This window comes from Melanostigma gelatinosum, assembly GCF_949748355.1.
Source record: "Melanostigma gelatinosum genome assembly, chromosome: 5".
Lineage (NCBI taxonomy): Eukaryota > Metazoa > Chordata > Actinopteri > Perciformes > Zoarcidae > Melanostigma > Melanostigma gelatinosum.
The window spans coordinates 10,135,988-10,208,076 of record NC_136638.1 but is presented as its reverse complement, the minus strand read 5'-3'; the positions used below and the strand labels follow the sequence as shown (position 1 = coordinate 10,208,076).

The window sequence follows — 72,089 nt, the reverse complement described above, 5'->3', positions numbered from 1 at the left end:
AAATTGTATGATATTGTATTTATTTCATTTGATTTTTAAGATTCTATTTTTCTTTCAAGTTCTGTACATATTGACATTAAAGATCATTATTGACATGCACCCGGGCCTGAGCTGGTTTGTTCCGTTGCAGACGTCGGGCCACTCGCGAGACATTTAAAAAAACTCTTAAGAACGGAGCCAATAATCGATATATAACGGCAAGAGTGTGTCAACTTTTGCTGAACAGTGTTCACAATTGGAAATGACAGGATGATGCATTGATTGCCATAAATGTTTGGGTGTGTTCTCTTCTTCTTCTACCTTTTTTGATAAAACAATTGAGACGTTCATCTGCGACATGCTGAAGCTTAGTTTAACACAAGTAGAGAAGACCGACTCAGTGATGTGAGTTACACACAGTGATGAAGTATTCCGATTCTGAAAATACAACTGAAGTAAAAGTTCTGCATTCGAACCCTTTTACTCCAGTAACAGTATGAAAGTAGTATCAGCTAAATACTTAAAAGCATCAAAAGGTGTGCAGTAAAATGTTCCCCGTCAGTGTTTTACTGTTATTTATATATATATATATATATATATATAAATATATATATATATATATATATATATATATATATATATATATATATATATATATATATATATATATATATATATATATATATAATGTTTCTGGGTGAATATTAATGTCTAAGTTGCATCCTTTATATACTGTTGGGTAGTTTAATCTACAACAATGCATCATATTCTGTAAAATCCTCCTGTATGTTTTGCTGAGTCGTCGTCCTGTGAGAAACAACAAATATCTAAAAACTTTTCATGAGTTTTCAGCTTTGCTGAGATGCATTTTCCATCTGATCCAAGAGGCTTTATGAAGATTTTATTTAGCTTAAATAGTCAAGACAATTTTCTAAACAAATATGGAAGTGAGTCATATTTTAATATCAGAATTGATGCATAGTTTTCACTGGACAGGAAAGGTGTGAAACAAAGTAACTAAAGATAAATGTGGCGCAACAAGTACAATATTTGCCTTTGAGATATAATGCAGTAGAAGTATAAAGTTGCATGAAATGGAAATACTCAAGTACCTTGAATTTGTACTGAATTAAATTCCACTGGTTTGCTAACATTAGCCACCATCAGCTACTCCTCCAGAAGCAGTTAGTGGGTGTATTGAATGAGATGAGGGCGTTTCATGCTTCAGATTTCATCTCGTCCTTTGTAAGAATACGATCTGTGTTGGGCTGGCTGCGGAGATGTAACAGACGGACATCTGGAAACAATGATACATTAAGGGAAGTGGAACAAGATGTAAACACGTCATTATCATATTATCCCTTTATTAAGGTCATATGTTGAACGTGTTAGCAAACAGCTAACTATTCACACATCCAGCAGAACTGGAGCAACACCAGGGTTCATTGGGGGTCCGGCAAGTATACGCTCTGCTTTGGTCTCCATCGACCTCTGAAGAAAACATCTGGCTCTTAGTTGCAGAATAGTCCACTATCGTCGCTAAATTCGTCGGCCATTTGGTGCTGGTCAGGTAGCACACAGTCGGTTTATCAGAGCAGTGTTTTAACTGGATGAGAGCCTCGAGAATGAACCAAAACTAGGGATGCTCCCCCGAAACGCTGTTCTAAACAGGAACCGGTTCTAAATGAGTAAAAACCCGGAGTATCGATGAGGTCCGGGGTTAGCGGTTCTGCTATCTCTACTTTAGGTAGTTACAGAGTGAGATCTCCTCTCTTTGTGCTTTACGCTGACACACACACACACACACACACCGACTCCGGATCAGTCGATGGCAGAGAGAAGAAAACGATCCGATCTGATGACTGCAGCTGTCCGTCCTCGTCTACGACGGGTAACGTTAGCCACGCCATGCGGACTTTGATAACAGCGACTAGCTTTCATTTATTAGCCTAATTCTTCGGCTGCGAATATATTTTAAAGATTTTGGAAGTTCTTGTATTGGTGCTCAAGAAAGACTATTTAGTGACATACTAGAAAAATAAAGCAATGTTGATTATTTTCTTAATTAATTGGCTTTTTCTCACAGAATAATCAAAATGAAAAGGGTATCCATAAATCCTAACGCTTAAGTTGTGTGCTGTAAAACCAAAACAATGAGCTAAAAGAGGATAAAACAGATCAGAGGGCATCTGCAGAGTTTAGAGAGAATTCTCCAAAAGTGATCACTTTCACATTACACAGTCATTTGATCCATTGTTAATACAAAAACATTGACGAATGCAACTTTAAAAAAAAAAAGGTTTTATGGTTGGATCGGAGGAGTGGTGACAACATATTTTTTTCTGGTAATTTCTGTCAACAAACTCTTTAAAATGAAGGCAGCTTCATTCCCCTTTGTGTCCTCCCAGAAAACAAACATGAATGAGCTGCAGAGCGCATCAGCCGCCACTAGGTGGTAACACAGTCCAGCACACGGGACGGTAACGTGGCCCTCGAACACACAGCGTCCCTCAGTGGGTCTCTGTGTCCTACCCTTTTGTAAATGATCGGCCTCGCCCGCTTCCATTTTGTCTGTCCAACCCCCTGCTCCCCCGAGAGTGTGAGCTCCTCTAACCAGTGTGTGTGTGTGTGTGTGTGTGTGTGTGTGTGTGTGTGTGTGTGTGTGTGTGTGTGTGTGTGTGTGTGTGTGTGTGTGTGTGTGTCAGAGCTGTCATGACCAGACAGCAGAGGATGGAGATCTAGGCAGGAGAGCAGATGGATTGAGGCGAGGACTGCTCCCATCTCTCTCTCTCTCTCTCTCTCTCTCACACACACACACACACACACACACACACACACACACACACACACACAGAGGCCTATGGACCAGCTGTTGTCCTTTATTCTGCAACTGTCTGAGCCGACTCCTTGCCCTCCTCTCTCTCTCTCCCTCCCTTCCTCCCTCCCTCCCCTGGATTAGATGCATTTAGCAGTCAGCCTGGGAGGTAAACAGTGGGGCTAATTGTTTTGACATACTGCTCTTTGTTTTGGCCTCCTGGTGCTAATCAACCACTCGGCTAATAAGTCTGCCTGGCAAGGAAAACACAACTGTGTTCAGGCTGCTAGGGAGGGGACAGGGGTCCGTCAAGTCCACTCATACTCCACAATAATAATAAGAATGTAATAAAGGGGGCCGCGGTCATACGTTTGCTCGCCATCCAGAGTTCCCACAGTGCCGCTGTGGCTGGGTAGCACCCCCGCTCAGGTGTGAATCTATTTATCCTCATTAACGAGCGTCTCCCCAAAGTCGGCCAATTAACACGCTGCTCCTAATGAAGCCATTAGCTGTCAGATGAGGTGGATGCAGCGCTCGTCACCGGCCCACTCTGTGTGTGTGTGTGTGTGCATGTGTGTCCACTCTCGCTGCTAATAAAAGCAGGAGAATTAATGGAGTGAGCGTGTGTGATAATGAGTTAATGTGGAACAAGCAGGACGAGCAGTGATCAGCCCTCTGTCTTCAATGAAGATATCAGACACAGTGATTTACTCTCTCAGTGTCATAAACAGGCCTCTCGCATATACCACTCGTTCACGTGTGTGTGTGTGTGTGTGTGTGTGTTTAATGGGCATGCCGTCAGGGTAAGTGGGACGATGAGAGCTACCGTTCTAAACAAGAGCACTTGCTCTCTCTGTTGTGTTTTTTAAATAAGGCCTCCTGACTGCGGGTGTGCAGCCACTTGCCACCGCCTCAGACATCAAAGTTTTGCGGTTTCAAAATAAAGTGTGGATGTCACTCGGGGTTCGCTTGTTCCTTAATGGAGCTATCATCCCGCGCAACCTTAATATGGTTTTAATTGTCAGAGTAATTGCAAAGACATGAATGCCACAGCCTCACCAGAGAAGAACAATGAGATCACAGAGGCAGCTGTTCTACTGTCACCGGGTTTTTTTTAACAATTAATTGCCAGTGACTGAACATAGGAAAAAGAAATGGAGGTTTCTGAGAGCCTGCACTGATCTTAAGGGGCGAGGAAGACCACTTTTAAGATGGTAGAATTTTAGATTTAGTTTTACCAGAAACAACAAAGAACCTGCTTTCCCCCCTTCTATTCATGATGATACACTTCCACAGTGGGATCCCCTTGGCTGGCTGTCCTGTATGTATCCCACCCCCACCCTAATAACTGTAGCTGAAGCTGCCCGGCCCCTGTCAGGGGATGCCAGAACTGAGGATGTGAAATTGATTTTAGGTTATGCTTTGATGTTTTCCAGTCAGGCTTTCGACAGCACCACAGCACTGAAACTGCTCTTGTTAAGGTTTTCAACGACATCCACTTAAACATAGACAATGGCAGAAGTTCAGTCTTCGTGTTACTGGATCTCAGTGCTGCATTCAACACGGTCGACCATGCCATACTCCTAGAAAGACTAAACATCTGGGTGGGATTCTCTGGCACAGCACTTAACTGGTTTGAATCCTACTTGAAGGGCCGAGAATACTTTGTGTCTGTGGCTGATTACACATCAGAGCTGACTAAAATGACATGTGGTGTTCCCCAAGGTTCAATACTGGGGCCTCTTCTGTTCAACATCTACATGCTTCCACTAGCTCAGATTATGGAAAGCAACAAAGTGTGTTATCATAATTATGCAGACGACACACAAATCTACATAACTATGTCACCAGGGGACTATAATCCCATACAAGGGCTGGGTAACTGCATTGAACAAATCAACAACTGGATGTGCCAGAATTTTCTTCAGTTAAACAAAGATAAAACAGAAGTAATTGTTTTTGGTACCAAGGATGAACAATTGAAAATCACCGCTCAGCTTCAGTCACTGATGTTAAAACCCACAAACCAAGCCAGAAATCTAGGTGTAGTTATGGATTCAGACCTCAACCTGAACAGCCATATCAAGACAATTACAAAATCAGCCTACTATCACCTGAAGAATATATCAAGGATTAGAGGACTTATGTCTCAACAGGATTTGGAAAAACTTGTCCACGCATTTATCTTCAGCAGACTGGACTACTGTAACGGTGTGTTTACAGGTCTCTGTAAAAAGTCCGTCAGAAAGCTGCAGCTGATTCAGAACGCTGCAGCTCGAGTCCTCACTAAGACCAGGAGGGTGGATCACATCACTCCAGTTCTGATGTCTTTGCACTGGCTTCCTGTCCAACAAAGAATTGACTTTAAAATCCTGCTGTTGGTTTACAAAGCACTGAATGGTTTAGGGCCAAAATACATCTCTGATCTGCTGCTACCTTATGAACCATCCCGACCCCTCAGGTCGTCTGGGACTGGTCTACTTTCTGTTCCCAGAGTCAGAACTAAACATGGAGAAGCAGCGTTCAGTTTTTCTGCTCCACATATCTGGAACAAAGTCCCAGAAAGCTGCAGGTCTGCTGAGACCCTCAGCTCATTTAAATCAAGATTGAAGACTTTTCTGTTTGCTGCTGCCTTTAATTGAACCACATTCAATAAATATATTAATCAATTTCCTGCATTTCTGCATTTTACTACTGCATTTTATTTCTTACACTGTTTCTTTAATTGTTTTTAAATCTCCTTTTCTTTTGCCTTTTGTTTTGATGCTTTTAATGGTTTTAAAAGGACTGCACAATATATCGCCATTTCCTCCGGGACCGAGTTCGTGCAAGGCGTACACTATAAAACGCAGATCGGCAGAGATCTTTTCCAGACGTGGTTTGTGTGCGAGTAATTGCAGAATTGCGGCAGTGTATGGTTGATTGCGTGCAGCGTAATGTCTCAGGGAGACATCAATTATTGTTTCAATGTATGTTTTAAATCTCCTTTATTTGTTACTACTGAATTTTATTTCTTACACTGTTTCTTTAATTGTTTTGAAATCTCCTTTTCTTTTGCCTTATGTTTTGATGCTTTTAATGGTTTTATGTGAAGCACTTTGAATTACCTTGTTGTTGAAATGTGCTATACAAATAAACTTGCCTTGCCTTATGCGATTCGTCATATTGCATATTCTTCCGTCTTCTTCTTCGACACCCCCCTCCTCCTCCTCCTTCTTCTTCTCTCCTCGGCTCTCAGTTACTCTGCAATTGATTGTGTCCTCTAATCCACCTGCAGAGCTCCTCTGCCCTCCAGTGATCAGTGATCAAGTTTGGTCATATATTCACTTTGAAGTCAGTGGCCGGCAGTAGTTTGGCTGTTTGTATGTTCCAGGCTTGCATTATCAAGGGGGGGGGCAGCTGTGAGCACAAATTCACTGAAAATGTGATGAATCCCCCCCCCCCCTCTCCCCCCATGCAACAAGTGTGAAGAGCATTGATGAAAACATATGTTCAAATCATGCAGTTTGTGGTATGAAAAGCGTATTACGCATATTTATTAACAATTCTCAACCACTGAGTCACTGTTGGAAGGTTTAGCTTTGGTGATGCTCTGCAGTCAGGGACGTACTTTTTGAGAGCTGCTATTCTTTATCGGGACGTCCTGTATACATCTGCCATGTGTTGGCAACAGCAGAGTCCCGCGTGTCTGATTCACTTCTGTCATTCATTTTCATAACGCATATACACACCGTGCTACTCTATTAACTTCCGGAAACTTTTGTTTTCTTTAAATCACCATTTTCATGAGGGAGTTTGGTTGCCACAAGGTAATATTTTGGGGAATCCTTAGTTTAGAAATGTACTTAATTGAACACACCCAAGTGAGGAAATGCTACTGTAACTGAAAAACATGCCACTCATCTCCAGTAAGAGACAACTTTACCTTTTATTAGCATTATGAGCTTTATTACTAAACTTAAAAACTATTTTCAAAGAAAATAGTGTTCTAACTTTCATTTGTTTGGATATATAGTGAGTTACTTTTGTTTGTTTGTTTTTCTTGTAAATTTAGCGATTTATAAATGTTTAATTGTGCATTTTGTTTGTCTGTTTAAAGACTGAGTGTAATTCAGAATAAGAATATATCTAAATTCCTCAACTCTTTGCTTTTTTTCTTGAGGATTACTGGACATCTTTAAGCGTTTCCAGGCTTAAGCGTCAAACAAAACAAGGAACAAAAATGAAATCCTTTGGTTGAAGGCATCACAACTAAACGTACAGTATGCAGATTATGAAGGTACACCTGTCGACATCACTTTATTTTAAGGGAAAGCTTCGGGAACGACTGCTTTAAGATCAGACCAGACAGAAGAGGTGTGAGGACACATTCATGGCCTTACCGTGGTGGAGGAGAGGGAAATAAGGAGCGATGTGGAGTCGGCAGTTTCAGTCCAACAGTCACACGACCATGTGGCCGAGCAGCAGCCGACATTCATTCTTCCCATGTAGGAATCCTCTCATGTGGGTTGCTGTCTGTGTTCTCTGTGCGACATCTAGACTGCAGCCCTCTGCTCCCCCCCCCTCTCCAATTAAAGATGAATGTGCTGTCGACTGTCCTCCATTTGACCCCCCCCCCCCCCCCCATGCCAGTTTTAGTGCAAACACTACATCAGCACCACGCAAAAACTTTTCCTCTTCCTGCTTTCTCTGTGAATTTGTGCCACCCTTCTTTAAAGTTACTCCGGTTTAATGATACCGCGTTTTATTCTCGTTGTTGACCTTCAGATACTTTCTTTTAAAAACCTCGGGAGAGAGGGGGGGGGGGGAATAACACTATTAATGAAAGCCTTGGAAAACAATTTATTTCGAGGAATTTTGTTTTTGCTTTTTTTGACGCTTTTTGACTTCTTAACTTTTAAAAGTCTTTGAAACGTGGATACGGGAATACATCAAAGAGAACAGAAGGTTTGAGATGAGATGCAATTATTGAAGAAGGTGCACGCGAGTCAGCCGAGGCCATTACCCCCCCCCCCCCTCCCCCCCCAGTAAACAAGCCGCTCGTCCCGCAGACTGCTACTGCACACGTCACTAGTCCTCTCTGTTCTTGCTGTCCTGTCTGATGATCAGTCCGCTCTCACTCGGGATCTGATTCAGAGGCTCGACTGTCTGCCCGAGAGTCTCCATCATTTTGGAGGAATCACAACTTGAAGTTCTTCATTTAATACCTCCGAGAAGCGCTTTCCTCCTGCACCTTGCTGTCCTCTGCACATTTTCCACAGTCAATCATTTCCCCTGTAACTTATTGACGTGCAGGTGTCCGTCACTCTTTAAGAGGCGTATCTGGAAGGAGCCAGTGAAGGTGTTTAAGCATCCTGGACACACCGATGCCGTGCGAGGTGGAAGAGGCTCAAGGATACTGCAGTGCTGCTCTGGACCTTGGCTGGCTTTGCTTGTTTGCTCGGCTGCTCTCTCTTTCTCTTTTCTCTTCTTCTACATAACCGCCCCCTTTCACCTCCACCCTCACACCCTTTCCCCCTCCCTCTCCCATTCCCCCCGCTCTCTCTCTCTCTCTCTGTCTCCCCCACCCCCCTCTCAGGGCTGCAGACTGAGGAGATGCATAAATTCAGATGCATTAGTATTCCAGTCAGGCTCTCCATTTCAAGGCAAGGCCTAGCACCCTCTCCTCTTCTCCTCTCTCCCCCTCCAGCTCTGTTTTTGAATCATTTAAGCAGCGTTGCATCTATAGGTCTACTTATTACCAAAAACCATCCCTGAATTAGTTTTAGCCATTCTGACTTTTTATATATTTTAAAGGAATATAGCTCTATTTTGCCCTTGCATGGCCAATTATACGCAGCCGTAGTCTTTGAAATGAGATTCATCTGCTTCTGATTGTCTGAGTGTGTGTGTGTGTGTGTGTCTGAGTGTGTGTTTGTCATTGTGTTTTGCTGTCAGGCCCAGCGGCCCAGGCGATAAATCACGCATGTCTGATTGAGGAGGGCAGAGGGCCCGGACAATAACATTTGGGTGGAACTGCTGGTGAAAGCGACTCAGTTTGCTTGATCCGTAGAGCCAAAGTCCTGCTGAACCACTGGATGTGTTACAGCTGCTAGTGACACCAGAGGCTGGGGACAAAGTTGCCCTTTGACATGACATTGAGGCTAAGTGAAGGTTATGCTGCTCAGTTGTACACATACATAATTAGAGCATAATATTCTCTTTCGTACAATCAAAATTAGACACAATTTTAAATTGAACCCATGCTCAAATTGTGTAACATTTTTAAAGACATGGTGAATAAACTAAATTAATTACACTTGAATTAGTGCTTTCACGATTCAAATAAATAATAATAATAATCAAAACTTTTCTTTAATTTTACTTCTGAAGATTAATTCACCAGAAGTTAAATTCTGTTTTGGACAGTGAACAGTTGTAGCAAGAAATTGTTTATTACAACATACATAGTTTATTTCAAAACATAATACAAGCTTTCTACTGAAAATAAATAATTACTTGAGCTGTCATCGAAATTTGGAATAAAACCGCTGAAACTGTTCAATCTTACTGAAAATAGTGTGTGTATTTTTTTTTACATTGCTAATTAAGTGCATGAATAACTAAGAGCATTTGTTTAAATTAATGACTTCAAAAGGGTAATATATAAAACTGTACAATATTCGAAAAAATACTTAAGAAATAAACCAATAACAGGAGTATTTAAGATTATAAAATTTTGATACTGAACGTACAATAAAATTATAGGCAGGTGTATAGCGTCGTCAACCCCTCTTTTCTATTCTCGGCTCTGCTTCAGAGTCCACACAGTGTATATGGTCGAAGATGATTGAAATCAGATATAAATGCATTTTATAAATAGCTGTGACTGTGTGTGTGGCTTCAATAATTCAATAAAAAAGAATAATAATAAAAACCTCCAAGTGCTATTATGTTGGTAGCAATACCTCTACAACTGGAATGAGGGCCTATATTTGCATATGTGGAAAACAATAATTACAGAGCTACGAGTGTGTTACAAAAACAATGAGTGTAAATATATGGTGAGAGCTAAAGCGTGAGCCCGAGGGAAGCATGAGGTGGACTGTAAAACGGCCTCCGGTGCTGCAACAAATCAATTATGAAAAGTGATATTATTGTTTGTTTCAGTCCGCTGATCCAGAGAAAAAGCCCCCCCAAAAAACAAAGCGTCAGTCCCAACCTATCGTTATTACCGAGCAGATGAGAAATGGTGACACAAACCAAAGGCGCTGGCAGGTTATTAGGCACATTTTTGTATTTATATCCGTGATGTAGAAAACAATTTGGCGGGCTCCGAAGGTGATCTGAAAATGTGACGTCTGATATGCCGCTGTAGAATAATGCCCCTCGTGACAGTCAGAAAATGACGAAGGCTGAACAGGTATCTCTGTTATTGTTGTTGTGGTTCAGTGCTGGGGGAGTCTGCGCCGGGACAGCTTGGAGGTGCCACAGCGCGCGTCCCTGCGCTCGAGAGTCCGTGCCGGGGGGGTTCCCTCCCGGTGCTTTCGGTCAGAGATCGTGGCACGAGGAGGCGTCCCCCGCGCTCCCGCCGTGAGAATAGGGTCCCTCGTGCGGCAGCTCTCCCGGCGGCGTCATGCGCTTCTCCTTCTGCCTCCGGTTGCAGAACCACACGCGCACCACCTCCTTCTCCAGCTGCAGCGAGTCCGCCAGCGAGGTGATCTCCGGCGCGGCCGGTTTGGGACACTTGAGGAAGTGCGTCTCCAGAACCCCTTTCACGCTCACCTCGATGGACGTCCGCTTCTTCCTCTTCCTCCCCTGAGCCGCTATCTTGTCTATGCTGCTGGCGCTGCCCGTGGTCGAATCCGCCTCCTCTAGCCACTTGTTCAGCAGCGGCTTTAGTTTGCACATGTTTTTAAAGCTCAGCTGCAGAGCCTCGAACCTGCAGATGGTGGTCTGGGAAAAGACGTTACCGTAGAGCGTGCCCAGGGCCAGACCCACGTCCGCCTGCGTAAAGCCCAGCTTGATTCTCCGCTGCTTGAACAGCTTGGCAAAGAGCTCCAGCTCGTCCGAAGTCGGCGTCTCCTCGTCGGAGTGGTCGTGGCAGTGGTGCCCGCCGAGGTCGCTGTGCTCGGGGCTGAGTGTGTCCCTGAGGCCCGGGTGCATGCCTTGGCCCTGAGGGTTGGGTGGCGGCGTGAGGCCACCATGGTCCAGCATGCCGTTGACCGTGAAGCCCGCCTGCGCGTAAATGTTGATCTGCTGCCCGCTTGTGATGGAGGAGTTGTGGGATACCGGGGTTCCCCAGGCTCCCGGGTGGTTGCCGTGGTTGTTGTGATGAGGGGAGTGATGCGCTACGTGCGGGGAGCGGTGATGGATGATGCCGAGCTGCAGGTCCTCTCGGCCCGGTTTCACGTCCTGCTGCTCCATGGAGGCCGACCAGGGGCTGCCCTCTGACAGACTGCTCGCCCACTGGTGTCCGAGGGGGTGTCCGTTCCCCTGGATGCTGTGCAGGTAGTCACCCTGGAGGAGCTTCTGGTGTCCCCTGTAGGGGCTAGCAGGCTGCATGGCCTGGCTGTCCGGGTGGATCATGGGGCTGGAGCTGAGCAGGGTGTAGGGGCTGGAGGCAGCTGTGGCCATGCTGGCTGCTGAACCCCACTAGTGCTACTGAAGGAAGGGAGCAGCTCAGCCTCTGACATCTCCCTCTCTCTGGAGCCTCGGCAGCAGCCTGGCTTTGACTGACAGCCTCCGCCGCCACTCACAGAGCAACTGAGGCGCAGTGACGGCGCGTATTGGCCAATGACGGCGCAGATACCCCAACCTCCGCCTCTGGAAGCGGAGCTGCGGATAGGAAAGGGTTACAGCCAGCCGAACCGGAAGTGAGTCGGAGTGCTGGTCCAGTGGGTCTGGCTGTGGAACGATGTGCGCGTGGAGCGCAGTTCCTGTTTATTAATTAAAGTTTCCAACTGATTTACGCACGAGTTTATTGCTGCTCCTGTCACCCTTGAGCGCGTGCGAAGGAGGAGATTAATGCGCAATGGCATTTGTAAGACGTGCCAGCACTTAATTTAGAAGGATACAATCAAACCAAGAGCAGTTCTCACTGCTAAAGATTAACTTTTAGACAATACTTCCTCAGGTGTTAATAGAGTGAGCTTCTCAATATGGTGTTTTACGCACAGGACATTCTTTATATATGCCCATTTGGTTCAGACCAAAATAATGCATCCTGGGCCTTTAAATGCAAATTTTGTATTTTAAATAAGATGTAAAAAAATAACATTTCTCTGGTGGACTCCAAATCACACTTTTTGCTCCTGGAAGCCTAACTCGCCAAACATGTTTACAACCTAAACTTTTTTTTGGTGACATTTCCTCAAAGCAATAAATGTGTCCTCGAGCACTGCACACTCTCAGTGTTTAAGAATCTCATCATGTCCTCTCAGAGTTGAAAAAAGATCTATCTGCATATCTGAGAAATAACTTGGCTGCGTAATCATATTTGCCATTAGAGGACTGCGTCCCCGTCTCCTTATTGGTTTGAAAATTCCATTAAATATATTGCTCGAGCTCCCAGGTTAAGCTTGATTTAAATTTGCATACATTTTCATACATTTAGGAGAAATAAAAGAAGGCTGCAGCCTCCGGAAAGTCATTAAAGCGCGCCGGGGCCGAGGAGCTGCTTTTATGGAGACGGCGGCAGACTGAGAGGAGGGCCCCGCGGAGCAGGTGAGCTGAGTGCGGGCTGGACGCGTGGACGAGGCCGCGGGGAGGGCATACAGGGCCCTCGGTTAGCCGGAGGAGTGACAAGCCAGCGGCAGTGAGGGAAGGGTGACGACAGGGACCGTCTCTACCCTCGCGTCGTTGTAGCAAAAGGGCCTCTCAGAGAGGTGGGGAATAATCCAACACATGTATGTGTCTGTTGTTGTGTTCCCACTCTGGCGCTGCGTGTAAATTCTTCATGTCGACTCTTTGAAACTTCATTAAAAGTGAGTGAATATTTGATGGGATTGGCTAATCCAGTGGCCTAGTTTGCTGAACCGGATTGCTTCGTTCCGAGTCGTTATGGGATGGAATTATGCAGAATTACACGCTAAATAATAGCACATTTCTGGCACAATGACAGTAGTTGTGCTTCAAAACAAGTCCTGTATTTTCTTACGAGTCGCATTAAATGACTGGATGAATTCTGCATTTCGATAAAAAATAAAATCTAATTGGAGTTAATTTGAGCCTGTCGGTATTAACTAGTTTGAGGTTCAAAATTTGCTTAACTAGTTCCACGCGCTGAATCGCTTAAAAATACATCTTAAATATATATATTTTTCTCCGTGTTACAAAAATAAAGTGTGCGATTTTTTTGGGAGCATAAAGCAGACGGGAGGGACTTGGAGAGGGGGTTGTATTGCTCTCGATAGTCTAACTTTCCAAGTGTAACAGATGCTTCTCTGGAAACGCTCCTTGTGCCGATTCCTTTTATTCACATCAACATTTTTCTGCCGTCGAGCGCGTTTCCATAGCGAGGCGAATAAAAGGCAAATCCCCGCTCCGCGCCTCCAATAAAGAGCCCATTCACAGATAACCCGAGCCAGCCCTGCTACACTTACACCATGCAGCACTGCGGGCTCTCTCCACATTACTGCTGAACAACACCAACTAATGAGTCGGAATTTCTTTCATTTTCGTCTGTATATCAAATGGCAGTTTGTGGTTTGTTTGTCATGTTTGTTTCGCTGCTTGGTTGTGTTTATGTTTTGCGGATTTGAGTCAATCTATTGCGGATTATTGTTTTTTTATGACTCCTGTAAAGCGGGAGAGTAAATGATTTTAAAACAGGGGGATTTGTTAACTATAAACCTCCGGTATGGTGATCTTCATGAATCAAACAATAGAAATAAATCCTATTTTCAGCTGACAATGTCTTTATAATGTTGATGTCTTTCCCCCTAAAACATATACCGTATCTTTATATTGGCCAATAATGTAACGCTTACATTGATATTATAAAGATGAAGTGAGGAAAGTAACTATGCTAGGGTAATAGTTATTCCAGTCTAAAAAATCGAATGACTTCCTGCTTGTGACGCACTGTCGTGGGCTTTTACAAAACAGTAATATTTGTGCTCATTACATTTAGGGAGTAAAGATTAACTGGTGTTGCCAGATCACCATGTTTTCACAAACTGAGGACAATAAAATGCTAATTTTCCTATGGATGTGTCTCTCTTTTGTTATGTTTAAGGGCATTTGTAATATTTTCTATCTCACTATAATAATAATTCAACAGTGATACAGTTTTGTTTTGTAGGCCGATGTTATTTCATACTACAAATTGTAAAAATAATTTATTTAAAAAAAGTTCATGGAGTTGGTTTTGCGTGGAAGTCTAAACGTGCAGCTCAGAGTAGCCTCATGGGGTGTTTTTTGGAGAGAATTGAATATATATATGTTTCTATTTCATTGTACTGTGCTTCCTTTGCCTACACGCTCTCCTCTCCAGTTTAATGCAGCAGGCTGCAGCCTCCAAATAAATCAGGTTTAGTCTGCTATTGAGACAGCGTTGGGCCTCAGGGCAGGACCTGTCACTTGGTGTCATGACCTTTGAAAACTTTCCCCTGGAAGCCCACATCTCTGCATGCCAGGCCTCGACTTTCTTTCTTTTTCTTTTTTAGGATTTTACAGCCCCGATTATGTAGGCCTGTGTGAAATGTGTGCACTCATTTCAGACCTATATGTTGAGCCAGATCAACAACAACAAAAAGAAGAAAACGGGCCTTTATTAGTCTAATTCACAATGTTAAGACGGTTACAAATCCACGTTGGGTTCGATTGGAGTGGAGATGTTTGGTTTCCATCCACGGGGCTGCCGTGAGTTGAAACTCCTCTCATCCCCGCGACACACACTTCACAGGCTCCCAGACAGAAAAATCGATATCCCCATTAACCCGTGACGTCGCTAATAAAAGGACAGTGACACCGTGAGTTAAACACGACGGCCCTTCAGAAGAACAGCCCGAAACTAATCTCACATCATGTCGGCGACGAGACGTTTTGTTTTCATCATCAACTTGATACAAAAAATAAATACAATTTGGAAAAAAAAACGTCCGTTTGCGTCTGCTGCAGGCTTGTCCGTGCACCTGTCAGAGATGTCAACCCTCTGCCTGTGTGTGCGTGTGCCTGGTGCGTGTGCGTGTGTGTCCAGCAGGGGCGAGGAGGAAATACGTCGGACACACCAATAAGTGAATGTATATGAAGCTAAAGCTCGTCCCACGAGAGCACACAAGTGTAAATGTACATTCATAATGCACGAGGCGTTTGTTTGGTCTGCACCGAGACACCCCGGTTCAGGGGTTATTATGTGCGCGTGCGCGTGGTTCTGTGTGAAAGTGGCACATTGAATGGTTTATGCTTTTTTTTTAACGAGTCCATAAGTGAAAGTCTTCGGATTTTTTTTTTTAGGAAACTTTAATCTGTAGGTGGAGAAAAAAAAATGAACGTCTGAATTTGTTTTTCAAAGTGTCCTATTATACATTTTTAAAGTACCGATTCTGGTTGAAATTGCGAGTTTCCATGAATTGTCGCGAGAGAGAAAATAAACTTCATCCGTGATATGCATAACCTGAGCATTAACATTCAATACATATACAATCACGCAGAGCGACATGTGGGATTAATCCAGGGGATTGTGTTCAAACCGTGCTGTTGTGATATGATTCTACTTTTCAAGCGAACATGCAATCTAGTTTCCCCACTTATTATCGCCGCGTGAGACAGGCAATTAACAGGAGCTTTCTGTGATTCCGATCATCAGATAGGTGTAATGTTCTTTAATTTGGAGATAAAAGATGAATAAGTAAAGGATGGGGAAAAAACACCTGAGCTTGTTGGGAAAATTGAACACTTTGTGGCACCAGCAGTGCTCTTGAAATGGTGTTTACGTCACGACTCCACACTAATGAGTCAGTATTTGTTTAAGGGTCACATTCATGAAACAAAGAAAATAAAAATAAAAATTAGTAACCCTAACAAACTTCCTGTTTGCACAGCAGATTATATATATATATATGCTGAGCTGCCATTGTATGGGCCTCATGACAAGAGAAACTTTAAATGCCCTGGATTTTTTTTTTTTTTTTAATTAACTTGTTTTGAATTTCAAAGTTTCCTCAAAATTCAAATAATTTAATTTCCTGGAACGACTGAAAGACATGAAGTGCAATGTGAAGCTTCAATTAACTGTCTCACGTCTGGATATTAGTATTCCAACAATGATGCAAATTCCATGCGTAAAATAATATTTGGGGTTTTCTAGTTAATGAGAAAACGAATTCGGTCACGACAACACACAGGCCTGAGGGTCAGAGTCTTCCAGCTCCTTTTTACACTTGGACAACAAACGCTCACTTTGAACAAAGGAAGTCCAATATTATTATTAATATTTTCTACGGCAAGAATTTGAAACACCTGAACTAAATTGAAAATGTTTGCCCCTCTTGCTTTCAAACACAGAGTGTTTGTCAGACAGAGTATTCACAGCGTGTGTGTGTGTGTGTGTTACAGGTGCTGTTTGCTGACGGGGCTCGTATATTGTCCCTGGGACAGCGAGGGAGCCAAGGTTGGTAAAAATCGACATAACATTAGCATCTGTTAAACTTCCAACTGCTCAAACACACAGTATCCTATAGAGCAGCGAAGAAGAGTCTATAGAAATGTAATGTATGCTCTTCAGCCCCTCTCCAGCACCTCTTCCACGTCCTCCTTCTTCTCCTCCTGTGTGCCGAGAGCAGTGAAGAGCTCGGGGGGGTCGAGGCCTCTGCTGGCACCAACGAGCAAGAGAACGGGACGCGTTTGTTACGAAAACTCCTGTGCTAGAAAAATAAGAAATGTATTTTTGCTCTCAAACATCAACGTTTAAGGAATGAATTTCACGTGGAATATCTGCAAGTTCTCTGCCAGTTAAATAACCAACCAACATACTTTCTCCTGTGGCCCACAACTCCCCCCCTCCCACACACACACACACACACACACACACACACACACACACACACACACACACACACACACACACACACACACACACACACACACACACACACACACACACACACACACACACACACACACACACACACACACACACAGGTCCCTCTGAAGGAGCAGGCAGAGTCGGCAGTTGCACATCTGCATTTCAAACACAGACTCTCTGGGATTCATTATTAATTAGCCTGCTGAGCCCTGGAGGACTAGTGATGCTGCCATCTCTCTCTCTCTCACACACACACACACACACACACACACACACACACACACACACACACACACACACACACACACACTAACACACCTTGTGACCCCTTTGCCCCCTCATCTCTACAGTTAGAGTCCTCACCAGAATGCTGAGCCGTACTGGAGCTTCCCTCCCTCCAGCCACATCACTTCCACCAGCTTAATGTATGGTAAAGGATGATGAATTACAGGAGTAGATAGGTCTTATTAAACCCGCTGCAACGAAGCTGTGTTTAAAACACCACATTCGATTGCGTTGTTGAGTACAGAGAAGATGAGAGAAGCTAGAAGAGCTGTACTGGTCCTCACGTAATAAACATTGAAAAGAAAAAAACCTCCACTCTGCCTTTGTTTCTATTTGTGGGGAATACGATTGTTGGGTTTCGCTTGCCTCTAATTTATGTGTGTGTGTGTTTCTGTGCGTGCAGCTCTGTGCATTAACCTCCACCAGCGGTACATAGAGGCAGAAGAGAAATACTCCGCATGCATAATCACTGTGTGTCTCCAGGGTCTAGAGTGTGAGAGAGAGAGAGAGAGTGAGAGAGAGTGAGAGTGAGAGAGAGAGACATCAAACACTGCAGTGAGAACCCTCTGTCCACAACACACGTCCCACTGCTGCACAAAGTTGGGGCTGTGCAGTTTACAAAAAATAAACAGGAGAGGGAGACGATGGTATAGGGGGCTTCATCCTATTGTGCCCCTCTGCTGTCGCCCGCGGTCGCATCAGTATGCTGGGAGCCGACGACGTCGGATGCGGCGACCTCACGCTTTGTGCCGAACGTCTCAATGCGAACGCAAACGAGGGCGCTCTCCCTGGTGCTGAAAACAGAGGAGGTTGTTAACTTTTTAATTTGGTGGCTGATAGAGGAGATTATAATCCATCCCCCCCCACCCCCCCGCCGCAACATGTGGCTACGGTCAGCTCAGGTCACACTACCGTGGCCACTGGGGCTATGTAGGTGGGACCGATGTGATCTCCCGCCACACGTCAACACCTCGCCGGTTGGCTCGCTCCGGGCCACAACCCCTGGCTCTGATAAGGAAGAGGGCTCTGGCAGTGATTTGGATGTAATTGCGTAATTGAGCGGGACTCCACCGTCGTCCCCCTGCTGCCTCTGAAGTCTTCGGAGTCGGGCCTCGGCGCGGTCGGCTGTCGTCTTCCATCTCTATTTAAGCCGATACGGAGTAAAACACAGTTTTAGGCCGCGGCGTCCCCGTGAGGATCAGAGCCTCTCGAAGCGATCAGATCTGATTCAGAGCCAGCGGCGGACCTCCGCCGAGCACACACACACACACACACACACACACACACACGCACGCACGCACGCACGCACGCACGCACGCACGCACGCACGCACGCACGCACGCGCGCACGCGCGCGCGCGCACACACACACACACACACACACACACACACACACACACACACACACACACACACACACACACACACACACACACACACACACACACTTCCTGGTTTCACGGAGGATTCTGGGTAGTGGGACGGTGAGTTTTGCGTCGGGGGTGGGGTGGGGGAGACTGCCACTTCTCGACAACACAGCGCAGCCTTTGTTGGGTGTGTAACGCGGAATCCGGGGCAATCGAAGAATCTGCACAAATGTTGTTACAAGTTCTCGCTCCGAAAGGGAATTCTCGTTCCCATTTCGGAGCGTTCCCCTCGGCCCCCCGCTCTTTCATTCAAAGGAATGCACGTATGATTTTTGGTTTGGTACCAATTCCACCTGGAGTCTCGCAAGGGAAGAATAACAAATATGGGAAACATTTAATCGAGAAAAATATGTTTATCTAGAGACCTGTGGACCTGGGGAGGAATGGACCCCCCTCTGATGTGGTCTGCTGCCAGTGTGTGTGTGTGTGTGTGTCTGTGTTTGGGTTGGACGTGTGAGACGGGTGAAGAGACCCTCCACCACCCGGGGCCAGGAACTCTGGGTGAGGAGGAAGAGAGGTCTGACACACTCTCAGATTTCCAAAGTGCGTTTGTGTGCGTGTGTGATACAGGATGTGACAAACGCAAGTCAGTAGTTGGACCGAAATGCAGCAACAACTAGAAACATCTCAGCTATGGTGGTGCTTCTCGTAGAGAACGGGGGTTTTTCTTTCTGCAGGAAAGAAAATATAAATGTAATCTCCCTCTGTACTTTTGCTAGCGGGGGTTAAGTGAAAAATACTCTCGGAAGTATTTGCACAAAAGTCCGATTTCTAACAGTTGGGGTTCACTTTCATAGCTTTTCTAACTCAGAGCTGAGATTTGAGAACCAGACGACATCGCGGCAGTAAACTCAGACGGGGACATAAACGTTATCAATTTGCAAACAGTTTAGCCAGGTTATCTAAACTACTTGTTTTTTTTAAAAAGGTAAAACTGCAAGTGAGTGAACCCAAACTGAAGGTAATAATCCTGAGGTCAAAGTTCAACAACAAAGTCGGTCTTGTAAACTGTGATGGATGTGTAGAACTGACAGTGTTCGAGTGTTTTCCCTCCAAATGAGTTTGGCTAAACTGAGCACACACACACACACACACACACACACACACACACACACCTGGTCACGTAACATTACGTGTTGGTCCGTGTCTGAAAAAAACCTGTGTCACTTTTACATAAAAGTCATGATGGCGGTTTTACTATGTTGGACCCCAGTAAACCTATCATCCAGGTCTTGTTCCACCCTCTCAATAAATCACTTAGTTATCGTCTCATATACTCCGTTAAATAAACCACAAAACACTGTATATGTATAACATACACACACAGCTAGATAGATAGATAGATGGATATTCTCTCGTAGTGCAGGACAACAAAGACTGTATTGTGGTATATGTCACAGATCCTTTGCACAAGCTTTGTATCTGTTCCTACAATGGTCCAGCCGTACAGAACATTTACATTATAGACACCTAGGTCCAAACAACGTCAGCCAGCAATGACACATATTCCGTGTCTCGTGGGAGCTCTGGAGGCGTGTCTGATGTCTCACTGCTTGTGGGATAGTCACATTTTAGTGATGTCACAACATTCCCAGCACTCAGAAATCAGTTTTGGTGATCACAGCTGATGGAGGTGATGTTCAATTTTTTTGTTTTTTTCTTAAAAACACAACGCTTCGCATGCTAATGCGAGTACAATGTTAACATCACACCAGACGGGAATGATGCATAAAACATGGAAGTGATACTACTATCTGTACTACTACTACTACTACCAGTTCAGTACGCCAAAAAGTACCAAATCCGGCTCCCTTCCTCCTCTCTCTGCCTCTGATTTCTCTCCTTCCCTCTGAAAGAAGGTCTTATTGTGGCGATGTCAGCTGTCTCAAGGGCATCCAGAACAAAGACGCTTTTCACCCCTCTGCATATCCTCCTCTCATCCTTCACTCTCTCATTCCGACTCCCTATATCATGAAAAACCTCATTTGTTGTTGCCCCCCCCCCCCTTCCATTTTCTCATGTGGGCCGGAGCAGGTTGAAGTAAACGAGACGAGGACGGCGACACGACTGGAATATTAAAAAAAGATAAATCCGTTGCCGAGTTGCTTGATTTTGGACACAGCATATTTGAGATTACTCTGCTGCTGGTAGTGTTGTGTGTGTTGTGTGTGTGTGTGCGTGTTATACGTCCTGTATGTATCTGTGCCTGGCAGACTATGGAGGCAGGAGGAGAGGGACATGTAAAGGCAGCAGCAGCTGGTGGAGATACACAATGTCGAGAGAGAGAGCGAGAGAGAGAGAGAGAGAGAGAGAGAGAGAGAGAGAGAGAGAGAGAGAGAGAGAGAGAGAGAGGACAACAGAGGATGCCTCCTTGGCCGACTGTGTGGAAGGGGGACAGTGGAGCATAACAAACAGGATCCACCTTTCTGCTTGGCTAATTTTCCCCATTAAAACAGCCCAGCAGGAGCCTCAGCAGTCCACCAGCTGGAACAGAGGTTATTTTAGAGCCTGTCTTTCAGCAGGGTGTGTTTGTGCGTGTGCGTGTGTGTGTGTGTGTGTGTGTGTGTGTGTGTGTGTGTGTGTGTGTGTGTGTGTGTGTCGCTTCTTGCATCTATTTTGGCGTGCGGGGCTGAGGTTTGGGGAGGCATAAAGATCTTCCATATAGGAGCGGATTCAATTCACTGATATTAATTTCCTCCTCTCCAGTCATGCATAAACAAAGAAAATCTGGGCGGCTGTCTGCAGTGTGTGTTTTCGCCCTGCTGCGCGCCGCTATAATGTCCTCGCCGCTGATATTGATGTATGTGCCCATATTTGCCCCGTCATCTCTTTATGTGGCAGGCCCTCCTCTCCTCTGTCTCAGTCAGATCCTAAACTAATCCCCAACCCTGCTACTCTGACAAGAAAATCCCCTATTTGAATGCATGCACACACACAACCCCCGGCCACACACCCCCGGCCACACACACACACACACACACACACACACACACACTCTTTCTCCTTTATCCCTCTGTGTACCTGGACACAGCATCTCTCTAGTCTCTTTACTTTTTGGGAAAGCAAGCCTTGCATGCAAGTCTGTCCGTTTGTGATGTAATCTTCACAGCGTGGTGGCGTTTCTGGAAATACATAATGTGATAAAACGTCTTGTTCTTTTTGTTGTTCACACAAGGCAGAGTTTGGCAGCGCAGTGTCATGATGCTACATGCTGTCAGCAAATGTTAACCCAACTCTGCTACAGTCCATTTACTGTAAGAAAACACCATCAGATAACAGACATTTGTGATTTAAAAGAAGAAGAAAAAAGGATGAGGCGGAGGAGGGGGGGGGGGGGGGGGGTCGGCATGTTGCGTTGCTGAAACGGAGCATCAATAATGCAAAGTCATTTTTTTCCAAAGGGTCACAATGGTTGTAGATGATAGCGAAATGACATATTGTAGTCAGAGGGTTCGGACACATTTCGAATGGATTTCAGAGGCAGAAAGCTCCAATAAAATGAACTGAGTTCTGGCTCACGAGGATCTTTACGCTGACGAGGTTCGCTGTTGATTTGGTTTGTGTGCTCATTGAGTTGTCTGTAGGAGGAAAGAAGGGTGCAAAGTTGAAAAGGCAGGTGGCAAACTACAAGACAGGCAGAGAGGTTGTATGCCTTCATTTTCTTTTGTTCTGCCCCCAAAATAATAGCCAGAATACATCATATCCAAAAAAAAATAAAGAGTAAACGCTGCCTATGCAGGGGGAACAGCAGGCCTGTACCAAAATGTGTTCTTTCAGCTTTAATCATCATAACTAGTGTGTAACTTTAACGAGATCATTACAAAGTTCATGTCATAAATTATTCTGTTTTCCTTCTACGATTAACATTAATATCAATGCAATACATTGATTTGTAATTGAACAGATATCAATATTAGATTTTTAATGTATCAGCCGTAACGTACTGAATGAATTCCACTAGCAAAGCTGACATGGCAGTTATTAGGGGTGGGAATCACCAGAGGTCCCGCGATACGATATTATCATGATACTGCGATATTATCGCGATACTGCGATATTATCGCGATACTGCGATATTCTGAGTATTGCGACAAAATATATTGAGATTTATTACTTTTTTCAACTTCAAATGATGTCCCCAAAGGAAAACTGTGTCAACATGTTTTATCTAATAAGATAAAGTTTTCAGTCTGTTCATCTCACTTCAATCATTTTTATTGCAGCAGAATATGATTGTCAGCAGACAGACTGACCAACAATGTCATAAAGTTGCATGAACCTGACAAACTGAACTGTTTGTATTACTACATCGTCCAACTTAACAAAATGCAAACATGTGGACTCAGTATATGAACTATAACTTGTATGAATAGGATATCGCGATACTATGCTGTATCGATTTTTCCCCCCCACCCCTAGCAGTTATGCTACTGCTACTCTGCTAAGCTACGTACCATCAGCAGCACTTTAGCTCGGTTTTTATTCTGCATCGTGACTGAACTCAATGCTACTGATACGGCCCCAATCAAAAACCTAAACTTTATGTCAATGGTCATTTACATTCAGGTGCATACATGAAATTTGACGTCTGCATTTGACCCATCCTAAGTAGGAGGCAATGCTGTTGTAATGCACCCACGGAGGTACGTAGGGTTCAGTGACTCGCTCAAGGCCACTTCGGACAGGATGAGGAATCGAACTGCCGTGTAGTGGTTACAGGATGACCTGCTCTTAGCTACAACCGCCCCAGTAACAAACCGACAGGATGTAGGTTCATCAAATTGGACAATTAGTAAATTTAGTTTTATCTGTTGCTATGGCGAGCTGTCACTAGCTAGCTTTGCCTTTGTCTGTTGTAAGCGTCCAGTCTCTACGGTTTGGCTTCATATTTCGGCTCTGTTTTTGTAGTTACTGCAAATTTTCCCAGTACAGATTCCAAAAAGTTAGATTCAGGAATAAACTTTCCCTTTAAAAAAAAAAAAATGTAGTTTTGCAGGAGTGTGCAGCGTGGCCATGAACTGAATCTAATGCATGCGTACATCTGGGGTGCGGCCTTGGAGCAGTTGGTGCAGTGTGGCCGAGAAGAGCGTATCCTCAACCCGCAGACTTCTCCCTTGAAAAACAACTAGAGAAGGTGGAGTAAAGGTTTCATTTACGCCCTTTGTTGGCCCGTCAGGAAGTTCACTAACTCCAGCTGATCTAATATCTGTATTTTACAGCATATTAACGCTGATGATAAAACAATACTATTAAGCTGTAACCCCACTGAATACCACGCAAAGATTATTTATGTTTAGTCGCAGTAAATTCAGCCTGTACCGATGACCAATTAGTGCGCAGTACGCACACATAGAAACGTGACGACCACACTTAGGACTGTGAGCTAAACAAATGACAAAGGAGTGGATTCCATCCGCGTTACACTCGGCATGTGAAAGGAGCGTCTGCATTTACCAGCCGGGCGAGATGAGGCGCGGTTGACCTTGGCATGTGTGCGAATGCACGCACACAAACGCAACGCACACACACACCATGGGGGGGGGGGCTGACAAATGGTAGTGCAGCAGCTCAGTTAGATGGTAAATGTGTGTTTAAACAACGCAGAGTGACGCTTACACACGCAACACTTAGTGGCCGGTTCGGTGATATAAGATTGATTTGGTTCACTCTCCCGCTCTCACTCTTTGAAACGCACATGCGCGCACACACACACACACACACACCCTGTGGAATATGAGTGATGTGATTCAGGACACCTCTCGGCAGCCACTCTGCTTTCCATCCGAACGCCTGAGCAGAATACTAATCACTGGATCACATTACAGAGAGAGAGAGAGAGAGAGAGAGAGAGAGAGCGAGAGAGAGAGAGAGAGAGAGAGAGCGAGGGAGAGAGAGAGAGAGATGGTCGCAGCTACAGAAGGAGAAGACGCAGCATGGAATAGCAAGGATTATATCAGATAAAAGAAATACAAAGGTGGGCTTCGCAAGCCGAGGTCGTCTTCTCTTTTTTTACTGCTTCCCTGTGAGCAGCATGCAAATGCTGCGGGGTTAGTGATGAAAAAGTAATGTCACGGGCAGGTGAGAGCAAAGCTTAACAGCAGGGTTGGATACATACTGGAAACAGATGAGGAAGGGAAAGAAGTTCAGTCCACCTGCATGAAAGTCACTTACGAGAGCTATTCCCAATAACTGCAGTTAAAATACATCATCGAACACAATGTTATCTTTATTTGAGTACATTTTGTGCCACTTCTGAACCTTTTAGAGGCAAATACTCTACCTCTTATGTTACCGCTATTGGAAAACTTACTAACGACCTCTGAATTGGTATTGAAATATTCAACAGTGTGTTAAATAATTCAAATTACCTCCACAGCCACCAATGTATAAGTAATAACAATAACCCATGATCTAGAAAAATAAAACAGAGCGTTAGAGGGGGTTTCTGTCAGGGCTGGTGTGGACATACATTTGGGTGTCTGGAGAAAACAAGTCATTCAACAAGCCATCCAGATTTGGCCCCTCTTCCTGCGTCACATGCAGGCTGATTAGAACATAAAGACCACCCCCACCTGAGTATCTACACCCACAGCTTCACAACTACCTTTGCGAAGGTGCGCCGTATAATTTCTCACAAGCCAATCAGAGCAGACTGAGCTTTTTTCAGGAGGGGGGCCTTAAAGAGACAGGCGCTAACACGGAGCGTATACAGAGGGTGAACACAGGTGCATTCAGACGGAGGGTATGAGGAAAACAATAACGTTTTTTGAACTTTAAAGCATGTAAACATGTTACAGTTGAAACCCAAATTACAAGTATGAAACTGGAAATGAACATATGTGCTCTTTAAAGCTGCACTAGCCAATGTCATATCGAATAACGGGAATAACTACCTTGTGTGATGTGAAAGGGGTCTTCCAGCTCATTGCTTTTGTTTTCCAGCCAACAACTTCACCGTTTTGATTCACTCTCATGGCTCTCTGCAGCGTTAAGTCAATGTTGTCTTCATAGGACCGCTTGCGCTGCCTCAAAGTGGCCAGAAACTGAATAATGCTTCTTTAAGTACATGATAATAATTGAATTTTTCTGAAATAAAAAATGTAAAGAAACATTTTTGCAGGACTTTTACTTTTGGTAATGGTGTATCTTTCCCACTGTGGTGTTGCCACTTTTATTGAAGAAAGCGCTCGGAGAACGTCTTCCACCCGTTTGAAACAGAGCGAAGAAGAAAGAAGCTCCATCCACCTGTTCGAGGCTCACCCTCAAGAGGCAGCCGGTAATGGAGACATTTAGTCCCATTGAGTTATCGGAAATAATTGCGGGAATCATTCTTCATGAGCAATGGCTCAGATTAAAGCCCATTTTAGACCAACCTGGAACCATCAAACGCCAGTTTAGGCAGCGCGGCGTCCTTTATTCTCAGCGCTGCGCACGCCTGTATGGCCAACATGCAAAATACAAACACTCATTTTAAACCTCGCACACTCTCCTTCTCCTTGCCCTCCCTCCTCCCTCCCTCCCCCCAACCCCATGCTGAAGCAATTATGTCCAGTGTGTGAGTCTTCTACAGGCAGTGTGAGGGTGATTGATGATGCTGTCAGCACAGGGAACATGTTTTAACGTCAGAATAATCTCCCTGCTAATATATTACATCCACTGGATAGGGTTCAATCATTACTAATAGCGCTGCTAAATTGGTGAGAGGGGAGCTGGTGTTGTGAGTGTGTGTGTGAGTGTGTGTGTGAGTGTGTGTGTGTATCTCATTAATCAGAGCAGAAGTAGAGGCAGAGGAAATCTCGTAAGGCCAACCAATAAACAAGTGTGCCAGTGCAAGGTGGAAGAAGCCAGCGAGAAGTGTTTACTTCTTACATAATTACTCGCACATATCCCAGTCAGTGAATGGGCTGAGACGCTTGCCATTGTGAATGTGAGAGCCTTACCACCTCTTGATATAATATCGTCTTATGAAATGAAAGCAGTGGAGGGAATGGAGCACAAAGGCATCCGACGCTTCAAAAAGAGGCAGCCTTGTGGCGCCTTAATCCGCGCAGTCTAATCTCTCAAATTGCTGTGACGTTTGATGAAGGGGATCGAGCTGGCGCGAGGAGAGAAACGGGCCCAGTCAGAGAGGGAGAGTGTGTGTGTGTGTGTGTGTGTGCTGGTTTGTTTTTTTGCTGATGCATACAGTACAGTACAGATCCAGCTGTGCGTCTGAACAAATCCTTCTTTAAAGACGAGCCGCGTTGTTTACAGCATTTCTCTGCCTCCAGACACCGTCCTCCCTCTCTCTCTGCCCACACTGCCTCCGTTCATTTGACACTGCCTCCTCTCTTATCTGCTTCACGTACTGCTGATCAGACGCACCATCCCCCCACTTTCCATAGCTGGGTAGAATATGCATGTTGCATGCACACGCATATACGCGGACACATCTGGGAACGTGGGAGAAAGAGAAGAAGAAAAAAAGAGAGAGGCCGTGTGAGTGTTTGCAGGAGAGAGTCTGTGGGGATTGGCGTTGCATTCTGCTGGTGTCAGCTGGCTCGTGGCCTGCAGATTAATGTGTGTGTGTGTGTGTGTGTGTGTGTGTGTGTACACACGCATATGTGCGAGGCGCAAACAAAGGCGCCCTCACAAACACCCGTAAACAGATTAGCTCGTCTGCTGAGAAACAAAGGGTTAAGAGAGAATGCAGATTTCACAGGGAAGGGGAGGGAGCCGAGGCTGTGCATCTAGTTTTCGTGTGTGTGTGTGTGTGTGTGTGTGTGTGTGTGTGTGTGTGTGTGTGTGTGTGTGTGTGTGTGTGTGTGTGTGTGTGTGTGTGTGTGTGAGAGAGAGGGTGAGCGGGGCCAGCGCGGCGGTGGAGCGTCGTGATCCCTCTCCCTAATACTGTGTGGAGAATCTCCTCGCCGGGCTCAGCTGCCAATTCTCCGACACTGTAACAGTTCCATTCTCCTCCTCAGCCGGTGAAACAATGCGGCCGTGCCTTTCTGTGCGTCTCCACACAAAGAGCGCCGCGCTGAGACAGACGCTCGGAGTGAACTGAGACACAGCACCGGGGACAATAGACTGAGAACGGTTTTGTTCGGCATTGTGTTGTGTGTTTGTGGAGGCAAACAACAAAGAAAGTTCCAGGGGACGGGAAACTTTCTTTTTTTTCTTTTTCCACATTGTTGAGACTTTAAGAGGATGCACAGTTTACAGAAGTGGGAGCTGGGGATTTGCTCCTTTGGAGGAGCAGTTGTTGAAACTCGAGTGTGTCGGTGTTGCCTCAAAGAACATTTAGTCTTGGAGTCAGACTTGGAAAAATGACTTGTTTTCCAGCACATTCTATGCATCAAATATAACCCGGGTCTGATGTATTGACAGCAAGGCCTGTATCTCTCCATCCGGTCCTCTAAGACACACACACACACGCACACGCACACACACACACAGGCATGCTGGAAGTTCCCCCTCTACTGGTGGCGGCGGATGCTGAGACTACTGCCCCAGAGGACCACCTCCCTGGGACCTTGAGCCAATCACGACAGCCGAAACAAGCCCTTTATCTACAGAGGCTTATTAAGCTAATTGAATTCGCATGTTGTGGTTTCTGAACCCAAATACGATTAGCCTGTTATTACTGTGTTATCAGGGTCCCTTGTTACAGTAACAGCAGGTTACTTTTGGCTGCTTCATTGGCTCTTGTTTCTTCTCTCTCTGCCTGCATAACACTGGAGCTTCTCACATAATCACATAGCAGCTATGTGGCTACATTGTGATGGAAATGAAAGATAAAGTGCATCTCATAGCAGTTAAAGCTCCATCTGCATGTTACAATTTGGTTTATTGAGTCGGGCAGCACACTATGGGGTCCTTAAAGCGCCAAACAGCAGAGAGACCGACACGAGCGGAGCTTTGAGAAGCTAAAGCGACAGATCTCCTTTCGGGGTTGGTAGAGACCAAAAACAGAGCTACAAGTGGATATCGGACTTCAGATTAATCGGGTGTAGTGCTGGGGGGTGTGGCCAAAATCTGATATACAGCTTGTTAAATTGCGTCCAAGTGGATGAAAATCAATAAATTGACGTTTTAGTTAAAAGTGAACTGATAAAAACAATGTGTATAATGTCTTAAACTAAAGGCATGTTGTAGGGGAATTTGTTTCAATCAATTAATTACTTTAATGGCTGACATCTTGTTTTTGGAATTACACTATTCTGTCACAGGTGTTTATCGTTGTATTTCATCCCCATTTACTTGGGATGATATGATAACAACAACATAACTCAACAGAAAATGGCCTCACTGAGATTTAAATCTCTCCTAACAGGAGTGTCCTGGTCAAGCAACATATAACATACAACACGTAATCCAAAGTTAAGAAATGACATGCATGTAATGGATGAATAAAAGCTGTAGTGTTTGGACCCAAAGCAAAGAAAAACTCCAGTGTTTGGCGTCAATGAACCTGTGTGAACACAGCGCTCCTTGTGCACCGAGGCTCCCTTAACCAGCTGGGCAGGGAGTCATAGAGGGCGGCTTCAGTGGGAGAGTAAGAGGTGGGCAGACTGGGTGGAAGGAGGTGCAGGGGTGAGGGAGAGAGAGAGACCAGGTTGGGGAGTCAGCTGGTGTCTCAGAGCCTGTGATTAATACACCGGGGCCACTCTGCACCACCTCCACACCACACTGTCCTCACCTCCAATTAGCATGCTAATGAACCTGCACATGTGCGCCTGTGGGTGTATATGTGTGTGTGTGTATGTGTGCGTGTGTGTGTGTCACCTGAGGGCTCTTTCACACTGTGCATAAACAGAAACAGGATGGCATTAAGAGGAATGGCTGCCGCTCTGCTAATTGAGACTGTGTGTGTGTGTGTGTGTGTGATGGGCTGATCTCAGTCTTACCCACTGCTGTTATGGTAACCGGTGGAATGGGAATGTTGTCTCTGTCTAGTTATACCTGTCATGGTGACCTTTGTTCTCTGCGATTGCTGAGAGGTGGACACGAGCAGTCAAAGCTCGTTCTCCACGGGTAACACGATTTACTGCCCACCATGAAATGGGAGAACACACGGCGCACAGTCAACACTGTATCGAAGTATGTGTTGGGGAAAGTCTTCGACCACATTTGAAATGAATAATTAACTTATGAGGTGCTGTGTTTTGCATTGTAACTCCTACAGTTTTCCCCTTCCCTTAAAGCAGCGGTTCCCAAACCTTTTAGGCCGCGCACCCCCTTCTACATCCCGACCGGGTTCACGCACCCCCAATCCCCCACATCTTAAAAAAAAAGAAGCAACAGAGCCTATTTATAGCGCATTGAAATCGGACCAATGAGAGAACAGTTTGCTCGCGCGTGGCGTTTGTTTACAATATTTAGTCCGCTGTTAAATGTTGCAGTGTGAACACAAACCGAACAAAGGAGCAACATTGTATCATATTAATCCCTGAATCAGAACAAAGCAAACAAACTGAAGGTGTGAAAACGCCCTGAAACACTGCAACAAAGTTTCAATAACTTTCAGTTACACAAGGCGTCACTTTTAAAGAGCAATCAGGATGGCGAGCACACACGCACAGGCTCAGAGGCAGATTATCACATTTAAATACAATTAACCACACATGGAATGAGACTGCAGTTGTTTTGGGCTGTTTTGTAACTCCTCCAATTTCGATATAAACAATGTAAGGGGCTTTTGACTTGCACTGGAATGCTTGGTGTTCAGGTGGCGACGTAAATAAGAGCTTCAGACTGTTAGCCAGAACCTCACTGCACACCACGCACTGTGGCTTTGGGGAATCTGCATTGGCAATCCAAGTGAAGCCCAGACACACATACTTTTCATCATATTTCCTCTTTTTTTTCCCAGTCTGATGCTCACTCTTGTTTCCTCTTTTTTACCTTGACTCCGCGATGGGCCGTCTCTCTCTGACTCCCGTTCGATTTCTTCTCCCGGTCTCTCCCCAACGCACCTCTCCGTTCCTCTCGCCTCCGATTCCTCTCTCTCTCTCTCTCTCTCTCTCTCTCTCTCTCTCTCTCTCTCTCTCTCTCTCTCTCTCTCTCTCTCTCTCTCTCTCTCTCTCTCATGACTGATAGCTTGAGATGTCCCACCTGACAGTTTCCCCGATTTTCAGCCAGTTTATCATATTTGCATGAATGTTGCTGAATGAATGAAGTTAGCTGTTAGCTGACGTTAGCTGCACAAGCTAGGCTAGCTAGTGTACGTAAAAGACGTAAATTCATGTAACCGAGCGTCTTGGCTTCGTGTATAAGGGCACTTATCATACAGTAGTAACTGGAGTCGGGAGATTAGACATCTTGTATCAGCCCACGGCGACTCTCTTTATTATTGTTTTCTCCTTTGGCCAGAGGCGGGGGTTGCGCCTTCGCTACGGCAACCCTCAAGGGACATATCATCGTCAACACCAGAACGACAAACATGAGACAGTCTGTTACATTCATGTTTTTATTTTGTGAAAATTATATTTAATATTAATTATTACACCACCCTAGAGGCAGCTCCACACTTTGGGAATCCCTGCCTTAAAGGAATGGGCCACAGTAACTTTGCTGGAGTCTTCACTGTGACAGTGCAATGTGTTATTTTAACACTTTTATATTTTATACAGATTAAACAAACAGGATATAACGTGTTAATTGAGGAGCTTTACAGTTTTTTTCTACCAGTGGACAGAGCCAGGCTAGCTGTTTCCAGTCTCTGTGCTAAGCTATGCTAACCAGCTGCTGGCAGTAGCGTCATTGTTGCTGACATCTTCATGACAGCGTGATAGCAATCTCTTTCTTCTTTGAAGCTTTCTTACGTTTACAGGATAGAGCAGCCACTCGGTTTTTCGAAATTCAAACTTTCAATTGAACGTGGAAAAAAAAGAAATCTCATGTTCACATTGATGATCTGTACAAATCTCAAATGTACAATGTATAAGAGCAACAGACTATTTGAAGTAGTTTACCGTGAGGGCCAGCAGAGGGCGCTCTGAAAGGTCACCATCACCTTGACCTGTTGCATGTCCTGGAGAGGCGAAGTCCCGCCCCTTCTGCTGGACCATCGGGACCTTATTTTGAAAGAAATATATACGGAGGTCAGTGGGGGAAGACATAAATTACACTTATGATGTTTGTAAATTGAAAGATAATTTAGCAAGTCAAGACATTTGGTTGTAAAACTGTTGAAATAAAAGACAATTTGTAATTAACTAAGCTAATAAAGTTCTGTGGTTTAACGGTTTCGCATCAATAAATCCTGAATGCATTAACTAATTAACTAACTGTACGTGAGAAACTAGTGTGAAAAATCTGAACCATTGCTGAGAGGACACATGCTCTTTCTGTCTCTCTTTTAGACAAACAGTTTTCAAATAGTTGGGCTAAAATAACATTCATCTTCATAACTAAAGAGAAAAGAAGAGTGGCGACAGGACACACAGGAACATCTGTTTACCAGGAACAAAGGGGTTTATGGGAAACATAAATGGTATTTAGGCAAACACAAATGCTACAGTGATGTCACTTCCTGGTGCTTTTTTTTGTGGGGCTGAACCTAAACCATAATTTCACAGCATCCAAAATGCAAAAGGTAGCAACCACACGTTTCATCAGCTGAAAATACACACATCTCCATTGCCCCAGTGTATTTTGGTGCTAAATTAAAACAACCAGTAAAACAACAAGGATAAGTCCACGTGCTTTATGGTCAGAATAACGTCACCTTACAAACAGTACGGTACATCAAATAAGATCATTTACTCTAAATTCCTCATGAACCAGAACATTTTAATCATGTTTCACTTTGGGCCTTCTCAGTGCACATGTATGTAAAGGAATGTGCATTTGAGTGTGTGTGTGTGTGTGTGTGTGTACAGACACAGGCAGGGAAACAGTGAGCAGCGACAGTAACCTTTGCAATAATCAGTTCTGTCTGATGGGCCTCTTTAATTAACCTTGTAGGAAATTAATCCCAGTGTTAAATGGACAAGAAAAAGATGTTTGATTACCACCGCGAGACAACTGGGACTTCTCTCTCTGTCTAATTGCCCAGGAAGCGAGAACAAGAGAAAAAGTAGCAAGACTGAGAACGGGAGAAACAGATAGCGAGAGAGAGAGGCGAGAGGGGAGAGGGGAGACGGGAGAGCGGAGCGCCTCGAATCCTGTGGTGTCATTAGCGCCTGTGTGAATGTCAGTTAGTCCCTGGAGCACTGATAAGGAGAGAGAGAGAGAGAGAGAGAGAGAGAGAGAGAGAGAGAGAGAGAGAGAGAGAGAGAGAGAGAGAGAGAGAGAGAGAGAGAGAGAGAGAGAGAGAGAGAGAGAGAGAGAGAGAGAGAGAGAGAGAGAGAGAGGGGACAGGGAAGAGAAGGACATCGAGGAAAGAGAAGGGAACGTTTTGTTACAGTGAGAGGCACCACACTTTACATAAATGTACAGAATATCCTGAGTAGTAACTCAGAAGACGACTGAAAAAATAATAAAATACATACATACACACATATATATATATATGCGCACGCACACACACACACACACATATATACACACACACATGAATACACACACACGTATACATACAGAAATATATATACACATAAATACACACACACACATATATACATAAATATATATACACACATATACAGACAATTGAAATGATTTATTTCGATGGAGGAATTTAAGGTCTTCCTGTAAAAATGTAAATGTTTTGCGAATCATATCAGGTTTGAATAATATTGAACATTAATAACTGTTTCATGACTAAGATGTGTTATTTTTCGTTCTTAACGCCCAGTTCATCTCTGAAGCTGGAGCATCTTAAAAACATTCTTCTTTCTAACAGTCGCTCTCTATGTAGTAGAGAGCGACATTGATTAACTGCCCGTCACTGTCAGCGCCGGGTTTCGACAACAGGTTGGAGGTGGAGCACGTGCGCGAAACTTCGGCAAAATTGAGCCAGTGTGATGAAGTGTGTTGCTTTGTGGAGCTCAGAGCTAGAACACATAGTGGTGGATTCTTTCTGCGGTGTGGAGAAAGCAGAACGACATTATCAGAAGTGGGTTATTCAGAGCCACCTTTCCTTAATTCTACTCAGTTATTTACTCTGGACATCTCATTGGGATTTTGTGAGCATTATTGTAACTGGTTACAAAATTTAAATGTATAAAACAAGAGAGGGGACGAATACAAAAGTAATTGCAAAGGCCCCATTTCTTACACTTGTCATTTTAAGTTTGAGTGCTTCTCGGATTCATTTATACGTAACTTTCCTTCAAGAGGCCCAAGACACGCATCCATCTGCTCACCTCACCACTACTTCATCCACACCTCTGTCTCTTTCCTGCTGCAGCAGGTGCTTCCCCTCTCTCCTCACTAATGCCTCCAGATCTATGCACTGACCTCAGCTATCCATGACTCACCCCGCAGCGTGCTGGCTCTGTGTGTAAGGGTGTGTGTGTGTGTGTGTGTGTGTGTTGGCCGTTCATCGGTGTGCGTCAACTTCCCGGATCCCTGCAGGTGTCTGTGGCAACGTCCGCTGTTTTTTGTAGCTTTGGCTGTTTAGTCTGTCCTCCGAAATACGTCCGTCTCAATGTTATGTCACAGGGTTTGGCAAAGTGGTCCGTCTCCTGCATTAATACAGAGACACTTTCAGGTTAGGTGGATCCATATACGTATCATTATGCATGTATCAGTTATAAACACCTACTTCAGTCGGGCTTCTTGAAAATGCCAATAACTCGTCTGATATTATTTGCTGAAAAGTAATTGCATTACTTCACGAGTTACCCAAAATTGCTTACCTCCTTGCTCAGTCCGGCTTCGTCAAAGATGTCTTCCAACAACCACGGAGCCTTCACACGTGTCGCATCTTCAGTATTGAACACGTGTAGCAATGGAAAGCAAGACACTGTGGTTTATTGAGCAGCCGGACTACTTTCTGGAGGTATTCACATGGTCTTCAGCAGCTAACACAGACAGGCTAACACGTGGGGGAACTTGGCACAGTTTGCAGGCGAGTAGATTCCTGACACTTCGGTATCTATCTAAAATAAATGATCTAATTCAAAGGGTATACGTTGTCTCTCTATCGTAGTAACTTAGTCAGTGAGTATTCAAATTTAAAAATATATATTTAAATAAAATTAAAATCCTGACCGTGAGATGAACTGATTTAATGTTAATGTTTTTCAGATCTGTGTTTAACTGCGCGTCTGTTTGAATATTGTTCTTGTCGAGCGTCCACTAACTTCATTGTCCACGGCTCACCTTGCCTTCTCCTCTTTACAAGCTCGTTAGCGCAAACCTCATCAGCAGGGTCAAACACCGAAAGACACACATTACAACACAGCCGAAAGATCACATTGCACCATTTGAATAAATACAAGGCAATTTGTCACTGTCATGTCAGAGGAACCCCTTTCTCTGTCTGCCCTATGGCTGGCTCCCCCCCCCCCTCCTCTGCCCCGGCACCGCAGCAGGAAGCTGTAATGGTGATTGTATTAACCCCTCCGAGAGAGCACTGACCTGCGCTTCTGTTCAGCTGGAGGTAATAGTCCAGCAACACACACACACACACACACACACACACACACACACACACACACACACACACACACACACACACACACACACACACACACACACACACACACACACACACACACACACACACATGCTAAAAGGATTCAGGCACAGTTGAAGATTTTGAAAGAATTTTAGGGGGGCATGTACAATTTTTTTTCGATGAAAGGGAATGGGTAAGGTGGTTTTCTCCCAGAAGCCACGGGCAAACGAACTGTTATTGACATTTTGCAGAGAGCGGAAAGAGTACTAGAATGTTGTAATCGAGTAAAGTACTGTTGCTTTGAATACATTTTAAGTAAAAGTAATTGTGAAAAATTGTACTTAAGTAAAACAAAGTAGGTAGGTAAAATGTATAGGTGATGACGTGTGACAATGTTAAATTAAAAAGAGCAGGCTGACACTCTGCAGTCTGTGAATACCACTTATCAATATTAAATATACAACAAACTTCCTCGGTGTAGCTTCACAATAATTAACAAGAAAAGAGATAAAACTGAACAAGAATGATCAACAATAAACAAAACGAGCTGTGGACACAAAGGCGTCTGAACGTCTCTTAGAATCAACAGCAGAATAAAACATCAGGAGGCAGACAACATGTAAACAACATGTAAACAACATGAACTCCACAGCGGCCTCTCACACACGTCTGAGAGCAAAGGCGAGACTGCGCAGCTTTTAACGCACAACGCAGCCTCTCATCAGCAGCGTGTTGTTGTGTTCACCTGTCTGACCGGAACCGGAAGTCCTCCACAGTCTGCTGCTGGTTCGACTCCACTCGTTCGTTCTCAAAGCACGCCACTTCGTCCCAGTATAACCAGTCCACTTAGCCTCTCTGTCCCAGTATAACCAGTCCTCTACCGGTGCGCTCCTCCTATTTGAGTTGAATGAGGCTTCGCCGTCACATCCGGGATTTACGGTTTCAAACAGCGGGAAGTCATGCTAGCATTTAGCGTTAGCATGTTACCCTGACCCAGCGTGCCCCTACTGTACAGGTCACGAACTTCGTGGGTGTGTCACTTAGCATGCTCCAGGTGATGCATTAAATCAGTCATTTATTAATTAATAGACATGCGACATATTGTCAACCATGCCAAGGAACAATAATGCTGATTATAACCACACTGACTGTGATATCATTAATTAGATTGTGCTTGGAGTGGCCCCGGCCCTGAACCCAAATATTTATAAGGTATCATTTCCGGGATGTCACCTCCCTGCACGCGGAGCTCCGCCCCCGTGCGGCAGCAGAAACACCTGCAGCTTCAGATACAACAACGGCAAGTTCACTAAAGTTGAGGGCAACACCATCTACAGGCCATAATGCTTTTATAACACCATTTATGCAAGTTGTGGAGTTTTAACAAGTCCTTTAACTCCTCAATGGCTAAGTTATCAAAAACAACTTGGTAAAGGTTTGGAAAAGCTTATAAGATTTGGGTTAAAATAACTACATTGTTATGGTAAGAGACCTTTTAGGTCATACAGTAATAACCATGTGTGTTCGGTTAGGGAACACCCATAGTGATGATTTAAAGAAACCACTTCTTTCACCTACACAACAACACAGCTAGAATCAGCTCCTTTTTTTAAAATCCATGACCGATGATCCTAAATCAGGCCTTTTCATCATCCAGACTGGATTGTTGTAACGTTTTGTTGCCACGTTCTAGTATTTCAAAGTCTTCAAATGGTTCAGAGCGCTGCAGCGAGACGCTTAACTAAAACAAGAAGAAGAAGATGTAAACACATCACACCAGTTTTAACTTTGTTACGTTGGCTCTCGATCCACGTCCTGTAAATGGACAGGCCCCTCCCTGCCTGATCTCCTGTAACCTTATCCTCCAATCAGGACTCTCCTCTCTCAGAATACAGGGCCCCAGTCTGTCCCCAGAGTGAGAGAGAAGTCACCTGCCAGACAAAAGGGCCTTTTCCCATCACGCCCCCTTCCTCTGGAATAACCATATGGACACCAGACATCCTGATGCCGTTGAGGCCTTTGAATCTAAACTCAAAATCAATCCTTTTGCCTCAACTTTCATACAGTTACTTATTCTTTCATTATACGGCTGGCGGTTCAGTCTTAGTCTCAATGTATAATTTAAGCGTCGTAGTCCTGCAGGAGAGAATATAATTAACTTTAGAAACTGCTTCTCAACAACCCCTCTGCTGTTTATGTCCCATAAGCACTGCTGTGTACCGCTCTCTGTGTCTCCCTCTGTGCCGGACGGCTGGCCGTCTCGGGACCCGTCTCTGCCTCTCCTGGCTGTCGGTGACTCAGATTCAAATAGTTGGATCTGGATCTCCGTGCCCCAGGAGATTCAGCCTCCCCTCTTCTCTCTCTTCATGCTTCTTACTCCCTTCTGTGGGAATGATGTGCTTCAGTTGTGACATCCACCTGGATTCATCTCTTTCATGTTGACATTATATGTATCAGTTCTGTCATGTGGATTGTCTTTGTTGTAATTCAAATATGTTGCTCTTTTCTGTGCACACCACTTTTATCGTACGTCTGCCTGAGAGGGAGATCCCTCCTCAGCTGCTCTTCCTAAGGTGTATTCCATGTTTTTCCTGTTCAACTTTATTTTTTGGTTATGTTTTTCCTTATCCGCTGCGGCAGTCCAGGGATAGCGGGTGTATGGTGTACAGATTGTAACGCCTCCATTGGGCAATTTAAATAAAATTGACTTGACTTGTCAGAAATTGCTGTCCACAGACTAAATAGGTCCCACAGAGAACTTTGACTTTTCCCTAATACCTCATTTATGGTCGAATCATGCTTTCTGCCTCGTGTGGGTTGTAATGGAAGATAATGCAGAAAATCATTTGGCTTCTCGTTACAAATTTTTGTCATCCATGTTTTTTGCGTTTAAGCTCCTCTGTATAATAAGTAATTGGCTTTAATAATTAGCTAGATAAGGACTACCGTGGGCTTATGTGGGCTGTTTTTGTATGACACGGATAAGAGTGCTGTGTAAGTCATGCAGTGATACATGCTCGATACCGAACTGAACATTTAATCATTATCTGTGAATGAATATGGAGTGGTTAGTTCACCACACTACTGATCTGTACTTTGTATCTGAATATATGCTGTGCAGTGCTGTTTATATACTGTGTATATATATATATATATATATACACGGTACATATAACAAATCTAAAATAACACAGACAGCTCCATTTTATATCACCAACATGTCCCACTTCAGACCCTTTTTTGAATATTTCTTTGACAAATTTTCCCACGCCACATTACACCAGTGCCAAAAAGAGTGCTGGTGATGGTTCCAGGGTTAGTGTGTCACCCCCACAGGTAGTTCAATAAAACAAAACCTGCATGTTTGCACTGTTTTCAGTGTCTTCATCTCAAATCTCTAAGCTACATCCTTAGTTGTCTTATTTCATTGCCAGCTTGACAGAAGAATATGCACAAATCATCCAGACAAATTCCTTGTCTGTGTAAACGTACTTGGCAGTATTTCTGAACTGTGCGCCATAACCTGTAACTTCCTGTCTCTGTGATATCTTGCCAAAATATCGCTCACGTTAACCCTGACACCTTCACACAGAGAGTCCTTTTTACAGACAAATTTAAAAATAAAAAGCAGATGAAAATATTCAGAATGAAAGCCGGCCTTCTTGCTTGGAAACGTACATTAGCTGTTATAATAGAAGCCATATCCTGTCGAAACGCAGTGCAAATCGCACGTTCACTTTTTGTCTGGCGCAAAACCTCATGGAGGAAAAGCCTTCAATGAAAGAATTTCTCAGAGATGTGTGTGGGACGGATGTTAAGCGGGGCACCTCCGAATGTACGGGGGTTAGCTCAACAGCTCAGACCTCCTGTACTCTTTCATGTGGCTGTTTCAACATCCCTCCATCCCCTCCACCCTCGGCACTCTCTTAAACAAATCCTCTTCTTCAAGATGACCTAATACACACACAGGAGAGAGAGAGAGAGAGAGAGAGAGAGAGAGAGAGAGAGAGACCCGGGGCAGAGCGGTGACCTATGCAGACTTTGACCCTGTGTGGGTGAAACAGTCAAAGTCCTCGTGGACCCAGATGTCCCCTTGGCTTTTAAAACCTCCTTTACTTTTTCTCCCCTCCTCTTCCTCGCTCGCTCTCCCTCTGGAGACTCAGTGATAACCAGGGTAGACGGGAGGAGGAAAGGGAGCAGAGGAAAGAGGGATGGAGGGAGGAGGGAGGAGGGGGAGCGGTGTTGAGAGGGAGTTGTGATGTCCCGACTCAGGGATATTTAATCCTCTCTGTGAGGGCCGAGCGTCTCTCTCCCTCTGTTTGGCTTTTGGGAGATCAAAGAGGCAGTTCAGATCCTGGCGAGATCGCTCGCTCTCTCCTCCTGAGTGGACCAGAGACTCGCTCACACACACACATACACACACACACACACACACACACACACACACACACACACGCTTGTACTCGGGGTGACTGGTCGGTGGTGGTAATGAGGCAGTGATTGATGGGACTTTATGCTTCTTTAAGACACTGTCTTAAAACCACCAGTGTGTGAGTACGCTGCAAGTAAAATCAAATCTGTGTGCAGAAGAGAAACTTGTCTGGTTGATGCAGAGAAGAAGACCCACATTTGGCTTCTATCAACAACGTCATGTGATTTCCTCTCGGGGTGAACTTTAGCTCCATCTCCGCAGAGTTAAACTAGTTTCAAAGTTAACTTTGTGCTCCGGCGTGCTCCCACTGTGACTCACAGGCCTCTTCTTTTGGCATGGACGCGATCAAACAAAGAACACCTGGAGCTGCAGTGAGTGCGTTGGTGTTTGCATTCATCTGCAGCATATGAACGCACCAAATGTAATTTGGTTTAAGGCCACGGACATAATGTTAATGTGGATGCATTTGAAAAAGCCATCCCTTTTTTTGTCCCGCTCTGCCCCCCCCCCACCCACACTATGTTGGTAATTCATCCAGCAGAGACAGATCGTTTTGAAAGTGCTCTTTGAAATGAAAGCATTCAAAAAATGATGGCCTCGCATTGTGATGTCTTAGGGAAAAGTTGAGGTCGCATGACTGTTACATGATTTCAGGCGTCTTATTGTCATGCGGTCCACTTTTGAGAAACGTGACACTCTGGTGCACTCCATTCTTAAGATGTGCCATAAAATAGGGGTGACCCTTTGGCCTGCTGGTCTAAGATGTGTAGCGTGTAATCACCTAATCATATGACTTCAACCTCTGCTCTCCGTTTGCTCTCTTCCTTGCTCTCTTCCCAGAGCTTCTTGCCTGGCAAAATGCCTCCCCAAATATTCATAAATGGCATAAAGCTGCTGGACCACAGGCCTGATAGAAGGATTGTGAGCGTTTTTTACATTTCTTGATACCTGCAAAACTAATGACGTTCTATTTGGCCTCAGCTTTACTTTACGTTCAGCATTTTACTGTTCAGTGTGAATGTTAGCATGCTAACATGCTAAGCTAAGATGGTGAACATGGTATGATACCTGCTCAACATCAGCAGGTTAACTTTGTTGTTGTGTGCATGTTAGCATGCTTACGTTCACATTTAGCCATAAGCACGGCCTCACAGAGCTGTAGACTATGAAGGCCAATTCATACTTTCGGCTTCCACGCGACTGCGAGGGTCTCCTTCGGTCCTAGTGATGTAAATGTCGTCATCCGCCCACGTTGTGAGGGTCCGTGTGGTCACCAGGTGGAAACATCTGGTTATACCGAGTAAACTTGCATTCTCTCTGCTGGCAATCAGGGGGCGACTTTCCTAAGTGGAAGTCCCATGCATGTATGAAGGGAACAGCCTGTTCATTCCTATGAAAGTTGCTCAGTGGCGCATGAAGCAAAAAAAGTTTGACTTTCAGAGTATTAAGATACAATTACCTGGATCTTTTCCAGCGATCTACTTGCATTATAGGCCCCATAGAGCATGCGCACTAGCGTTTCCTTTAACTCCGCCTCCCAGCCCTCCGTCCAGCCTCGATCTCATTCCCATGAACGGAGGAAGGCGAATAACTCTGGAATTGGCTAGCAGTGCGTTTTACAACTTTTAAGACTAATAGCCAAATCCAGAGTTATTTTCCTTCCTTTGTTCATGTGAATGAGCCCCAGGCTGGACCGAGTGCTGGGAGGCGGAGTTAAGGGAAATGCCAGTGCGCTTACTTTATGGGCCCCTTAATGCGGACGATCGCTGGAAGAGGTCTGGCTACACTTTCATCTGAATTCTATATTTAGAGGTCAAACTTTGTTTTGCTTCTAGCGCCACTGAGCAACTTTCATAGGAATGAACGGGGCGCCGCCTCCTAAATGTAACCACGGCTTTAGTCTTGTTGAAGCACGAAGGTGTGGTCAAGGCAGAACTCCTTCAGGTGACATCTTTGTAAATGGTCCTCTATGTGTTGTGGTTCCCTGCAACGTCACATTTAGCTTAAACAAAATAAGGTGAACTTGTTTTGTTCATTCTAATGTCAATAATTACACTATCATGGGAGAACACTTGCTCAGTAATCCAATATGGATGAAGCTCAAAAGGGATCAAGCTGATCAGTTTCATCCATAGGCTGATAGGTGGTGGTCTGTAACGTCACGTGGTGAATCCTACAGACTTGGCTCAGAATTAAAAATGATAAACAACTCTGTGAACGTACTCATCAGAGGAGCAACGCCTCATTGTCGGATGCAATGAATATTTTTCTCATCTAATGCCTGAAATGAGTTTCACCCCCATTGCAGCCTCGCCATGTGTTTATAATATTACTTAAAAGATATTCTCTGAGTCATGAAGTGCAGTACATTTCAGCGCTTTCTGTTTCATCACCCTGGAGGAGTTTGTTAACAGTAGGAGCTATAAACCGTATAGCAGGCGATAACAAATGTGATGATTCCAATGTTTCCTTTCTATTTGTATTTTAATTTTACACCAATCCCCTGAAATACACACACACACGCACACACACTCGTGCACTTACACACGCACAGACACAAATGTAAACCCACGGCTCCCCTGCCACTCGGCTTCTGAGGTTTGCAGGTCTCAGATAGGAAGCCTCTGAAATGGAAAAGAGATAAGAGTAAATAAACAAACAAATACAATAAAACCGAATTTGTGCTGGTTCAGTGCGCACAGAGGGGGAGGGGGAGAGGGAAGCGGAGGGATGGCGCGAACCCGACGACGTGCCCCACAAAGACGCAGTCTCAGTAAAGCAAAGCAAGGTAAATGCCTAAGTGAATTCGTGCAACTTCCATTTATTCAGTGAAATCTGTTGAGACTGTGCACTGATAGAGAGGCTCTCCAACAATGGAGCTATCAGTTACTGCCCCTGTGTTCCCCTCGATATGATCTCTGTCCATTTTATACAACTGCATTGCCCGAAGAAGAAGAAAAAAAAAAAGGATTTTGATTTCCATCACAATGGTGTTATATGGTGGTGTCAGCTAATTCTCAATGGCATAACAAGCTTTCTTTCTTTCCTCTATCGATACCTTAGCAGGAGGAGAGGCGCTAAACCGAATGTTGTGAGCAGACAGTGGGCCCTTTAAAGCGGTGCCACGTGCTTTGATGAGCGCTCACACCAACGCGCCACTCCAACGGCCTTTCTTCCTCGATGTTGCTTAATTACACTAACATAGTCTGTTAACCACCTTATCAGTGCTGCATGACTCCCATGGTCAGTGTCTCAACGCCATGTATCTAAGTAAAGTGAGCCTCTTTCATCTGGTTTTTTGGAAGGGTGGTTGGTGGTGGTGGTGAGGGGGGGGGGGGGGGGGGGGGATAGCTCCAAACGGAAATGTAAAAGCCGACAAATTGCTGCAGTTTGTAAAGGAATTCACGTCTAAGTTATTTCTTAATGAATAACTCGATCTTGAAGGCTACATCACTTCAAGGCAGGGGCGTCAATATAGTGGAGTTCTACTGAGGTAAAAAAAATGTATTCTACATACACTATTCGTATACACTACATACACTATATTTTCTTATTTTTCTCAAATACAGATGTGCAATGAGGATTGTCTGTTGATGTTGCTCAATGTCAAGTTTGTACTTGATCGTGATACGACGTCAGTTCAGGCACAAAATCTGTCAAGGCCGACCAGCTGAGCACATCTGCAAGCCCAGCGCTCCGCCATAGCATGAAAATAAAGGACAGAAGAGAAAAGAACATGAGGGTGGACGATCGTGCACTCGGGCCCCGACAACGTAGCTTGCATTGGGGCCTGTTGTACTTACCTTACGCCACTGTGTCAGTGTAGCACCTCTGGCTGCAGCGCGTGTTGCCAGATACTGTTTGTTCGCTCAGTACAGTCTTTAGCTTTGGTCTCTGTATGAAGCCGACCGCACAGTGACAACAAGACTAGAGAGAAATAATTACCTCACTCAACAACACAAATGGTCGTTTTGAACTTTTCCTTTTGTGTATTGTTTGAAAAATCACATAACAGGCTTATCACTGAGCTTTAGAGCCATTGCTTTATTTTTCATTCTACTCAGCTATCTGCTTTCAGGTCTCCTGGCTAACCCTTTCCTTGCTCCAGATGAGAGATGTATCATTTCTTTGCATAACATGTTTCCCAAATTGTATGACTTATACCGTTTACACAGCCGCTGACATTCTGCCATAGATTCCCTGTTGCAAAGCAGCGAAACTAAACAGCGTCCATCCAAGTCAAAGAGCAGAGCAGTCGCTGGCGGCGTTTGTGTGCGAGAATGAACTCCAAGCAAATGTAACATCTGATTTCACGGTATCTTCTCAGACAACCATCACCCTCCTATGGTGGTTTGGAATCACGTGGCGACGGCCAACACGTCTCAACTGGCATCTGTATGTTTACCTTGAGTGCGTCTGATGTGTGGATTTTTATCTCCTCGCACAACTCCGGTCGGATGTGGAGACGATAATTAAGAAATAATTGGAGGGGCTAGCTCGAGAGATGTTTCTCAAGCGTGGAAGATGCCTGCCTAAATGTTAATTCCACTCAGAATATGTTAGCGTATGCACAGATGTTAATGTAGACTCCAACGTTGGGGCTGTTGTGTTGTGCACCTCAGTGCCCCCCCCCCCCCCCCCCCCCCTCAGCTCTGCCAGCAGCCTACTGGATCTGTCTACTTGGGGAAAATTTCCATTTTGCAGCTAACTCCGCAGCCTTTTGATGGATACGTCTTGCCGACTTTTATCTCTCGGTGCGTCTGCAAACTAATTAATATTTTTTTCTCACTCGCTCTCTCTCTCTTTCTCTCTCTCTCTCTCTCTCTCTCTCTCTCGCTCTCCCCCCTTCAGGCAAATATTTGTTTCCTCAGAAGTGAGCGTGGGCAAACCTTCCTCATAGCTCCATATGCTGCCAGCTGCCAATCAAGTGGGCTGGAACCCTGAAACTAATCGCAACCCCCTCCTCTCTCCTCTGTCTCCTCTTCCTCTCCTTCAGCAGAAATGAAAGAAGTTGGGAGGGGGGGTGGGCGGGGGGGGGGATGTTAAAGGAAAATAAAGACATACAGTGGAGAAGAAGGAAAGCAATGGTTGAGACACAAGCCCAAAGCAGTGTCTCGAGCCACGCTTCCTGCCTGTCTGCATGCTAAGCTCTTTGTTTTTATTTTACCTCAAATGGATTGTACTGTATCTGTACTGGATTTGGTTTGTTTGTCAGCTACCAGAGTGAACAGTGCATGTAAACAGTGACTTGTGTGTGCATGTCTGTGTGTGTGTGTGTGTGTATGTGTGTGTGTGTGTGTGTGTGTGTGTGTGTGTGTGTGTGTGTGTGTGTGCCACAAACACAGAGACTGGACAAAAACAGCTTTACACCCCCCCCCCCCCCTTACAGATCAGCAGCAGGTTGAATGAAGAAAAAAAAAGATGAATGTTGTGTGCTTTATATCAATTAGGCTGTATTTACTGGAGACAGCTCTGCCACAGCCTCTAAACCCCAACACACACACATGCGCTCTGTGTTGGCTCGGGACATTTAATTCCTGTATGCTGACCCTAACTTAGCTGATACAGCTTTACATAATGTCTGCACTGTGCCAGGGTCGGCTGGGCCAACAGTCACCGTAAGACAGCATTTCCGAAACCTCTTTTCTAGGAACCCACTTTTTATCGATGGGCCTTATCTATAATGTGAGATGAGACACTTTGTGCGTAAATAAACTCTCCTGACTATTTTCACTGCCATTTCCACATCACCTTATATTATCTTGAGTAGAGAAAGCAGCTATTTCAAAGAGATATACATTTGATAAATCACAACTTTGTTTTTCGCATGTGCTATTAAAAACATACACACATGTTAAATGCTGAATAAATGAGACGAAATCAATGAATTTAAGTGGAATTAACAGGTTCTCTCAGTGTTTTCACTTCCTCTCATCAGCTAAATGTGCAATGTTGGAGATTTGTGGAGCATTTCTATTGCCTCTTAATGGCTCTCGCAGCTACCGGTGCTAACAACGCTAATGGTGCTAACAACGCTAACGGTGCTAACAACGCTAACAGTGCAAACAACGGCAAAGGTGCTGACAGTGTTTACCTGAGGGGGGAAGCGGAGGGCGGGTGCTATACGCTTCCACACCGCCGCCGTCAGTTCTGACAGACTTACCAGCTGTAACCGCGGCCGTGAGCGAGTAAGTGGTGCTGCAACGAAAAGAAGAAGCTTGAATGACAACACACGCAGAGGGAGAGCGCAAACTGCACTCTGTTGCTCTATAATCAATGTGAATACAGCATTCGTGTGTGCAAAGGGCTCTTTGTTGGGGAGAACTATTAGTCTTTATTAGATAGTGTCCATATATGGGGGACATCACACAACTAACATCTGATCACGAACCGTGGACTCAGGGACCACCAGGTCAGCATCTTCATCTTCAAACCCTGCAAATCACTTTTCAGGGACTTTGTAGACATGGCTAAGTCTTCCATCAGTAGCCTGTTCGGTCGACTGCTCGTCCAATTTAGTTTGTTCTCCAAAATGGCTCCAGAGATCAGAGATGTGACTCAACACAATCGACCAGTGCGAGGACCAATGACGCACACTTTGGGACGGTCTCTCCTCAAACGCAGCGCTGGTGTTGTACTCGTCTGCACACACCAGAAGGTGTAACCAAAGGTAGAAGCAAAACTATGTCCTGTTTCAAACAATCATTCAAATAGCAGCACTTACTGTCAGTGCAGTGGGTGCCAATGAATCCAGGATGTACAGCAGCACCTTGCCATCGCTGTGGTCCTCTGTGGCACCGCTGCTATCTGAACCTCACCAGTCCATCAAATGTAAAGACGCTGTTTTCATTTACTTTGCCTCCAGTATGTATTCTCTCAAGACTGCACAGCAGTATATTCTACCGTTCCTGTTTTTCAGATACAACATCTTGTGAATGTGCTTATGTATTCAGTTTGAACAAAGTGGTTGACACAGGAATGTTTGCACAGAGTAAATTACATAATGTCCTCCACTAATACATTGACTATTGTATCATGCTTAGTAGAGCCTGCATTATGACAACCACTGACACACACACACATGCACACACACGCAAGCACACACACATCTTTACCATTTCCCTCCTGCTATCATCAGACGTGCGTAAGTGATCCTGTCTTTGTGAGGTTAATTGAAGGCAGGAGCTCTGACTGTCTGAGACATAATCTGTCTGCATGAACAGTGTGTGTGTGTGTGTGTGTGTGTGTGTGTTGCGAGGGGGGGTTGGGAGGGAGGGCTGTCTCTAATAAGAGCACACTAGTTATTTATACACAAATAGAAAAAGAAACACACAGAAACTCGTCTTTATCCCTCCACCTGCTCCCTCTCTACCACAACCACCCCCAATACAGATTAGGAGTGTGTGTGTGTGTGTGTGTGTATTCCGGGGGGGTCTTGGGGTCGTTCCTGGGGATTTGGAGTGTACAAAAGACACAAAAAAAGCAAGAGTGATGCCATAAGGCCTGCTATTCTCTCATATCAGCTCTTATTATCAGTCATTTTTTTTGACAGGAGAAAAACCTTTATCTGTGTCCGTCTGGCCGTCACACACACACACACACACACACACACGCACATACACGCACACACACCATGCTTGGGGCTCACACACAAACACACAGAGCAGGTAACAGGCTCACCATTAGAGGAAGAAAGGAAAGAGCTCTCACCAAGTGTATCCCCGTCTTTGACTGGATTAGAGCCCACCAGTATTCAGGCCAGGTGCTCCGGAGGACACGAGGGGTGAGGGGTCCACGTAGGGTTCATTTGCCCTACCTAGCGTGAGACCACATCCTGCTGCTTTGCCGTCTGACACCTCACATACATGGGACCTTCAGCAAATACTGGAAATTAGCAGCGAATAATGGCGCCATGCCTGGAAATACAGATCTGCGCATTACACATCCACGCACATACATACGACACGCACTCATTAGCCCTAATCAACAAGACGTATGCTCTTTGGGTTCCTTGGGTCTGTTGGGGTTAATTTGCAAACCATTTATTACTTTATTATCGTGTCATGTCTTTATTCACGTGGCGCTCACGATGCCATATGCATAATATTATAACGCCCGTAATTGCTGACACTTCAACTGCAAGATTATTCCTTCCTTAAATGAAGTGATAGTGTGTTTCCATTGTTGTGGATGACAGGGGAGGAGACATAAGAGTTAATTAACTATGATTAGGAAGAGCCACAGTCACTGAACAAGCCGGGGTTCGAGCTCAATACTCGGCTCAGTAATTGCTTCCTTTCCTTTCCTTCACGTTCCTTTCCTTCTACACTCACATGCTCCCTCGTATTCTTCACCCTTCTGTCCCTCCATGAACGGGAGATGTTCCTTTCTGAAGAGAACTGGAGAGCCCTCTGCTGGCTGATTGGGGGAATTCGGCCTCAGTCATGAATTAAGTGTAACTGTTAATCGGTAGCATGTTTGAGAAAAGTGCAATTTGCATGGATTAACAGCCATCACAAGCACTTGGTCATCAATCCATCCTCCAGATGTAAGGGCTTTGTGGGTTTGACTCAGAAAACTGAGTAAAGCCCGTGTCTTGGAACGGGCTGGGGCCTGGACCGTGACCGTTCTCTGTGACTGGTATCAGGTAATGGCCATGGGCGGATTATGAGACAATGGGCCCCTGGACCCAGATATGCAAAAGGCCCCACCGCCTCTCAGACACGGAGACTTTAAAGATCTTAAAAATGTTGTTGCTGTTTTGGGTCTCTTTGTGGTCATTGTGAGTCTCTTTGTGTCTATTTGTAGTTTGTCTCTCTCTGTAGCCATTGTGTGTCTCTTTGTTTGGTGTTTAATGTCTCTTTTTGTTCACTTTGTGTTTCTTTGTTGCCGTGTCATGTCTCTTTGTGGTTGTTTTTATGTTTCTTTGTGGTCAATTTGAGTCTTATCCTGGTTGGTATACGTGTCTCTTTTGAGTGACATTTTGTCGGTGAAGACCAGGGGGCCCCTGACACTTTGGGCCCCTGGGCCTGTGGCCTGTAGGCCCGTTCAGAGAGCCAGCATTGCCTGCATTGCCTGGCCCATCTCCATTGAAGAGCAACGCACAGCTGCCTCCTTGATCTTTGCAATGGGAAGCGTCGGGGACTGTCAGCCATGCAGCGGATAAGACGCTCCCAAACTGGGCTTGTGAGTTCGGAGGAATGTCAGTGACAAGCACACCACTGGCATCTCATTTACCACTGCTGGCCTATCAGTGGCTATGCGTCATAGGCTTGGCCTTAGCTGCTGCCAGTCGCTGTCAGTAGTCTTATTTTGGCACTTGTACAACTTCGTACGGAAAAAAAGCATTAAACGGTAACACCTTCCCCCCCCCCTCTTTTTTTACTGTTACACTTCGACTGCTGCCTGAAATGCTTTCACAGCTTACATCCCAACTGAAATTTCCAATTCCCTTTTCAGTGTCTCAGCAGCAACTGACACGACAACTCCTTTTAGTGCTTGTACTCCAACTGACACTTTACATCCTTTAAGGTGTTAACTGTCACTTTTGTACCAATAAAAGTATAAAACTGCAGTTGTTCAACTGAAGTGAGCTCATATCTACTTCAATCAGAAAATGTGGCCTTTTTTTCCAATTGCAATTGTTCCGTCTCTTGTTTAAAAAAAAAAAGAGATAATCTTTGTTACTGTTCAGCCAGAAGATGCTGATAAAAGAAAAAGAAAATCACAAAAACTTGTTTTTCTCTTTTAGCAGTATGTAGCCATCAAGATAGTTCAACTTCAGGAGCAGAGGTTTAGAGACAAAACAGCAGAGATCAAAGGGATTTCTTTGGTGGCGCTGAGCAATCGGAAAAGCAGTGATGTGATCTTTCCATAAACGATGTTCTGGTGAGAGTAATGCAGATCTTGATGTCAACAGATAGGCACACGTGTTGAGAAATGTTATACTTCAATACTTTAAATGAAAATAGTTTGCAGCGAGGTCTGTGGATAAGTAAGCGAGGTGAGACATTCCATTCTGCTCCATTGTTTAAATGTAAAAAGATGAATCTCTCAATCAACTTGCAAACGTCGGATTCTTCAGGTTGAGTTACAGATGTTACAGATGTTTGTATTTGTATTTATTTCTCTATTTTATCTTTCTACTTGTCAACTTTTTTCCGTTTCTTTCTTTCGGGCTCTTCAGAACAGGAGTGGAGTGTTTTCTCGTGGTTGAAATGCTATTTGATTACAACTGAACTCAAATATTAGAATTCCCAGCTTAAAAGACGAGCTGAGAAGTTATTCTTTCAGAGGTTTGTAGACATTTATTTATTGTTTTCTTTACTGAAACACAAACTATTCAACAAACACAAAAAAATAAAAGCACACTTTATCACAAAAGCCTCGTTGAGATTAAAACTGTTCAAAAGTGTCCAAGCCAAGGAAGGCAGCAAACAAGCTATGGCAGACAAATGACACGAAATGTTCTCTGTATCATATATCTGTCATGCTTATCGTGAATTATCATTACAGACATATAAGAAAAACACGGCAACTTACCAACAAACAATCGTGTAAAAGACTACAACGTACCAAAATGAGAGGGTATCCTCTGACATCACAGGTACACTCAGCTGACCTTTAGCACTTGGTGGCTATGGTGCTATATGACAGCATCGCACTGTGAGGTACACTGTCTCAACATAGGTTACATCTATTTCAATCATTAACACCGGTGTGTTAAGGACAGTTTGATCACAGCATGTGTGTGTGTCTGTGTGTGTGTGATTGAACGTGTGATTTTATGTGTTTGATCAGTGAGGTCTTTTAAGACCTCACTGAGGGTCACATCAGGGTTTCAATGGGGGACTGAAATGTGATTGGGGTGAAGGAGGCAGGTGGCTGGCCTGCTGTACACCAACCAAACCCCACAAACAGCTGTTCATTTCTCAAAGCCCCCTTGTGCCCCCCTACAAGCACCAATTCTCTCTCTGCACCCCCCACCCTCAATGCAAACCCACTGTTTCTGTCTCCAGTCCATCAGGCCATTGTTCCCTCCCACCTCACTCCGCTGCAGCGAGCCTACTTTGATCGTGTGCCAAAATCAGGACAGGGGACACAGCTGGTTCACTCACACAGCTCTCACCTTGCGCTCTATGGACTCACAATTTGTAGCGTTAACAACAAAAAAACAACAATAAACGTAAATCTGTTGAATGGCAGTCGGATGCCATTCCATATTGATTCAATAAATGCACATCATTAATTGCTCCTTAATGCCAGTATCACACAAACCTATTGTGATAATATTATTCCAGAGCAATTAGTGATTTTTATGGAAATAAAGCAAAGAAAGTTACAGAAAACTGAAAACCAGTGTCTCTGACTGTCTCTCCTCACATCCAAAGGGTGGTGCTGTTATATTGATCGTGTCGCTCCAGCCAGTATTTACATGCCACAAGTGTGCTGCTGAGTCCCAGTGCGGGACACAGAAAAAAAAAAGAAAAGGTCAGTCCTCTCTTCCCCTACAGGCCAGACGGCACGCTCACTTGCTGGCACACAGCGCCCGGCCCACCAGCATGAAGACCATCCCAGAGACGAGCTCCAGAGGCACGCCGGCAGCCGCCACCATGAACGACAGGCCGTAGAGCACGGAAACCTGCGCGCGGGGACACGCCTCTCCTCGCTCCTGCAGGACGTAGCGCTTCACGTCCATCACCTCCATCCACAGCACGTAGAGCAGCAGCGTGAACAGGAACAGGCAGGCTGGGGAGGGACATGAGGAGGAGACACAGATAGAGAGGCTGTCACTGCTGCCGAGTAACACCAGAGGAATGCGGCTCCGACTCATCTCCACTGTTACCACGGCAGCAGTGTTTGAACCCTGCTGTTGTTGTAGCGACACTACTGCTGCGGGACATCTGCTGCCCCGTGTGTCGGGTTTGGTGTGTCATGTGTCATGTGACAACAGCTGACAGCAGCAGTGGCTGCAACATGTGTTCGTGTCTGTGCGATCACCTACTCCCCTGAGAGCCTATATGTCCAGCTGCAGATGAGTACCGTGGTTCTAAACACCACACGTGTACACAGACTATATCTTACCAGCAGCGATGAGGAAAGCACCGCCCAGCTTGTACAGTCTGTGGCTGAAGAAGGGGACACCGCACACCAAGAGGAAGCCTCCAGTCAGAGCTGCCACCAGGCCGAGGATTATCAGCACGGTCCACAAACCCCGAAACACTGCAAGCGACACAAACAGGCCGCCATCAGAGCAGTCACAGTTCTTGTTGGTGGATATAGCACTTTGGATGCTGGCACATGTTTTTTTTTGCAAATTTGGGCAACCTAAGGGGAGTGACATTCCGCATATATACACATTGTTGGACATTTTGTGAAAGGTAAAGAGAACCTATCAGACCCTCTAAAGCTCACGAACTAACACATTAGCTCTGATGCTTTGAACACAGAGGTATATGCCGGACTATTTATTGGTTGGGTGCGGTGACTTCTTTCAAATCAATCAAACACGATGTAACGTGTTAATTGGTGAGATTTGGAGGTGCTGATGGGTCCATTTTGTCACCCGTGGACAGAGACGCGCTAACTGTGTCTCCGTGCTTGCTGTGTTTTTGCTAAGCTAAGCCCATTGTGGTTGTAGCTACATATTTATATACATGATGAGAGTCGTGTCAGTCTTATTATCTAACTCTTGAAAAGAAAGTGAATGCTGTTAGTGTACTTCCCAAGATCTCAAACTATTCCTTAGGGGGGGGGGGGGGGGGGGGTTACATTGGGAGACTTTGACCCATGACCTCAGTATTTCTAAAATTCTAGCTAAGACCCTGACTTGTAAGGATAAGAAATAGGAAATATGAACACCATTTTCTTTACATGCTCTTTGAAGCCATGACGATAAAACAGCTTCTCACTGTTCCTGTTTAAAGTTTGTGGTTTGGGAACTGAAGCTTATTTTACTCTCATTCTTATCCTCACTTTAAACAGCCAAGTGTAAACTGTGTTAAAACTGTAAGTTAGTCATAAATCTGTCATCAACTTGATAGAGATGTGGTGACTGTGGAGTCCATCTCTTTCATACCCATCAAACCAGTCAGTCAGCCGTCACATATGGAAGTTGTACAGTTTGTTTTCCTTCAGTTTGTCACCTGATTGTAAAGAGGTGAGAGAGAGAGCATTACCTGCTGAAGCATCATAACTTGGATGAGGAACCTGTCCAAGTGCGACGGGCAGAGGGAAGAGGTACCCATGGATGCACACCTTGGATTCTGGCTGGTTTGCTACATGATGAATAAAAAGGTAAAGAGAAAAGTATTTTAGGTCTGAGGAAGGGGAAAAAACAACAGAGTTCAAAAAAAAAACAATGTCGAGAAATTTGGAGAAAAGCCCCAAAAAACACCCCACAAACCGATATAAACGCCCACACATTCTTCGTGCTCTCCTCTATATTTTCTGTCAAATATCCAAATTGTAGACATTTTTCTTTCCTGCACTTGTTAGCATGACAAGCGGACCACACTGCTGAGTATGAGACATGCGACCGCATTGGACGAACTCCAACGAAAACCCTTTGCCTCCTTGGAAAGGCGTACGTACTGAAGAGAGTGGCCAGCGTTGCGTGCGCTGTGGGCTCCACCTGAAACACACATCGCCAGAAGAAGCCCTCGTGGTGCAGAGTGAGAGATGGAGGAGAAGCAGTGACAGCTTCCACTAGCTGGATCTAAATGAAAGAGAGAGAGAGACATCAGCACGTAACCAGAGAGAGAGATGGACACTCAGATGTCTGAAGATGGATGAACCTTAATGTCTGTCAGCTTTGTCAACGCGTGTCTGTTAGCCGCTGTGTGTGTGCCATTCTGTGCTTCAAAACGTGGTCCTGATTATGGCCCGCTCGTCCGTGAGGTTTTTTCGAGGGGGGAACTTATGAAACACGCATGAGCGATACTCTCCATTTGCTTGTCAGAAAAATGATTGATGGCGCTGAATAACACAAGGCAGCTTTAATCATCCTCTGTTATTGAAAATAAAAGACAGTTGTGCTGTGCGGTGTTAGGGAGGGGGTCACGGGGGGGGGGGGGGGGGGGTTGATAAATATACCCCTTACTTTGCATTTTGTGAACTTTCTCACAAACGTGGCATGGAAGAATAAACTGGGAAATTGAAGGGGCACTCCACGGAGTCCACACACACGAGGATCGGCTGACTGGTGGAGTACTACCACTGCCTCCAATGATGTCATCAGACTGACACTCCCATCAGCCTCAGCTGTACTTTGTGTTTTGTGCTAATTAGCAAATGCTACCATGTTAAAACACTAAATTAATATATACCTTCTTAACCTCAGCGTGTTAGGAATTCCGTTGTGAGAACGTGAGCGTGCTAATTTAGCATTCGGCTTAAAACACCCATGTGCCCAGTTAAAGCCCAGTTAAATGGAGAAAGATGTAAAAGCCTGCATTACAAAACGATGCTTTAAAGACATAGGTGTCGAGCAGACACGGATCAAATGTTGCTGTTGGATGCTTTATGGGAAGTGTAGGATCCAGTGTTTCAGGAGCTGGACTCTACTTAAAGTCACTGAAGTCAAACTGAAAGTTACTGTGGAATGCCTTGATCTCTGCTGCATTGATTTGGTCATTTCTCTTTTAAATCTGTTGCTCTTTGAGTCCTCCGACTTTAAAAAGAAGTTGCAGAACTAAATCATTTTGGTACCTCTTTAAATATCCTATAGGGGCATCGCGTGCGGTGCACACAGCGTCTGAACAGATTCCACATTGGTCTTTTCGTGGTTCTCACATGTGATGCTGTGACTATTATTATATGCATTTGTTCAGTTGGACGTCACTGCCCGATTGTGACAGCGGTCAGGTTTGCGTTCACTGCATTGGTTCAAGTTCGTGAATATATATACGATATGTGCACACATGTATCTGTCCTACCTCAGTCCCGTTGGCATCTTTTGTCCGCGTTGTTTGCGTCGGCCATGTATACGGCCCACAGTCGTCACTGGCCACCAGCCAGTAGTCCGTCCCAAAGGCGAGGAAGAAACACAGAATCCCTACAAGCCCAAATATCCCCCCAGCCAAGGTCGCAGCTCCCACCCTCATAACTCCAGCCTAGAAGAACCTTCACTGTGCTCTTCCCCCTCAGCTTTCAGTCTGCTTTAGGGCAGTTACTCCTCGGCTCCTCGCTGGTGTCCACTCTGCCACCCTCTGCCCAGCCCCAGACCGAAAGGAAACAGTCGGCCTCTCCCAGCCACTCCCTGGCATGCTGGGAGCTGTGGGGGGGGGGGAAAGAAGCTCCAGTAACCGAGGAGGTCAGGCGGGGGGGATAGGAGTTATTTTAGGAAGCAGTGAGCCTGTCCTTGTCAAATTACCGGTGGGTGTGCTGTGCATTTATGAAGGAAACGAGGCGAGGAGGGATCGGTTTGTGTGTGTGCTCGTAATGTGGACAGCGAGTATCAGCATTTGTGTGACTGCGAGGTATTTCTGAGGTGGGTGTTACACTTTTGAGCGCCACTTTGAAAATGAATTAGAGCAGAGATGCAAATGACCCTCCAGCAAAGGTGCTCATGAGGTGAAACACGGAGCCGGCAAACACTCAAAATTATGAAACCAGAAGGGGAATTATTTCGTACATTTCAAAAGCTTTAATTGCAAAATATCCGTGAAATTGAAACCTTTTAACAACCCAGTCTTGAAACCCACAACTCTACGGCTAAATGAATATGAGGTACTTATCACTTTTGAAATGACTGAATTCACTGGTTTGCATTTCTTCTCCTTCATTGCTGCTTCTCGCTTTCCAGAACAAAGCTGAGTTGTTTCTTCGCCGTTCTACCCGCCGGGGCTTCTTGATGTTGCGGAGAGATCTGCTCCTCTCTGGCAGCGGCAGATTGTGGATCCACTGGTCTGCTGGACTGAGCTGAAGGCGCTGGGACCGATGAGTCCAGGAGGACAGGCCTCGGGCTCATGGAGCACACTGCCAAGAGAGGAGAGGCTGCAAGTGAGCTCAAGGCCCACGAGGTGAAAGGTCAGGAGGTAGAGAGAGAGAGATGATCTTATGACGTGTCTCTCGTCTTAGTCTGTGTTTGTAGTGAGTACTGGAAGCCTGAGAGGTGAAACAAAACTGCACATTTTGTCTAATATGTGTTTTTTTTTGTGTATTAGTGTCTTTCACTTTACCTGTGTGAGACCTGCTGAGTTCTGCTCTCACTCTGCGTGAGCCGTTGAACTCTCCATCCTCCCCCTGTCACACAAGTAAGATCACACTGTACAGTAATTGGTTGGTTTTGAAAAGATAGCCTAAGACGATGATAAAACATTTTTGTGAGACAACAATATGGAGCATTTTGGAAGAATTGTTTCCCTTATTTCGTTGAAATGTTTGAGGAAATGAGACTGAATGACTTTTGTTTTCATGGATACGTGACCTACCTGTGTATTATTTGTGCTCCTCTCTCCCAGACTCTGGTGTCTGGGAAGAGGCTTCCTTGTTCTGCCCGTGGCGGCGTCCTGGTGCAAAGTGTGTCTGCTGTAAGCTGGTGTCTGCTGGAGTCACAACAAAGCAGTGTAGGTGAAGAGCACTACAGCGCACGTTCACTGATCCCTTTTATCAAAACCCCAACGCTGTCAATTTACCTTGTTGTTGAAGCTTTGTAGGTTTCTGGAGAGAATACGCCTGATGCTGTCCATCTCCTCTGGTAAGAGGGGACGGCTGGGGGAGCGAGGGTCCACTCTAAAAGTGAGGCACAAACTGTGTCGTAAAAACTGATATCTGATCAGTTTTCAGTGGCATGATTGGGGTTTTAAATAGGAAGATGCCCTGGAATTGATGGGGTAGCCGGAGATATTCTGTAACATTTGACTTTCAAACAGATGCAGTCAGGGATACTTCCAAACTTGAAAGAAACTTGATTTGCTTTTAAGGATTTGAATTAGCACAGATTACCATAATGGTGACAAAACTGTCCTTAGTTTTTAGGACCGTGTAGGGCTCCTTCGATGAAGTCCTAGTGATCCATAGACGCTTACGACGAGAGTCGCTGACACAAAGTAACAATATGTGTTCTCACAGCGGGGGTGCCTCCTCGTCTCCCCTCTGCTCCCTTCTCTCCAGCTCCTGGTGAACTCTGAGGATGCTGGAGTGAGCCTGGTGGTCCTCACGGATCAGGAAACGCCGAAGGTACTTCCTGTTGAACTGCTCAAACCTCACACACACACACACACACACACACACACACACACACACACACACACACACACACACACACACACACACACAAAATAAATATCTTTCATTATTCCTGAGTTCTGACTGGGAAATGATCAGGGACTTTTGCATGTGGTATTTGCTGCCACCTCCTGGTCATTTCAGGTCCTATTTGTTGTGGGCGTGCAAAAACATTCATGAAGATAAAACACATGCACACACACACACACACACACACACAAGGTGAAGAAAATGTGAAGAAAAACTAACTTGTCTTTCCAGTCGTGCTGCCCCCAGTAACCGAGCACATCCTCTATGCCTGCCAGCAGGTGATCAATGAGCTACGAGGAGACACGATGTGAGCATCAGGCATAGATTTCTCTCGCCTCATATCAGTTTAGATAATGTGCAAGTAATAGCAAATCATTTAATCTTGGTTTGTTCAAATGTTTTACATTGTTATACTGAAATGTCATATAGGAAAAAAATGCATTACATCTTTATTGCTATAAAAACAGCTGATGTGTAAGTATGTGGCACCTGAATGATTATTTTGATGTCACCTACAATACAACACAGTACTAATGCATGAACAGTGCTGTATTCCTCACAGACCATATTACAGGCTCAGCACCACGCTGCCATTTCTCACCCTGCTGTGGATCTCCTCGCTGACAGAAGGCAAAGCTCTCTTCTTCCTCTTCACATCCAGCAGCTCTACTAGAGGCTTAATAGTCATCCCCTGGAAACCAGACAAAAACAACTCAACAAATAAAAGAACAAAAGCTTCTATCTGAAAAAAAACCCCCTTTGTCTTTCATCAGAATTCACAAGTGAAGTTATTTTCCCACCTGTACGAAGACAGTTAAGCAAATATTAGCATGTTAACACACTAAACTAACAACATCAAAATGTTAACATTGTCATTGTGAGCGGGTTAGCATGGTTATGTTAGCATTTAGCATTACCAACGGGGTGACTTACGTGGCGGCTGGTCAATAGAGGGGGGTATGGCCCTCTATTGACCAGCCGCCACGTAAGTCACCCCGTTGGTAATGCTAAATGCTAACATAACCATGCTAACCCGCTCACAATGACAACATTTTGATGTTGTTAGTTTAGTGTGTTAACATGCTAATATTTGCTAAACAAAAAGTACAGTTGAGGCTGTGAGTGCCACTAGTTTTTCAACTATCTGGTCAGAAACCAAAGTATTGGAGCCCCCCCCCTCATTTATTGTTAACTTCTGCCGACTAATATGCACTCTGGTGGTGTTTTAATGGATTTAAATGCCAGTGGAAGAATAATCCATTCAGCACTTTTTGTTACTGCCACTTGGTCACTTCTTGAGACTACAACAACACGGATGCAGAGTGAAGCTTCTCTTACTTTACGAACGATCTTTGGCTGAGACACCGTAATGCAGAGAGCGCACAAACCGGCCATCAAGTTACAAAGGGAATTTACAAAGCAGTGACAGATGACGTGATCCTACCGCCAGTGACGCTTGTCATTTTACCCAGTGAAAGCGCAAGAAGTGTTATTACCGGTAATTCATTTCTACCATTAAATACTGTTATCTGGGGGGAAATCCTTTATTTATCCTGGATAATCCCATTGAGATTTGAAATCTCTCTTAAAAGGGGGACCGTTGCCTTTTATTCCTTTAAGCTCCCTTAAAGCTGGGTCCTCATTTGACGCTTCAAAAATGAAACAAGGTCGGAGTGGAGGCATTTTTGGTACGTGCTCGGCCATTTAAAACAATCGGTGTACTTCAAAACATGTGTCAGACTCTTTCAGTGCGTTTGGGCCTTTTATGATGTTTAATTGTTGAGTGTTGTTGTATAGCGTGTGCCATATACCACATACTTGTGCCAAAGACAACTTTTAATTGTATGTGGACGATAAAGTATAAAGAATCTGAGGCATTTTGACCCGGCAGTGACACTAGATGACAAATCCGGAGATCAACAAAGAATTATCCTCCAGGATATTTTATTTTCATCTTTCTTCTTTCAGGAATCATTGATGCTTTATGATTCAGATAGAAAATGTGTTGCGCATTCTTTACATATGTTGCATTTTTTCCTGTACTAAAAAATAAAAAACTCAAATAATATGTGAAAAAGGTATAAGACAAAGTGTATTCTTCCCATTTTGGAAACAGGCCCAGAACATTGAGTGTGTACCTACCAGAGGATGGTGCCGAGGTTCTCAAAGAACAGCCTCCCTGGTGTTGAAGAAAATCATCATATAACTTGTGAATCCAACTGTTGTTACGATCTTAACTTCCATGATTGCAGTAAACACGAGTGTTCCTCTTCATGTAAAAGTATCCAGAATCATTTGAGACGTAAAACCTCATATCACAAGCAACAGTTACATAACGTGTTATTCTGGTTCTTAGCATCGTTTTTGGGGAATGATTATCAGGGCCAGACAAAAAGTAATTAATCTCTCAAGTGTACCAAAACATTTCCGTACATGGAGCTGTGTTCTGTGTGTTCTGTGTGCCCAGAACAAAATAAGAACATGCCCTAATTAGGAGTCCAGATGTGTCCTGATACTTGATTCAACAGACTGGTTTGATTGGTGGAACGTAGCTAAAGGGGGCGTGAATTTTGACGATAAGAGTGATCTGTGAAAAGCAGTACATGGGAGTCGTTTCAATATACTGAACTGGTTGATGTTGGCTTGATCTTATTAAAACACTACCCGCTGGTTGCAACTCCAGTTTGCCGTCTCGTCTCGTCATTTTGCCACAACACTGGCAGGAAGTATCCTGCGTCTAAGACGATGGGCGGGAGCAGGAAGAGGAAGAAAGCGTCAGCGCTGAGAGTCGGGGGAGCAGTGTGGCGAATGCCATAGATCACCCCTCCGACCAGGAGGCCCACCATGATGAGGAGACAGCTCTCTGGCACCACTGCTGGGAGGCGACCTGACCAGTGGAAACCTGGAGGTTAGAGACGGAGACGATAAAAGGCGTCATGCTAATTGGATTCAACCCTGTTTGAGTTTTTTGACTGAAAGCACACACTGTAAAACAGCACAGCCCTGTTTAGTTATGTCCACTTACTTCTTCTCTTTAACTCAAAGAGCTCTGACACATTTTACATTTTGAACTCAGCTGTTCAAGTTCTTGAAAGGTAAACTTACAGTAATTCATTGTGTTGACTTTTTGAGATTTTGAAGTTTTGATTGAACTTGTGATTTTAAGTTATCAGTAAAAAAAAAAAAAAGAGACAGAAGGCGGGAGTGGGGAATGAAAAAAAACATTTGCTGCAATGTTTGAGTTTTAGGGAAACTTTCTTTTTTAAACCATGGCCAGGTTGAAGCTTTTACATAATCTACTGGTTAAACACTGCAGATAAGTCACATACTTAAATTCCAATAAAAATATCGGCATTTTGTGGTAAACAAGAAAGGACTATTGCCACCGGCGGAGGGGCACTATATACCTGACAACGGCCAATGACTCGAGGCGGAGGAAGAGTACGTTACTTTCTGCCTGCAACAAGAAGAGCGGACAGAACAGAGCGCAGTGTGGATTTTTTTCGCTGGGCTTCAGCACACAGAGGTGAGTTTAAATGATGACTTTGAGTATTTTTCCTAATTAATATCATGTGTAACGTTAGTAATGTAACACAGTTGTGTAGGTCGGGCTTTTTAAAGGCTAAATGTGTGGTCTTGATGTTTAGCTAGTTTAACAGTTTCCCCGGTCTGTTTTGCCCGCGAACTTTTAAAATGATAAATGGTGGACCTATTTAATCTGTAGTGCTTTTAATAAAACGTATTTAATGTAGAAGTATAAACTATTGGTTAATTCTTAATGTGACCGCAATATTATTTTTTATTCATTATTATATGTGCCACTGAAGTTTTTCGCTGAACACCTCCACCCCCCCAAGTGAAAAACGAGCTAGCTAGCTAGCTAGCTAGCTAGCTAACATTAGTCAGCAAGTTTGCTAGCCTCCACTAACGTTACTGTCTTAAAGTAGCTCATGCCTGCTGGATTCACATTGAATGGCTGAGTCGCTGCCTATGCTTTGCTCCTCGTTATATTATATTTTAATGCCAGTAACGTTACTTAACGTTATATTAATGCGGAGCATGCCGCTCATTAGGAACGCAACTGCATTCAGAGCAAAGACTGGAAAGCGGACATTTTGACCGACCCTCCCTCTCTCGCTCTCTCTCTCTCTCTGCTGTGTGTGTGTGTGTGTGTGTGTGTGTGTGCGCACGTGCATGTTTGTACGAGAGTATGCTGAACTCCGCGGACAGCAGAGTAGAAACTGCACAGAGATGAAGAGACGGACTTTTAGTTATAGTTTACTCCTGTCGTAGAGTAAAAACATTAATTTAAAATGACAACAAATCCTCCAGTAGAGACGATATGAATTATTCAGACACGTGTATTTGACCGCTCCCCTCTGCAGTCAACTCGCTTCATCACTGGTATGTTTACACAGACAAACGGAGCTGGCAAATGGTTGAATTAACTATGTCGAACGTCAATTGTAGGTTAAACGCAAATAGTTGAGCCTTGTTCAGTGAAGGGTCGCCAAACAGTTGACATTTTGTTACAACCAGCCCCTCCTATTACCAGCAGTGTGTCTCCACATCAGCAGACAGGATCAGTGAGGCCATAGTGCTGTTAGCCAGTTTAATGTTAACTGTTGAAAAGTACAACTTTATGTAGTTTGTTTTTGTAATGTTTAGACTTGACATACATAATGATATATATTATGCAGGTTAGGGCCTGGCACTAAATGGTCTACAAACAAGTTGATACTAACAATTAAACAATAAATTATATACGTATTATTCTAGTAATCTTTGACAGGTTGGAGGGTTTCAGAGACTTCCTTTACTCATTCCTGAGACTTGCACTGTTGAATTGGATTATATTAGCTACATCAGGTCAAAATCTTATATCCATCTTTCAGTTGTTTGGTTCTGTTATTTAGATAGCTATGCCTTGTCTGAATAAAATAATACAAAGATCATGTAATTCGGTCAAGGCGTTACAAAGTTATTCCACTTTGAAGATGGTAGAAACGTGTGGATTAATGAATATATTTCCATGTATCTGTATTATAGCAAATGGCACCGTAATGTGGAGGATTATCACAAATTTGGCAAACTAAATGTAACCATTTGCTCTGAATTATACTTGCAGCCATGAAATTTGGATCTTGACACAAACAAAAGCCGATCTTCAAGATGACAGTGACAAATTTTATTTTTATGAATGCGTTTGCTCTGTTACTACAGGAGACATGGTCAGCATTGGAAAATAGTTGCTCAGTCTACCCGATGAGCTTGAGGTCACCCTCCACATAGTCCAAGAGGAGCTGGTAGTGGAATGTATTCTGAGTTTCCTCATCACTCTCACAGTCACTGCTGCCATCGTCAATCATGTCATAGCAGACCTCGTAGGTGGTCTCAAAGATATTGTCACTATGCTTCACTATACGATTCACTGTTCCGGTATACCACACGTTTTTCTTCAGTTTTCTCTGGTGGCCATCCTTCTCCACGATATCAAATTTGTGCTCTATCCTCTTGCCGACTAGCACATTTGGATCGGATGGAAGGGTCACCACTTGCTTCTTGGGTTTTGGAGCTGAAGCTGACCCGCTCGCCTTAGCCATTTCTACCTCAAGTTTCTGTTGCAGGGCCTGCTTTTGTTGAGAGAAGAGCTCCCTCCGCTTATCAGACGGGATCACCATATATGGAGTGATCAATATATCCTCGTCATCCTTGTAAATCTCGGTTGAGTGTGGGTTCAGCTTGATTACGTCCTTGAGGTTGGCGACTAATTCATCAAGGCTGAAGGTGTGTGTCTTTCCCTCTCGACGGTGAGTCTGTTGGAATAGGTACTGTTGCTCCTTCGGTACCTTGGAGCACAAGATCTTCTTCTGGAGTTTCAGCTGGGCCACAACTGCAGCCTTCTTGTTAGTGCTACCTGTGATGTTGGCCACCTCTTCATCCACGTCATCTACCACCTTCCACTCTCCACCCCATGATGTCACTGTAGACAGAAGTTCCGACTTTTCGGTTCGTAGCTTCAGATCTTTCAAGTCAGCCTGCAATCCCATCTGCCGGACCTTCTCCTGCCTCTTGTCTGCCAGTCTTCTCTGTTCTGCCTTGCTCTCGTCAATGCATTTAGGAGCCTCCTTGATGGCCAGTTCCCACATCTGATCACGGTCTGTTTGTGTGGTGGCTCTCAGGTATTCGGCAGTCCTGTTCTGCTTCATCATGACCAGGCTCTCTTGGTGGAGCAGCTTAGAGTTAGGCTTGTGGTGCATGATGCTGTCCTGGATGGCAAAAGCCCTCTCACAGCCCTTGTTGGTCGTAGGTACGTTTCTTGTTTTCTCACGTAGCTTCTCTGAGGGCATGCTGTACTTCCCCCCCACCACCAGTCTGTCATGCAGCATCCTCTGTACGAGAATCTGCCAGTTCTGGCAGATTAGCTCCAGTGCTGTGGTGACCAACTCCTCTGTCTCTGCATCGGGCATCAGATATACAGCTTGAGACATCTCATCTGTTATGGCTGTCTCAGGGATGTCCTCAAACAGCCTGGCCCGTCCATGGAGTAGTGGTGATGCATCCTTTCCCCATGCTTGAAACTTTTCCTCCATCTCCTCAGCACGTGGATTCAGGTCAAAGATGTGCTCTGCCTTTTCCTGGACAAGCCATATAGGCTTTGACACAGAATAATACAGGATTCCCAGGGCATGAGCCCCTGCAGTTGCCACCTTGTTGTCCAGATGACACACAACTGCTTGCAGCAGGTTATTCAAAGCGGCATGTCCCTTCCTCATCATCAAAAATGTCTTCATCTCTGCCATGTGGTAGATGTAGGCGGCTCCATTCTCAAAGAGGATCTGAGCGCGGTTACCTATGTTCCGCTTGAACATGATCTTCTGTCCTTGGGTTGCCAGGTGTGCTCCAAAGTCAGCAGTTTGGCCTGCCTGCTCATCACCATGCCGCTCAAATGACTTCGCTGCCGCATGGATTGCAGAAGAGGTGGAACTGGTCAATGTTGCCCTATAGTTCCCAGGATGATTTTCCTTGTTGATTTCAAGTGCTGCCTGATCAAGGTGCTTGAGACTCTCTTCTGCATACGTTGCCTGATTTATATGAACATGCATGAAACAGTAGAAGTTTTCCACTTTGAGAAGCGACTCCTGTTCCACAAGTGGTATATCGTGGAATCCGGCAGATGCTGATAAGACAGAGGTCCGCCATGCCTCATAATCCCGGTTGAAGGCCACCATCACTGCTCCACGATCACTCATGGTGTTGTCAACGGCGGTTACTAGTTTGAGAAGCTCTTCTTCCTTGTTGGTATTCTGCAGTTTGGCCAGCATACTGGCGCCCTCCTCCAGTACATATTTGCTGCAGCCAAGCACTGCCGCAGCATCCTCTCCAACCATCTCGCGCAAACCCAATGTGAGCATGCCCTCATTGGTGCCAACCTGTGTGACGTTGTACTGTCTCTTCTGACGACCGGTACCATCATTGGCCAGGACGCTTCCCCCACCTTCAGTGGCAGAAACAGCCTTTGCTGCCTGCATTAATGCGATGAGTCGGCCCTCTATGCCTATCATCAGACATGTTGCATAACTGGGAAGCTTTTCAGGTTGGAAACTTGTCAGTTTATGTAGAACACAGTGTATCACTTTTGACACATTTTGCGCTGAAACATTCATGTTGAGGAGTTCCAACACTACTTCCCGGATCTCGTTGGTGAATTTGCCATGACAAAAGGTGCGTATTGTAGGATCATCTGTGATGGTATCCATTGCCTGCAGGAACTCATTCTGCTTTTCAAGATCATCTATGGTCTTCTTCAACTCCTTTATTTGTACTTCATTGGATTGTATTGCCTCTGCCACCGTCTCAGTATCCCGTATCTTCGTTTTCAGGTAGGAAACTTTCTTTTGTAGAGCTGTTTTCTCCATCATAGTGGACTTCAGTCTCTCAGCTGTGGCTTGCAGCAGTTCATGTTGCTCACTGGCCTTTTTCTTCAGATTATCTATTTCCTCCTCTTGACATTTTAGCTTCTCATCTTTTCTTTTTGTCCTCTTGTTTACATTTCGAGGTGTGTATGTGGCTAATTTAGCTGTTGCAGCACATAGCCTTTCTGTTGCTTGTCGCAGCTCGTCTGATACCAGTTGGTATTCTTTCTCCAGGGATGCATGTACGTCAGTAGGACTATTGGTACCATGTTGGATGGCATGCTCTACAGTATTGGTGAAAGTGTCCAGTTTGGCGTGCATGCTTTCCACCAGCTTATCCTTAAAACGGAGATCTCGTTTTGCCTTTTTCGCCTCAGATTTTGCAGTTGCAAGCTCTCCCCTCAGTTTTTCTTTCCTAGGGGTCAGTGGCTGTTGTGGTCCCTTTTTGGCTGGCACTTTGTATTCTTTTGACCAGAATTTCTGAAGCTCAGCTGCTTGTTGTTGACCCCGGTACCTGGCCTTTATCCTCTGGTTCCTGCCTTTCACTGCCATCAGACTATGATAGAGTACAAGCCTGTCCCCATCACCTTGTAAGTATGCTGCCACTGTGTCTCTGGTGGATGCGTGAGAAGCAACTGCTTCCACGGTGCCTGACCATCCTTTGGTTGTGTTGGCATCACCGAGAGCTTTGATGACATCACCAAGTGTGGGAGTGGCATTGCCACTGATACTAGTCTGATTCTCCATCGACTGAAAAGAAAAAAAAATTGTGCTCAAGAAAGGATTGAACTACTATATTACTGGAAATTAGCCTAAACTTATTTATCTGGTCGATTCTATATTTTTGCTGCTATCATCCAACATTTAAATTTTATGCAGTCCTGGCGCAGATCCAAGGAAGCATGACAGTGGTCATTGACAGTGTAGAATGCTTTGCTAAAAACAGAAAAGAATTGTCTGAAGAGGAATTATGGGAGGGGGAGGGAGAAGAGGAGCGAGGATAATAAAAATAATAATAATAATAATAATAATAGTGCTGCATTAAATTTAAAACCTGATACTTTTTTTTTAATGTTGAAGGAATAAATGACTAAAATCATAGATCTAAATTGATGTGAAGAAGAAGAAGAAGATATATGGCTCCATCACCATTTTTTAATATTTATCTTGCTCAAACTAAGTTCATTCTTAGTATCTAGGAACAATAATTAACACCAACTTGTCACAGAGGCATCAATTTCAAATACCAGTTGCACTGCAGCCTAGTGCAGGTCTGATTAAAATATTAAACGTCGCCTTCCAAATCCACTCCGCCATGTCTCACACTGAGCGCGTGACGTCACAGAAAGGGGTTGGCATCGCCCAAGGCAGCCGGCGTTTGCGGCGGGAAGGGTGGGTCAGAAAAACATTCATTTACAGCCGATTAATCAATTTATAGGGATTTCTGTTACTTACCAACAGATTCTATATACTTTTTGCTACAAGATACAGTGAAATCGATTTTCTGAAAGTGATGATAGACGCATGATTTTGCTAACTGAAAGCTCAAAACTGAAAGTCAACAAACTTCTCGTGTACTTAGAAATCTCGTTGACCCACCTGCATGGAGCTGCGATCGTCTGCTTCAATCGTGACTACTCGCGGCTGTTCCAAATAAGGTTCGGTAACAACCGTAAATGGTTTTGTGCAAGTCGCGTCATTGCCGGAAACTCCGTGCCTGCAGCGAGGCGGCGGTGGAACCCCCGTTACTCGCCTTCACGGGCTAGTTCGTCACAATGTATGCGCGCAATGAATACAGATGTTTTGATATTATTAATCTACATTTTATAACCTTTCCATAGATACAAACCGTTTTGTTCTAGCCCGAAAAATAAATTCACAGCAGCAGAGTTACCGCGCCAGGTCTTGTGTACGCTGATATTCTACACGGATCCACTCTGGATCTGATGTCCCTAATTATATTGAGAGGCGGTTCTCGTACTCTCTACAAGTAAATGTAATACATTTCAACATCACAATCTGTTGTCTCACTTATAACAAAACAAAGCTAAAACTGAATATTTTAACCATCATCAAGTTTGAAACTCTTGCAGGGCTATTATTATACTGCACACGATTTAGCTAACTCAATAAACTGAATAAGTGTATTTAAAAATTAGATGTATGAATCGGTTTATCCTTTTTTTCTAATCTCGAGGGTGTTTGCTTCAAAATCACTTGATCCCTGTTTTTGTTTTAAGTATTTTGAAATTGTAAAGATTGATAATTTAATCATAAAGGAAATAAATGTTGTATTTGTGTTGAATACATATATTTGCTTTTTTCACTAAACATGCAATTCATTAATTTTTTTCTGTTTACAGATATCATCAAGAATGTCCAGTTCATGACGTGGAAATGTAAGTTTTGTGCATTCTCCTCCAATGGACAAGGAAAAATAATCCAGCATTATAAACAACATCATGGACATCATCGTAGGTGTTTAGGCCTTGTCTGTATTTATGATGAATGTTTGAAGACATTTCAAAACCAAGCTGAACTTAAGACATTTTAAGGAACATCTGAAAGAAGGTCAAAAAAGGGAGAGATCCATTTCTTGCCAGAGCCACCTGAGGGACAAACTGCCAGTAAATCTGAGAAGGATCGCGAGACCATGCTTCTAGAAGTGCAGAAGAAAGAACCAGATTCACAGCTTCTGGATGATCTGATGATTGCAACATTCTCGCAAAGAAGAAGTGAAATCATTGGTAACGAGCCACTCATCTCTGCAGTCATGGACAGATGGCCTGCATTGTTTAGTGAAAGACAGGTAATGTTTTGCCAACTGAGTATAGCATATAAATCCTGTATTTTCATTTCAATACTGCTCTTATTTTCCCTCACTCATACATATTTCTCTGCATTTTGTCATCTGTCTGTTTCAGCTGAGTGCCGAGTTCAGTAGGATTGTCACTAAAGACCTGCTGGAGTCATTCCTGGATGGACTCGATGCCAAGTCTTCTAGAGCTGTACAAAGCAGGTGTTTCATCGAGTAGGTGTCACGGGAGTTCACAGATAGGACCCAAACGCAAGACCACAGGAGACAGAAGTGAATGTTAATCAGCTTTTATTTATAGACAGGTGGGTGCAGGTGTGGAGCCCGTGGTCCGACACCCGAGTGGCAGATCGACAGTGTGATGTCCCGTGGCTCGACACTGGAGAGTTGACAGATCGACGGTGTGAGTCCCGTGGCTCGACACTGGAGGGCTGGTGAGTTGACGGCGTGAAGTCCCGTGGCTCGATACTGGAGTCGACAGAGTGTAATCCGTAGAACACAAGGAGGGCAGAGCGGTGGAGTGGAATCCACAGACACAAGGAGGGCAGAGCGGCGGAGTGTAATCCACAGACACAAGGAGGGCAGAGGATGCCACGGGGTTTCAGCCGGTTAAAGACGGTCCGACCTGACACTCCCAGACTGCAGGGCCAGAGCTTATATAGTGGCAGGATACTCATTAAGGGGCCCTGAGTCTGGTGTGTCAGGCTGCAGGAGGTGATCAGCTTGAGTGTCCTCAGCCGTGCATGATTAAGGGTGCGGCCATGGGAGGTGTCTGGAGGCAGAGGACAAACACAGAGCACATGGCACACAATAACAGACAGGGGAATCCTGGATCCTGACAGTACCCCCCCCTTAAGGCACGGATTCCAGACGTAACACAAGACCCAACACAGGGCGGGCGGAGGGGGTCCGGAGGAGGGATGTCCCCACAGCTATAAGGCCGACTAGGGTGGGCGGCGGGGGTCCGGAGGAGGGGTGACAGGATCTGACCCGCCACGGGGCCGCCGAAGAGCGTCGGCCCCCGGTGCTCCGGCGGACGGCCGGGAGGGCAGAAGGGCTCCGGACACGGGTGCTCCGGCGGACGGCCGGGAGGGCGGAAGGGCTCCGGCCACTGGTGCTCCGGCGGACGGCCGGGCGGGCGGAAGGGCTCCGGACACGGGTGCTCCGGCGGACGGCCGGGCGGGCGGAAGGGCTCCGGACACGGGTGCTCCGGCGGACGGCCGGGCGGGCGGAAGGGCTCTGGAGAGTAGGATGCTGGTGCCGCAGTGGCAGGTACTGGAGGTCTCTGCTGCTCCGCAACGGCAGCGGGCACTGGAGGTCGCTGCTGCTCAGAGACGGCAGCGGGCACTGGAGGTCGCTGCTGCTCAGAGACGGCAGCGGGCACTGGAGGTCGCTGCCGCTCAGAGACGGCAACTGGAGGTCGTTGCGCCTCTGGGACGGCGGCCGGGTGTGGGAGAGGCTGCGGCACGGAGGCGGCGACAGGAACTGGAGCGGACTGCGGCGCTGAGGCGGCAGGAACTGGAGCGGGCTGCGGCGCTGAGGCGGCAGGAACTGAAGCGGGCTGCGGCGTAGAGGCGGCAGTGGCAGGAACTGGCGTAGAGGTGGCAGCGGCAGGAACTGGAGCTGGCGCTGCGGCGGCAGGAACTGGAGCGGGCTGCGGCGTAGAGGCGGCCGCAACTGGAGCTGGCGCTGCGGCGGCAGGAACTGGCGTAGAGGCGGCCGCGGCAGGAACTGGAGCTGGCGCTGCGGCGGGAACTGGGACTGCGGCGGCAGGAACTGGAGCTGCGGCGGCAGGAACTGGAGCTGCGGCGGTAGGAACTGGAGCTGCGGCGGCAGGAACTGGAGCTGGCCCTGCGGCGGCAGGAACTGGAGCTGCGGCGGCAGGAACTGGAGGTTGCTGCTGCTCCGGGATGACAGCGGCGGGAACTGGAGGTCGCTGCTGCTCCGGGATGACAGCGGCGGGAACTGGAGGTCGCTGCTGCTCCGGGACGGCAGCGGCGGGAACTGGCGGTCGCTGCTCTGGGACGGCAGCGGCGGGAGCTGGAGGTCGCTGCTGATCTGGGACGGCAGCGGCGGGAACTGGAGGTCGCTGCTGCTCCGGGATGACAGCGGCGGGAACTGGAGGTCGCTGCTGCTCCGGGACGGCAGCGGCGGGAACTGGCGGTCGCTGCTCTGGGACGGCAGCGGCGGGAGCTGGAGGTCGCTGCTGATCTGGGACGGCAGCGGCGGGAACTGGAGGTCGCTGCTGCTCTGGGACGGCAGCCGTGGAAACTGGAGGTCGCTGCTGCTCCGGGATGACAGCGGCGGGAACTGGAGGTCGCTGCTGCACTGCGACTGCCGGGACTGGAGGTCGCCACGGTATGGAGACAGCGGCGGCCGGGACTGGAGGTCGCCGCGGTACGGAGACGGTGGCGGCCGGGACTGGCGAAAGCTGTGCCGCAGAGGCGGTAGGAACCGGAGCTAGCTGCGGCGAAGAGGTGACAGGAACAGGAGCCGGCTGCAATGCAGTCTGACTACGGGGAGCCGGAGTCGACCGGGCCACTGAGTGTTCCGCTACCCCTGCATGGCTCAGTCTCCGGCTGAGAAGGCGCTTGACCAGATACTCAGAGTTCCCCAGAGGGTCAAAAACTCTCATCAGAGCAGTCACAAAGTCCACATACCCCACAGTATTAGGCTGGTCGCTGCTCACTGTGTACATGGCCCAGTCCAAAGCCCTTCCCCGCAGTAAGCAGACCACGTAAGACACCTTGGACCTGTCTGAGGCGAAAGTCAGGGGCTGTCGGTCAAACACCCGTTGGCATAGCAACAGGAAGCCTTGACACCTCCCCAGTGTTCCATCATAGGGACTCGGAGCCGGCACGGGGGATTCCCAGACCGGCGGAGCGAGGACAGGAGAGGGGAGTGCAGGTGATGGGTCCGGTGCTGGAGCCGGCTGAAGCTGGCCTGTCCGAACCAGTCCCTGCAAGATGCGGCCAACCCCAGAGACCTCAGCTTCCATGGATTGCAGGGCTTGACGCATCTCCATGAGCATCTGCTGGGGTGCCTCCAGCTGCGTGCTATGTCCGGCCAGCGTAGCTGCTCCTGTGGTTGCTGGGTCCATTATGGTCAGGTCGTTCTGTCACGGGAGTTCACAGATAGGACCCAAACGCAAGACCACAGGAGACAGAAGTGAATGTTAATCAGCTTTTATTTATAGACAGGTGGGTGCAGGTGTGGAGCCCGTGGTCCGACACCCGAGTGGCAGATCGACAGTGTGATGTCCCGTGGCTCGACACTGGAGAGTTGACAGATCGACGGTGTGAGTCCCGTGGCTCGACACTGGAGGGCTGGTGAGTTGACGGCGTGAAGTCCCGTGGCTCGATACTGGAGTCGACAGAGTGTAATCCGTAGAACACAAGGAGGGCAGAGCGGTGGAGTGGAATCCACAGACACAAGGAGGGCAGAGCGGCGGAGTGTAATCCACAGACACAAGGAGGGCAGAGGATGCCACGGGGTTTCAGCCGGTTAAAGACGGTCCGACCTGACACTCCCAGACTGCAGGGCCAGAGCTTATATAGTGGCAGGATACTCATTAAGGGGCCCTGAGTCTGGTGTGTCAGGCTGCAGGAGGTGATCAGCTTGAGTGTCCTCAGCCGTGCATGATTAAGGGTGCGGCCATGGGAGGTGTCTGGAGGCAGAGGACAAACACAGAGCACATGGCACACAATAACAGACAGGGGAATCCTGGATCCTGACAGTAGGAGATTGCGTCTGAGCGGTGTGCTGCAGTGTCTGCAAAAGGAGGTATGTACTGTGTTGAAAACAAGTTTGTTGTTATTGTGTATTAAAATTAGGATTATAGCTTTGGTGTCACATTAATCTACTCTTGCCTGTTCTTTTAGGACACAAACCAAAACCGAAGAACAGCCGCCTTGCTTGGTCTTCCATGCTATCTTTCAGAGGATTCCACCGACATAATCCGGATGTGTGACGTAAGAAACTGTATTTACACCTTTACTACACTAAATTTTTGTAATGTGACAATGGTAACATTTTTCATGTTCATTAGTTATTACCATACCCTTCAGCGCTCTCCCTGTCTATTACTATGGGTTGAGCTGGTAATGGTAGCTTTACTGCAGCAGAGCTGATGATATTATAAGTCTTCAAATTATTGGAAAAAATAAATAAATTATAGTCTATTAATTAGAGTGGCAGTTATGTTTTAAATTTGGTGATGTCGGTTAAGATTTGAATGTCTTTATACATCTTCAGGCCCATGGAGAAAACCTTGACGTGATCATGAAAGGAATGCAGGTTGGACTGTTGATTGGACACGAAGGCACTCTTCATGATGCATTTCCTTTGGAAGTCTTCAATGTGGCTGTGGTAACTTTCGCGATACACTAACTTTTATAACGAAAACACAAAAAAAATCTTAAGAATTGTTTTATAAAGTTCCCAGTATCCCACATTTTACCTCTGCATCTCTTCTCTCATTCCCCCTTTCTCAACGTATGCGATTAAGTCATGCCCTTTTTCTGTGTTTGTATTGAGATTTTATGACACTATTAATTATCTCACATTTTGCCTCATAGTACCTTACCTCAACACTTCTAGTTGTCA

The 72,089-nt window shown here is 45.4% G+C and overlaps 4 protein-coding genes across 5 annotated transcripts in view; 1 reads left to right on the top strand and 3 right to left on the bottom strand.

The window, feature by feature from the left end:
- rps6kal (ribosomal protein S6 kinase a, like) overlaps window positions 1–58 on the top strand; it is a 14,476-nt gene extending 14,418 nt beyond the window's left edge. For both annotated transcript variants that reach the window (XM_079268108.1, XM_079268109.1), the window contains one exon: window positions 1–58. This exon is cut by the window's left edge and continues 1,167 nt beyond it. The gene's annotated coding sequence lies outside the window, so the exon portion shown is untranslated.
- A 10,266-nt stretch (window positions 59–10,324) lies between these two features.
- On the bottom strand, window positions 10,325–11,410 carry LOC306777133 (POU domain, class 3, transcription factor 4-like; the record flags this gene model as incomplete). The annotated part of the gene is made up of 1 exon (XM_079268119.1): window positions 10,325–11,410. One exon carries the CDS (start codon window positions 11,408–11,410, stop codon window positions 10,325–10,327), a length of 1,086 nt encoding a protein of 361 aa, XP_079124245.1.
- A 38,374-nt stretch (window positions 11,411–49,784) lies between these two features.
- Window positions 49,785–54,705, bottom strand: LOC306777294 (transmembrane protein 182-like). The gene is made up of 5 exons (XM_079268350.1): window positions 54,431–54,705; window positions 53,088–53,211; window positions 52,673–52,771; window positions 51,579–51,716; window positions 49,785–51,242 (listed from the first exon to the last, which is right to left on the bottom strand). The coding sequence occupies exons 1-5, from the start codon at window positions 54,596–54,598 to the stop codon at window positions 51,022–51,024; spliced, it is 750 nt and encodes a 249-aa protein (XP_079124476.1). The 5' UTR covers window positions 54,599–54,705; the 3' UTR covers window positions 49,785–51,021.
- A 570-nt stretch (window positions 54,706–55,275) lies between these two features.
- On the bottom strand, window positions 55,276–60,705 carry LOC306777592 (sodium/hydrogen exchanger 2-like; the record flags this gene model as incomplete). Its single annotated transcript, XM_079268755.1, has 12 exons — window positions 55,276–55,472; window positions 55,676–55,739; window positions 55,928–56,041; window positions 56,132–56,228; window positions 56,566–56,700; window positions 56,973–57,043; window positions 57,355–57,444; window positions 57,687–57,693; window positions 58,896–58,928; window positions 59,466–59,655; window positions 60,204–60,210; window positions 60,688–60,705. 12 exons carry the CDS (start codon window positions 60,703–60,705, stop codon window positions 55,276–55,278), a joined length of 1,023 nt encoding a protein of 340 aa, XP_079124881.1.
- Between the last annotated feature and the right edge of the window lie 11,384 nt (window positions 60,706–72,089).

Coding starts and splice junctions, on each gene's coding strand:
- LOC306777294 (XM_079268350.1), bottom strand. CDS start 54,598: ATGAGGGTGGGAGCTGCGACCTTGGCTGGGGGGATATTTGGGCTTGTA. Junction 53,212..54,430: donor AAGATGCCAACGGGACTGAG/GTAGGACAGATA, acceptor TCTTTCATTTAG/ATCCAGCTAGTGGAAGCTGT. Junction 52,772..53,087: donor AACGCTGGCCACTCTCTTCA/GTACGTACGCCT, acceptor TTCATCATGTAG/CAAACCAGCCAGAATCCAAG.